The 72,089-nt window shown below is 39.9% G+C and overlaps 2 protein-coding genes across 2 annotated transcripts; both read left to right on the forward strand.

Annotated features, from left to right (window-relative positions):
- Window positions 1-2,189: 2,189 nt before the first annotated feature.
- On the forward strand, window positions 2,190-25,876 carry col28a1a (collagen, type XXVIII, alpha 1a). Its single transcript, XM_017481048.3, has 33 exons — window positions 2,190-2,334; window positions 3,376-3,932; window positions 4,107-4,127; window positions 4,240-4,299; window positions 4,896-4,949; window positions 5,989-6,033; window positions 6,121-6,147; window positions 8,033-8,077; window positions 8,165-8,209; window positions 9,378-9,431; window positions 9,561-9,629; window positions 9,706-9,774; window positions 11,801-11,869; window positions 12,178-12,246; window positions 14,291-14,359; window positions 14,470-14,538; window positions 15,365-15,433; window positions 15,839-15,910; window positions 16,516-16,584; window positions 17,153-17,224; window positions 17,544-17,612; window positions 17,869-17,937; window positions 18,028-18,096; window positions 18,974-19,042; window positions 19,126-19,194; window positions 19,279-19,416; window positions 20,145-20,225; window positions 20,370-20,405; window positions 20,546-20,582; window positions 21,135-21,689; window positions 21,887-21,981; window positions 22,223-22,454; window positions 23,973-25,876. The coding sequence occupies exons 1-33, from the start codon at window positions 2,220-2,222 to the stop codon at window positions 24,161-24,163; spliced, it is 3,429 nt and encodes a 1,142-aa protein (XP_017336537.1). The 5' UTR covers window positions 2,190-2,219; the 3' UTR covers window positions 24,164-25,876.
- Window positions 25,877-25,998: 122 nt separating this feature from the next.
- sdhaf3 (succinate dehydrogenase complex assembly factor 3) lies at window positions 25,999-33,283 on the forward strand. The gene is made up of 2 exons (XM_017481071.3): window positions 25,999-26,531; window positions 32,983-33,283. The coding sequence occupies exons 1-2, from the start codon at window positions 26,355-26,357 to the stop codon at window positions 33,175-33,177; spliced, it is 372 nt and encodes a 123-aa protein (XP_017336560.1). The 5' UTR covers window positions 25,999-26,354; the 3' UTR covers window positions 33,178-33,283.
- Window positions 33,284-72,089: the final 38,806 nt, after the last annotated feature.

Raw genomic sequence — 72,089 nt, forward strand, 5'->3', positions numbered from 1 at the left:
CACTAGTCCACTGTTCACTAAAGGAGACCTGAGTGTAAAACTGTATGTGGTAATTGCAGTCCCAAAGCCATCACAGCAACCGTACTCCGTAGCAACCACAGCGAGAACGTCCATGTGGAATTGAGGTCCAAAACTATTTCCATGGGACTTCCAGCGGTACCGTCCTACCATTTTATCTCATGACCTATCATCACCGATCAGAAGTCCAACGTCTTAACCAATTCCTTCCCTATTCAAAGCATTCATTGTTTCCGGCATGCTTATATAAATCCAATACTATACAGATGTATGTCCCATATAGATCATAAAAAACACTCACATCTCACCCAGACAGTTACATTTTAAAAGTAAAAAAAACAACCCTACCTCTAAAATTTTACTATTGCTAGAAGTGTTTCTTTGCTTTGCCACCTGCTGTGCAGTAGTGAATGTGATATGAACTACACCAGTAGAGGACAGTCAACACTGTACACTCATCGAGAACCGAACACCACACACACACACTGTGAGTAACACGTTGTCTCTCTGTGCACACACCGATACCACCGGATCTTAATATTACAAGGAAATCTTCCTGGACACTCAAGGCAAGTGTTTTATAAATCTTATAATAGCAAAGATTTTCAATATAAAAATATATAAATATCAAATTTGGCTTTGTGTACTGCTTTAAATAAAAGTTATGAAACCGTTACACTGTTGTATTAACTCTTAATATGTTTAACACCTACACCTTTACAGTAACTTTTAAATGTGGCGCATTAATATCTGTAGTGTTTAATTCAAGCTGAACTACCTGTCTATCTCCCAGTGTTATATACACAGCACTACAACACTTAACCACTCTTAGGTAGTAATCCTCTACTGCTTGAATTATTACATTTACATAAAAATAAGTTCGTATGGAATTAGTTAAGGAATGTTATGAAATAGTTCAAGTAATTAAAATATGTAAATAGAAAAAAGAAGGGGGGGGGGGGGGGGTTAAGTTGGTAAATTGTTGTGCGGTGATGGAAAGTGTCATGTCGTCAAAAATAACACAATATGTATGAGATTACGACTCCAATTACTGCATTTTCCAGACTAAAAGTTGCAGAGGTTTGTTTGTTTGTTTTTTTCCCCCACCTAATAAGCGTTATATCTTCTAGAAAGGAATTATAGAGGTCACAAAGTATGTTAATTGATTTATTCACTCAAAATCGATACTTTCTTTTGAATCTTACTTTTATTCCTCTTAAAACAGAACATTTATAAAATAAGGTGCAGTTGCAAAATGTCTGAAATATAACTGTTGTTCTTACTTTGAATGTGAGAAAAAAAAAAAAGTAAATACACTATAAGAGAAGTTAGTGTCTTTTGTTTTTGTTGTTTTTGTTTTTTTGCTATGTCGGCCTGTTTCAATTCATGAACGCACATACCATCCATCCATCCATCCATCTTCAACCGCTTACTCCTTTTCAGGGTCACGGGGGAACCTGGAGCCTATCCCAGGGAGCATCGGGCACGAGGCGGGGTACACCCTGGACAGGGCTGAACGCACATACTACAGTTCCATTATCGCATGTTGTTGCCATCTGGCAACGATGACATTTTACCATTTAAAAGAACGCACAAAATATATCAACTTGTTTAAATGACAAGAAAATGTCAGCATTGGTAGTGTTGACGTTTTTTCCTCCAAGTAGTTTTGCCTAAATATTCAAAAATGAATCCAATTTTGAGAGCCCTCCGATGATGTCCTTCACCACGCCATGCGACTGCAGAAAAGGAAAAGCAAACAGCACTTCCGGGTCATCTGACATGGCATTTTTTAATTTATTTATTGTTATGACAAAGTTAAAGCCCGCTTTTTCCAAATAGGAAAATAGTAGTTTTGTATGAACAAAAGATTGGAGATAAATGAATTGTTGCCGTATGGCAACACCATGCAGTGAAGAGTTGAAGCTAAGATGAGTTATCTCCCATGGTGTTTCTATGATTATATCTTGGGGATCAAGTAAACCACGACTGCATTTCAAAGCATTTAGGATTGTTAGAGATACTCACTATAATTTGTAGAACCTTGGAATGGAAAGTAAGTGAAAGCGGATGGTATATCTTGCGTGGTAGGAAAAGGCAGATGCTGAAGATGAATGAATGAATGAAGGAATGAATGAATGAAGGAATGTTGCTTGGTCTGTTACAGGTGCTACAGGTTTACATGTGTATGAGTGGGCAGGATGCGGTGTAGTGTGGTGCTCTGTGTCCTGCTTCTGATCTTCTCTGGGAGAGGTCTGAGTCGACAGAGGAGACGACAGAAAGTAAACAATCTAGTCGTCCAAAATGAAGCAAGAGGTAAGCACTTTTTACGAATATTATATACAGTACATCGAGCTCTTTAAATTGCATTAAATGACGTTGATTCACTCCTTTAATGCTGAAACGTTAAAAACACTTTCACGGTGTTAAAGTAGCACTGATAGCAATGAATGAGCTTTTCCAGTATTAAATGAAATGAAAGATAAATTGACTCGGCATTAAATTAACTGTTGTTGAATTGACTTTTGTGGCATTAAATTGAATTTTTTTTGCGAACAAACAATAAAAACAATATTAAATAGAGTATTGAGTGAATATAGTGGTGAATTATTTCATATAATGCTTCTTTAACTCTTATAGTGTTCAATTAAAGGTTGTGAGCTCCTAGAAATGAATGTTTAAGCATCACAAATGGCTTAATATGTATAAAATGATCATTCGGAGTATATTAATAATATACAATGCGTATGTGTGCAAAAGTATGTGCACACCTGACCATCACGATCATATGTTCCTGTTGAACAGCCCATTCCAGATTTATCCCCACTTTGCTGTTATAATGCGCTCCACTCTTTCTTCTGGGAAGGCTTTACACTAGATTTTGGGGCGTGGCTGTGGGGATTAGTGTTCATTCAGCTACAAGAGCGTTAGTGAGGATGAGGACAGGTGCTGATGTTGGGATGTCGAGAAGGCTCCAGCTCCAGTTCATCCCAAAGGTGTTCAGTGGGGTTGAGGTCAGGGTTCTGTGCAGGACACTCGAGTTCTTCCTCCTTCTTTCAGCCTTCACACACCATGTCTTCATGGAGCTCGCTTTGTGCACAGGCGCATTGTCATGCTGGAACAAGTTTGGGCCTCTTGGTTACAGTGCAGGGAAATTGTAATGCTACAGCATACAAAGACATCCTATACAACTATGTGCTTCCAACTTTGGATGCCACATAGTCAGGTGTCCACATATTTTTGACTCAGTTAGTGTATTTTAGTGTTAATTCTAGTTAGAGTCTATGTACTAGATTTTGAAGGCTGGCATCTTCTAATCCATGTTTTGTTTTTTGCTCAATTCTCTTCCCTCTCTAGCTCTGATTTGTCCGGTGGAGGTGGCCTTCCTGGTGGACAGCTCTGAGAGTACCAAGGCTCTTCTGTTTGAGAAGCAGCGCAGCTTCGTTCAGCGTTTCAGCACCTGGTTGTCTCCGCTGCACGTTCCCGGCTGGCACGTACGTCTGCGTCTGGCCGCGTTGCAGTTCAGCAGCACCGTCTCAGTGGAACACAACTTCCGTGACTGGCAGGATGTGGATGTCTTTCAAAGCCGTGTGGCGTCCATGGCCCACATTGGTCATGGCACGTATTTGGCCTACGGCATCTCGAACGCCACGCAACTCTTTACTCAGGAGACGGTGGGCAGCAGTGTGCGTATCGCCCTGTTGATGACGAACGGAGTGGATCACCCACGCAGCCCGAGTGCCATCGCTGCTGCCGCAGACGCCAAAAACAACAACATTCGAGTGTTCGTCATTGGCCTGACGCAAGACAGGCAGAGTGATACCAGGCTGAGGTCCATCGCCAGCCCTCCACCACAGCAGCACGTGTTCAGCCTTGAGGATGCTCAGCTGGACGAGAGGCTTTTCAGAGAGTTGGTTAGTGAACAAGTGATTCCAGTTCGTTTATAAAATCAAAAGGCCATGTTTATGCAATATGATAATATTTTACACATATCATGGTAATATTTGTTCACAGTGTTCTGATATATCATGTCGAGCATTTTTATTTGTCCATAATACAGTCTTTTTTCTATTTTTTAAAAAAAATAGAGCACAGTTGTTAACACAGAGGTAAGGACAAACCTATAGACACTTAGTGCCCTCCATGATCAATTACCGAGTTGTTTCTTGTTCTTGATCTTATTCGATCATTACTACCGATTTGAGTTTGTGTCTGTTTCAGTGTCCACAGCCCAAGCCCTGTCCGTGTGATAAAGGAGAAAGGGGTCCTGCAGGAAACCCGGTGAGGAGACACACCACTTATCATCGTCTCAAGCAGCTTGACCCTGAATCTTATCTGGTTCCCCTGAGTTTAATCAATTCAGGCCAGATTTTTGTTTGTTCGGGTTATTTTTAACCTGATATATTTCCGTTAAATGTAACGCCTTGTGAAATACATGTATGTACTTATACCACAGCGCTAGTGTGTTCTCGATTCTGACTGGTCAGAAGATGTTAATATTCTAGTAGTTCTGGCTGCAAAGCAAATCACAGGTTTGTATTAATGCGCTAACTTGTTTTGTTGACGTTCCACAACATTAAATGTAACTCTAATTAGATTTTTATTTTTTGACGTGTTATTCAATGAATTAAAAAGAATTTAACTGTTAGAAAATGTAGTATTGTCGTGGTATAAGAGGAATAAAACACTTTGGGAATGTGCCGTTATTGGAGAATAATCAGCTTCAAGGAGGTAAAAGTACCCCGTTGTTGATTATTTTCCTAAACAGTAAATGCCTGCCCACAAGTGTTTTATTCCTTATTCATCACTGGAAAGTAAGACATCTTTTTAACAAGTTTTTACTGAAATTATTTGTTTTCATTCCATCTGTATTTAAGGGTAAACCAGGAAACCCAGGACAACCTGGCCCTCCTGGTCTCAAAGGAGTCAGGGTAAGTTCGCACCTTAGGTTCTGTTGTCTTTGTTTATTTTATTTTACAGAATTATGCTGATGGGTCAGTCCATCTCAAGTGGTCCAATGTAGGTTGCTAGACCGTTTTTAATTTTCGTCTTTTTATGGATGATCACCTCTATGTATTGGCATTTCAAAATCACCATTTTTAATTATTATTATTATTTTTTAAAAATTTTACTTGGTTTAACTATGACGGCCATCTTTATTGCATGGTACACAACAAATTTTGGTTATACAGCTGTTTACGGAAACCTCAATATCTCGGATCAGGATGGTCCTAGTTCCTTGGACCAAAAACTGACCTCTAGAGCACATTACAGTGTACATGGACATATATAAACATGTAGCAGATTCTTGTTCTTTAGACTTAGAACTTATGTCCACAGTTCCACGTTTAGGGTCAAATTATAATGGGAAGGGCTTGAGTCTCAGGCTTAATTTTTTAGCCGTATCTGGGTAAGCATAGTGTGCATGCAGACCATTTCAGATTTGACACTGTTTTTATGGGGGCAAGAAAGCGCAATTGTTAAAGATTTCCCTCACTCTCGGGTTGAGTATCTCTGGAGGGGGACAAGATACAAACCTGAAATTTTCACAGAAACAAGTCCTCTGTAGTAGCATTCTGCTGTAAAAAATCGTGAGTTTGAGGTTGGAGGTAAACTCTGCAGGACAGTGGACTTACCTCAAGGGCCAGATTTTGAAGAACCCGCCTGATCTATCATGTTATTACAGGTGTACAGTTGATATCCATGAATTGATTGTATCCAAATATGGAATTACAGTGCTCAGTTGGGTGTTTTACAAATGAACTCAAGTGGTCCAATAATTGCAAAGTTGATTGTTTGACCGTGTGATAAAAGCAGTTAGTGACTACTGAGCAGTAGAAGGAGAAACAACACCACAGCTTTGTTTATGTTTTAAGAAAATCAAAAAATGGTCGACCAACTTTGCAATTATTGGACCACTTGAGATGGAATGACCCTGATACGTTTCCTTCATATCTGTTGTTATTACAGGGGGAACCCGGCTTGAACGGACGACCAGGAATAGAAGGCCGTGAGGTGCCACATTGGGACCATTATTCATGACTATATGAGTATTTTGGTGTTTTCATGTAATCATGATGCTGTATGTTGCTCTTGTTACAGGGAAGACCAGGACTGAGAGGGGAAAAGGTTCATCCTTTTATCACCTTTTTATTAAAGGAATGTGGCTTTGGTTGTTTTGCATGTTCACTCCCAGAAATGTTCAGCTTAGTTGATTTGGTGGTTGTTCCAAAATCAACTATTCGATGCCACCTCCATAAAAGGGTTGTTTAAAAGAATCACTTCCTGAGAACAGCCTACAAAATGCACCTGAACTTCACCAAGTGTCATTGAAGCTACATATGCTGTTTTCAAAACACCGTGGACACCTTCAGCATGCTTGGTGAGAAAAGGGGAGTGTGTACAAGGATAAACCTCCAAACCCCTGACGTGAGGTTACAGTTTGGCTTTCGATGGGTGTTTAAACAGGAAAATGATCTCCGTTCTACGTCCGAAGCAGCGCAGGAATAGTTGCAGAAACACAAATCAATGTTTTGAAACAATTTCTTCAGTCTCTGGATTTGGACCCTACTGAAAACGTGGAGGAGTGGACCAAGATCTTTCTACAAGTCTCCAGCCTTGTTGCAGAAAGAAACTCAGTGCTGTTATTAGATAGACTCAAGCACTACACTATAGAAGAAGACAGGACCTAACTACACATACACATACACATACACAAGTGAGACGAAGTGCAGAAACCCCACGCAACAACATCGACTGACATTTATATTCAGTGTCAGGTGTGAAGAAATGTTCACGTATGCAAAATCATTGCGAACATTATCGCAAATGGACGGACCTTCATCAGGCTTCATCAAATATGAACCAAAATGAATAATAATAATAATAATAAATTATATATATATATATATATATATATATATATATATATATATATATATATATATATATATATATAAAGAGCAGTAAACAGTAATAAATGAAACAAAGGCAATATTTGATGTGATGACCCTTTGCTTAAAAAAAAAAAAAGTAGTCTCTGTTTGAATTAGCGCAGTTTTATGAGTAACTTAGATGGTAAGTTTCATTGAGCAACTTAGAGAAGCAGCCATGGTTCTTCTGGAGACTTTGACTGTCGCACTCGCTTCTTATTTTTGCAGCAAAATCCAGCAGCAACACTTCATTGTGTTTTTTTTGTTTTTTTTTTTGTCTGAAAAGTGTCTCTTCCCACTTACTATGCTGCTTTCTTTACATTTATATATATGGTCAGCAACAGCACTCAGATAGGCTATGGCATTCAAACGATGCTCAACTGGTATTAAGGGGTTCAATGCGTGCCAAGAAATCATTCCCCACACCATTACACCTCCAGCACCAGCCTGAGCTGTTGACACAAGGCAGGTTTTGTCCGTGGATTCATTCTGTCGATGCCAAATGCCTCATCTGCATGTTGTAGCAGAAATCAGGATTCATCAGACCAAGTGACATTTCCCCATCTCCAACTGTCCAGTTTGGGTGAGTCCATGCCCAGTATGGCCTCCGATTCATGTTGGAGTGGAACCCAATGTGGTCTTCTACTGTTGTAGCCCATCCACCTCAAAGTTCAATGTGTTGCGCATTCTGAGATGCTTTTCTGATCAGCACAGTTGTAGAGTGTAGTTATTTGAGTCACGGTTGCCTTATTGTCAGCTATTAAGGTGTCCGGTGAGTGTATATACTTTATATACTTTTCAGAAGCATCAAATCAAAAAAGGTACAATAGGTTTTACTTCTATATTTAAAAAAAAAAAAAAAAGTAATAACATGAGGTGGGGCTTTTTTTTTAGACTAACCCTAACCATAACACAATCATTTCAAGAGTAGTCCAAATCTGAAGAAGAATTTCTTGACATTGTTCTTCTTGAGAGAAGATCTGAGGGCTTAACACCTCTGATTTTCTCTCTCTCTCTCTCTCTCTCTCTCTCTCTCTCGCTCTCGCTCTCTCTCTCTTTCTGCTCTCTATCTTGTGCTACAGGGTGAGAGAGGAGAGTGCGGAGCAGAAGGGCATAAAGGAGATCAAGTAGGTTTTGTGGATAATTCTCTGTATCACTGACTTACACCCATGCTGTGAGATGCTGAACTTTCTGTTCTTTTCTCCTTTCCACAGGGTGCAGATGGACCCCCGGGACCTCGTGGACCTCCAGGAGAGCAGGTTATCATCACGCATTTGGATCAAGTCAAAATCATTAAAAATACATGTTTAAAAAAAAAAAAAAGATAAAAAGTCTTCCCACCACTATCCTATACAGATGATCTAGTCATCTTACCCCTACAACAGCTTTATCGCTAATCTCTCAAATGTTAGCTAGCATGATAATAATGGCAACTATGCCAACTAGCTGAATGCTAATAACTAGCTGTCTCAATACAAGCTGCCTTGATAAATACAAAGGCCACGTAGGCAGCAGACAGATTACAGTGATGGGTATTGGGTCTCATTGTTTTAAAGATTATTCTGTTAAAGTTTAGATTTACAAATATATGATTATAGAGAAATGTAGTGGTTTTTGAAAATATACTGAGTGGAAAGTAGAGGTTTTTCTTTTTGAAATATAGTGAGTGACTACACCTCAAAAGTATTCAGTATAACATTTGCAGGTATTTGCCAGGTTACGTTCATGACTGGAAACAAAAACTACTCCCTCATAAAAGTATAGAAATTTTAACTGGGCATTTGGAGCATGACTGTATCTGAGATACTTAACACAAGCGTTATGGCCGTGAGCTTGGAGACTGAAACCTCCAGATGAGCCCAGAGCTTCATTTCGACTTCTTAATAAGAAGAAAAGCAGTTTCCTTCTGCTGTCTTTTTCCCAGGAAAGACTCGAATCTGACGTTGGAACACTGTAATTATCCTCACAAGCATTAGGAAGGGTGTGTACGGTTCGTAATTCAGTCTCTAGAGCTGTGAGGAAACACAATCAGGAGATTGATTTCACACACACACACACACACACACACACATGGAGATGTTCCTACAACCCAAACAGCTCTCCTGTCTCTGCACTTATGGAATGTGATCTCGGGATTAGTCGTGATCCCTACAGTAATGTATCAGTCAATCTCAGCGTGAAATCTGCTGTTCTTGTTATCGTTCCAGTCCGGAGACTAATCTTATACACCTGGATTAACACACACTCGCGGACCACTCACTCCTTTTCTCGCTCCTGTGTTTAATGTACACACTTGCCTTAGACAAACGTTGGATAAACATACAAGTAAAGTATTCATATTTTTATTTTCTAAACTAATTTCATATAGAAGTGTGTGTGTGTGTGTGTGTGTGTGTGTGTGTGTGTGTGTGTGTGCGTGTATTTCAGGGTCCCATTGGTGGTCCTGGAGATTACGGTCCAGCGGGTCCTGCTGGACCTAAAGTCAGTAACTGTATCTCCACTCTGAAGCTGTTATTATATTATATTATATTATATTATATTATATTATATTATATTACATGAATCTGACACACATAAAGCATGACTGTTAAGGCTGTGTTTATTCACCAGGGTGACCGAGGACCTCCTGGAGCTTCTGGTCCTCCCGGAGACCAGGGAATTGGATTTCCTGGTCCAAAGGTTAGCAAATGATTCAACCAGCACTTTAATGTTGTGTATAGTAGCACCATGATTAAAATACACCACATTTATTTAGGGAGACAAGGGGAACCAGGGCAGACCGGGCCCTATTGGACCTGTTGGGATTGGAGAGCCAGGACCACCAGTAAGTTACACAATCAGCACTTTCATTTCTGCCTTTTGTTATACTGTACGCAACAAAGATAGGCTGTAACATTCTACAAATAGTGTCCCAGCATCTGCTCTAATAAAGGTTCACTTCACAACGTTATTCCAATGTTTCTCACACAACGTTCCCAGTTAGACACGTTAGACACTCAGTTAGACAGTCTGGAAGGTTATAGAACCACGGAACCATATTAACACCATGGAAACATTATCGTTAACATTCCTATGAATACAACTGTCTGCAGTAGCATTCAAAAGTGTTCGGAGACATGTTTAAAGAGCACCCAGAAAACCTGACATACCGAGTTTTCTTTAAAGCAATGAACTATAAAGTTTTAAAAAAATGTTCTTCTAACCTGTAATTGAACATGTCGTCATGGTGATATTCCAGAGTTTCCACAATAACAATGTTGAATATTGTACATGTTGTATACATGTAAGGATGTTATACCGTTGTTGAAATCTTGATTCTGATTGGTCAGAAAGTGTTGAAATTTCTATATGAAGAGCTCTGACAGTTTTCTCTGAGGAAACATTTAGTCAGCATTAATAGAAGGAGTCTACAGTGTCAGGGCTTTGACTGTCTGTAACAGTTAAAGTTAAAGCTGTAACTTTAAGGAAAGCCATCAGGATGAAGGGTTTTGTGGTTTCTTTGTAACATGACAAGCTGCATTTTTTGTCATATTAACTTTAAGAGATTGAAAAAAAGAGAGTCTAGTGAGGGAACGATTGTTTATATGCGTTATAATGTACAGTAAGTACGTAGTCTAATAGGTGAGGCACAACATTAAAGGTAACTGTAAACAGATAAAAAGGTACATTGTGTCAGTCTCGCAGCACACTGGCGTTCCATTCCTCCAGCCGGACGGAAATCGACTTATCGGATATTTCCAGTATAAACAAATCGCTACAAGTTTGTTATAAGATTAGTCAGGACAATGTTGGGTTTCTGTGTGTAGAGTATCATGACTCTACACCTGTCGTCTACACTACTCCGCCATTTTCGACCCTCGGAAACGGAGACTTTCGGGAATGCCGAAGACCCCGTTTTAGTTTGAAAACTCCAGGCCCACTGTTTCAGAATAAACAGACCAAAATGAAGACTTTTGTAAACGAAGGCGTGGCTTCGCCCACATTCGCTCCCTGACTGGGTCTTCTGGATCATTGCGTATCCTTCCCTGGTTCGTCACGCCCCTACCATATGACCATTACGCCACCTTAATCGTATAAATATACCGTGATCCTAGTGTAAACAGGGCCTCTGTGTTTAGCTGCTCCTGAGCTAAACACGTGAGGGGAAATGGGAGCGGTGTGAGCCCCCTGCTGGGCAAACAATTCACAACTCTCCACAATAACATTGGTAGAGAGATAAAATGGACAGAACAGCTCAAGCTTTTTCGATATAAAAACACTGTATACAACTGCCACAATAAAATGACAACACTTGAACCTAGTGGACTGTGTACAAAAGAGAAATACTTATGGAAAACTGCATATTTTTAAATCCCTGAATGTCATATGAGCCATTAACCGCTACTGTAGAGTGTAACATCACAAATAAATTCAGTGCTGAACATGGACATAAATAAAACAGGTGCAAATTCCATTTTTTGGCCTCTGGTAAAAAGGGAATAAATAAAAATTGCTAGCATCGGCAAATTTCTGTGGTAGAAGAGAAATAAAACCACTAAGCTATGTGCCGGGCTGCATCAGTCCACCCCTTCGTCGATTCTTTTCCTATAACATAAATCCCCCATGTGACATATTCCATACTTATCCTGTAGCCCATTATCAACCTTTCACTACTCCAAACAAAACCAAGTTTTATCTAGAGTCTTCATTAAGTTTCTTGACACAATAAAATGATATCATGTGAAATTCGGCATTCTGACGGAGTGTGCTGAATTGCAAGCCATTATAATAAATTTAAAAGTAGCAAAGTGCAGATAAGTCTCTTAATCACTTCTTGTTATGAACACTAACGACTTCCTTGTATTGTAAAGGGATCACCGGGACCACTAGGACTGCCAGGCAACCAAGGTTCTCCAGGCGAGGGTTTACCAGGACACAAGGTGAGTAAACTTTCCCACCAAAAGCTATGATCTCGTTGAACAGAACCCTTATGTTCTGTTCAGGTCAAGATAACTTATTCTTAAAACACTGTCTGCCTCATTTCCTCCATCCAGTCTTTTATTTGCACTCTGATTGGTCTTCATTTAGCGTAAAGTGTTGATCAGGAATCACATTTCAGATTCTATTTTCCTAAAAGATCAAATATATTTTATAAGAAACTCTATAATTGTATAACTATAAAATCTCCATTTGCTAGTCAGCGAACTCTGGGGGAAAATGAAACACGTCTATCTGACTCTGGTTTCAGGGGGACAGAGGCTTTGAGGGTCCAAAAGGTGCACCTGGACCTCCAGGGTTAGGCATCAAAGGTGAAAAGGTGAGAACTTAATTAATGAAGTTAATTTAAGTTGATTTGACTTAATTAAGTTAATTGAACAGTTTGAATTTTTATGTTTATGTGTAATTTTCAGTCTGGGTCCTTGGCCATTCAGTTTGTATGTGCTTGTCTTTGTAAGTTAACTGCATGTAAATTCTGCCTCAAGGTTCTTTCTTTTCATTTCCTTTGTTTGGTTTGAAAGATTTGGTATTAAAAAGACGCAAACAGCAGATCAGATGTTATATAACATAAAACCTGATGCATGTTATCTGTTTATTATATTAAAGTGGATGTAGAAAGTCTACACCCCCCTGTTAAAATGGGAGGTTTTTGTGATGTAAAAACCCCCCAATGAAACCAAGATTAATCATGTCAGAACCTTTTCTACCTTTATTGTGAAATTTTAACTTATTAATTAAAGTGAAAACACAATAAGAAATATTTTAGGGGTAATTTTTTTTTTTTTTTTTTTAAATGTACAATAAGCTGGTTGCATAAGTGTGCACACCCCTAAACTAATACTTACTTGAAGCAGCTTTAGATTTTATCACAGCATTCAGTCTTTTTGCGTAAGAGTCAATCAGTTTGGCACGTCTTGACTTAGCAATATTTTGCCATTCGTCCTTGAAAAAGCGTTCTACCTATGTCAGATTGGCTGGACATCTCCTGTGCACAGCCCTCTTCAGGTCACCTCACAGATATTTGATTGGATTTAGGTCTGGGCTCTGGCTGGACCGCTCCAAAACCTTGAACTTGTTTTGGTGAAGCCGTTCCTTTGTTGATCTGGAGGTTTGCATGGGGTCGTTCTCATTCTTTAAGTGTTTTAGCAGAAGACTTAAGGTTTTGTGCCAAAATTGACTGGTATTTGGAGCTATTCACTATTCCCTGATTAAAGCCACAGTTCCAGCTGAAGAAAAAAAACAGCTGCAAAGTATGACGCTGCCACCACCGTGCTTCACAGTGGGGATTCTTTTGGTGATTTTTATTTTGTGACAAACATATCTTTTGGTATTACGGCCAAAAAGTTCAACTTTGGTCTCATCAGATCATTAGACGTTATTCCACATGGTTTTGTGAGATTGGATGATTTATTTATTTATTTTTGGTTAAAAAAGACTTCTGCCTTGCCACCCTACCCCATAGCCCAGAGATACGGAAGATTATTGTCACATGTAGGGAGTAACCAGTACTTGCCAGAAATTACTGCAATTTCTTTTAATGTTACAGCAGGCCTCTTGGCAGCCTCCCTGACCAGTTTTCTCCTGATCTTCTCATCAGTTTTAGAGGGACGTCCTGTTCTCAGTAGTGTCACCGTCATGCCATTTTTTTCTCCACTTGTTGATTATGGTATTCCATTGTATATCAAATGCCTTGGAAATTTTTTTGTAAAACGGTTTTTGATTGATATTTTTTTAGCAGCGATACCCCGTACCTGATTTGTAAGCTCTTTGCGGCCCGTGGCTTTTCCAGTTGTATGCTACCAAGAAGATGTCAGGAACATCCTATAGGAACAGCTGTACTTTATTTGGGGGTAACCAGTCACTTTAATTGATGGCAGGTGTATACTAATTAGTATTTTCTGAACACTGCCACCTTCCCAACCATAAAAGGGTGTGCACACTTTTTATTTTTTTCCCCTTAAACGATTCTTATCGTTTTGCACTTTAATTAATAGGTTAAAATTTTACAGTAAAGGTCAAAAATGTTCTGACATGATTTATGTTGGTTTCATTTATTTTTTTACATCACAAAAAACCTGCCATTTTAACAGGGTTGTGTAGACTTTTTAGATCCAATGTATAGGTTCTTACATTATTTTATAATACTTACCAAAATCTACAAATAACACAGATTACTTGCTAAATATTTTACATTCGTAGCTAATTATCGGCTTTGTATTTTGCAGTATGTTGGTGATCTGGCTTCTAATTCACGCTCTTGTATACTCACTATTATCCACAAGGGGGCGCTATCATAACATGCAAAAGACATTCTGTCATTTTTTTTTTTTTCTACTGTAAATTCTCCTCTTGATATCCTGTAGGGGGATCCTGGAGCTCCAGGACCACAGGGACTGGTTGGATTTCCTGGAGATGGAATTCAGGGAGAAAAGGCAATCCATAACCTCTAGTTATAGATAGTGATCATGTATTACAAATTTCTGTACCCCTTTTAGTTTCTTAAAATTATTAATTAATTTTTAGTATTATTTTTTAAATACAGGGTGAACAAGGCCCAGTAGGGCCACCGGGCGCTAGAGGAGCTGCTGGTGTGGGCATTGTAGGCCCAAAGGCAAGTGCTGCAAACATGACATAAATATGTGACTGATTTGTTTTTTAGAAGTGCTTTTGAGTTCTCTTTGAGAAAACAGGAAATCTAAGATGGAATATCTTAAGGGTGTGCATCACAAAGAGCTTTAGGAGAGCTTTATTAATTCATTCATTCATTTTATTTTCAGGATCATCGGTGCTATCCATAGCAGAGGTCAAAATCACAAATCAACAAAAAGCAAGGGAACAAAAGATTACCACAGGCAATATATGTTAATGTATACACACTTGCATGACTTGGCATTGGGAAAGATAACTCGTCTATATAGAAAAGCATAACTAGATGATGAGCAAATGCAAATACTGAAGAGTAAATAAGGCATAATGATCGAGGAAAGTGGGAAGCCATTGATAGTTAGATAATAATAATGAGTCTTGATTGCACACATATACATTACAGCAGAGTGAAATTCTTTTCTTCGCAAACCCCAGCATGATAGAAAGTTGGGGTAGGAGTGCAGGATCAGCCATGATACAGTGCCCCCTGGAGCAGAAAGGGATAAGGGCCCAACAGTGGCAGCTTGGCAGTGCTGGGGCTTGAACCCCAACCTTCTGATCAGTAACCCTGAGCTTTAACCATTAAGCCACCACTGCTAGGCAAGCAATGAGACAGATACGGCTAGTGTGAAGGTTAACTAGCCAATTCGTTTATGTCCTTCAATGACTTCTTTGAAAATGTCAGGTTGTCATGTAAATCAGTCATTTTGGGGTGTACCACATCATACCCTTAAAGTATCGTCTTGTTCCACTGATAAATGGATATAATTTAAATGTTATGTGCTTCACAGGGGGATCAGGGCTTCCCTGGTGCACCTGGACTTCAAGGAGAAAGAGGCATCGGAGAACCTGGACCAAAAGTAACGTGCACTCACCTCTCTTTGACTTTGACAAGAATGTATAATAAATACATAATAATAATAATATACGCAAAATACGTCAAAACCATATTCTCTAATAAATGATAGGGCACAACACAGGTATGTCAATAATTTAAAAGACAGAATAGAAGGACAATAAGCAATCAGCTTTATATTGAAGTATTAACAGCTGACAATCACTCAACCGTTGAGGAATTTTTCTTATATTGGAATATTTGAGCTGTGCTGTGTATTCATTATTGCTAACAATCCATTACTTGAGAAAGAAGAGTAAAGAGTACTACAGTTTAATTTAAGGTATGATGTTTGTCAGCTACGATATAATCCAATAGGTTTAGGCATGTGAGAGCGTCACTGTAGATGCCTGTAAATATTATGTTACAGGGGGACCCAGGATCAGATGGTGCTCCGGGAATTCCTGGCATCCCAGGAGAAGATGGAGCTGTGGGATCCAAGGTATGGTCAGGGTTCATTTTTGGAGACAATTCTAACCTTACAGCCAGCCGAAAAAAGAGAAAAAAAGATGTGGGTTTAAATGAACAGATGGGATGGTGTTTCACAAGAGGCTATACTCCTAATTGGTGACTTCAGTCCGAAAGTCACTCATATTTAGATCAGCTTTACATACATCAAGTTGATTTTTTGGGCTCCACTTTCAGGCTACTAAAACGACCTGAGTGTAGTTTATGCCTCCAGGGTTGCCAGATTTTTCTTGAGTAGAAGCACCAGAGATGGGGGGGTTTTTCAATAGCATCTGGCCCATCACCTTGAAACAAGCAGTTGTCTTTAAAAAGTGTGGGATAGAAAATACAGACTTAAAAAGGTGATCACATTTGTTCTGTAGTGTAGTGTAGTGTAATAATATGCAGAATAAAAGCAAGAGACTGTGTGAGAAAGTACATTTTTGGATGAAAGTATCCACAAAATATATGTAAACAAACATTGTAAGCTTTTTGGTACGTTTCCTTCCAACAGACAGTTCAATTTGTGTATTGATCTTTGTCATTTTTGTTTTGTTTTGTTTTGTTCCTCTTGGTTTATCGGCACACATGGAACGTCAGGGTGAGATGGGTTTACCAGGTCTGCAAGGTCCTGATGGTGCACCAGGAAAAGGCATTCCAGGAGAAAGGGTACATCATCATTCACTCTGTAGAGTGGGTGGGGTTTGGTAGTTAATTATGTCTTAAATGATATTAATATATTATGAGATTGCATTGATATATAATCACTTACTGGTGTGTGTTCTGATGTGGTATTAGCATTACATGAAGATGAAGAGAATGAAAAATTTAGGTTTACATAATATTCATATTAAGGTTTGTTATAAACTAGTCAACTACAAATATGTGAAGGTAAAAGATTATACAATTTTTAAAAACCCTGCTAAAACAAACAGGGAGAACTACAGGGACAGAATCAGTGCATAACAGAAAACAGAAGAAAGGAAGCTACATGGGTTATCTATCAGGCTAGTTAGCAAAGATAGCTGCCATGCTAAGCTGGCATTACCAGTATACTTGTACTCATGAAAATATCAAATTTAGCCATACAAAGGGCCTTGGCTGCTTCAGACAGACCCTTGCGTATTATGGACGCTAGTTTTAGAGTAAAGTTAATGATACAGTCTCATTGTATAGATAACATTGGAGCTTGTGGATATGAATTATGAGTAATATGGTATGTGTGACGTCACCGAAGGGCGATCAGGGTGACCGAGGGGTTCGTGGTCTTCCAGGATCTCCAGGACCTGCAGGGCCGCCAGGGGCGAAGGTAAATATTGGGTCATTCTTTAATAAATAATAAATCGTAATCATTGGCAAATTGCCATGTTATAACATTTTGTGATGTGGTGTTATTGGAAAATAATCATCTTCACTGTTATGCTTTAATATAACAGCATGCCCCCAAGTTTTATTCTTTACTTAAGCAATAGGATGAATGTGGCACAACATAAGCATGCTTAATGCATGTGTGTCTTTCTGCTTGCACTACTGGTTTGAGATTAACACGATAAGCAGCGGGATGTTTACAGATAGGGATGGCGATGTGATAATAGATGTCTGTAGATGAATATGGTTTATTATTTTAGGGTGAACCTGGTAGTCCCGGGATGCCGGGGATGCCTGGGCCGCCAGGGTTTGGATATCCTGGTCCAAAGGTAAATCAATATTAATGCTTTATCAAGCACATTATAATGATCTTTTGTTTTTAGTTTTCAGTTTGTTGTCATGAATAATGAATGAGGGAAATGATACCAATAATGCATATAATGGGCAAACGGCAAACATCCTGTTGTAACATCTTAATGAGCATGGATATGGACTCTACAGCAAGTCCAGAGAACTGTGTTGGTGCAAGACTGTATATAATGTGACCAATTCAATTGAATTTCAGTGTGTTGTATTTCTTATCAGGGTGAGCCTGGGCCTGTGGGTCCTCAGGGCATGGTCGGAGAGCCAGGATTCGGACTTGCAGGGCCAAAGGTGATAAATTGTTAGGCACAAACCATATTTTAAAAATGTAGTCTTATTAGGTTTTATTTTGAGGCATATATGTTCTTGAACTATTTTCAGGGTGACAGAGGACCACCTGGACTGGTGGGACCACAAGGGGTAAAGGGAGAAGGTTACCCTGGGCCTCAGGTGTGTGTATATGTATACACATACATTAACTGCACATTGAAAAGAAAAAGAAAAAAAAAAGAATTGGTCCAAACAGGAGCTAGTGGTACTTGTAATTCATTTCCAGCTGCTAGCTCAGAGGTTCATTTAAAGATGTCTAGCAGATAAGTTACTCAGCTAGCTCATGGGTTTATTTTAAAAATATGGAAGAAATACCATTTACAGTCGCTTGTTCATCTAAACATAGCAGAACATGGCATTATTCAACGCTTTAGGCATTCTTTTAAGTATTTTTGGAAGAACAACTCAGTACTTATAATGTATTACGCTATTTCCTTCTTTAGTCCACAGTTTCTATCCGTGAATATTTCCAGGCTTAAAGGCAAATGCTTGTGTTTAAAGGCGGCTGTAATTTCAGACACTACTGAAAAAAAAGGTCTCTGACCATTCTACTCAAGAAATTCTGGCAACCTCTGAGCCATGAACTCTCCAGGGACCCTAAAAATCATGTGCATAACCCAACACAGAATATGTGTAACTTTCCCTGCATAAATATTAACACACCGTTTGGATTTCTGCTCATTTGTGTGATGATTGTAAGGTAACATTTTGAACCAGACTAGTTTTTTAATGGACTTACACAATGTTGGCAATGATCAGGGCTATCCCCACCTCAAAGTACCATTTGTTCCATTAGTTGTAACTACAAGAACTATTCATTCTTGAAGGTTCAATATGTATACAACTAGATACAAGTGGAACTGGACCAATGGCCAATGGCAAAAGCACAGTTCTGATTTTCTGGTGCCAAAAGTTCTGGTATTGTGTGTAGTGGAAACAGGCATGGTATGGTGATAGACAAGAAAATTCCTCATCTAGGTTTATGTCCATACTTTAGGGACTTCCTGGATTGCCTGGAGTACCAGGAGAAATGGGACCACATGGAAACGGACTACCAGGACCTAAGGTAATGATCATGTTATGTTTTGTTAGAAAAATTCGCTCATGTCCTTTGTCTATGTTTAGCCAATGGTAACTCTGCATTGATAGGGGGACAGAGGCTCCCCTGGTGTTCCTGGGCCATCTGGGCCCCCTGGAATAGGACTTTTGGGACCAAAGGTAAGCTTTTTAGATCCATTTAAGAAGACTAAAATCAGAACAAAAAAAATTCTCCATTCCTGCTTTGACTTGGGTTTATTCCAGGGTGCGACCGGTCAACCAGGCCCTCCTGGGCCTCCAGGTCCACCTGGTGAGGGCATTCAGGGCCCAAAGGGAGAGCCAGGCTTCCAGGGACCACCAGGCCCCAGAGGTCTCACAGGAGAAGGCATTGCAGGAGAGAAGGTGATGGAAACTCAGGATTCATTGTATAATAGAGTGACAAAGCAAGTTAATCATGACTGGAATATGATTTATATACACTGCAGGTAAACCAAAAAAAGCCCAGTTATGTTTGCAGTCTTAATGGTTATTTTCCATCCATCCATCCATCCATTTTCTATACCACTTATCCTTACTGGGTTATGGGGAGCCTATGCCAGGGAGCATGGGGCACAAGGTGTGGTACACCCTGGACGGGGTGCCAATCCATCGCAGGGCACAATCACACACACATTCACACACCCATTCATACACTACAGACACTTTTGGACATGCCATGCATGTCTTTGGACCGGGGGACGAAACCAGAGTACCCGGAGGAAACCCCCGCAGCAGCGGGAACCAGCCATAGAGGTGTGAGGCGAACATGCTAACCACTAAGCCAATGTTCGCCCGGTTATTATGCTATGGTGAATAATTGAATGAAAAAGTAATTGAAAGATGACATGACGACTGCATTTTTGTGCACAAGTATAATACATATCGAAGCACACATTTTCATTTAATGTGCTGGTTGGCAGTGAAGCCTGTACGTATGCCTTAATATCAACAATGCAGAAAGTATGTTTGTATACAAACTGTATAACATGGTATACATGAGTCACAGCACCAGCTAAGTTGGGGAAAAATAGAAAAGCAAAACCGTATACACTACATTCTGGTAATATTTATCGAACGTGTTCTGGTTTCAGGGGGACAGAGGTCTGCCTGGTGAGCGCGGCAGAAAAGGAGACAGTGGAGATTTCGGAGCACCTGGGAGAACAGGAGCAGTGGTATTATATACTTGCTGTATATTTTAATATAGCCATTAATTAACTGTAAATAATTACCTAACAATAAAAGCCATAACCCTGTTAAGATAATAATGTAACAGCTGTCACTGAACATATGTAAGTCATGAAATATTTTTATTGTAGGGAAAACCTGGTGAGAAAGGAGATCCTGGCCTCTCGGTAAGTACATTAATTAACGACACTAATTACACACTCGCATATATTATATAATATATATATATATATATATATAAATATACAGAAATTTCATGTATTCATTATTCCTTAAGAAAATTTGATGAATTTCATTTCTTCGACAGAGAGAAGAAGTGATCCAAATAATCAGGGAAATGTGTGGTAATACAACATGCCTACAGTGGATAATAATAAAAACACTTATACGTCATGATAGCGTCTAATGTTTAACAATCACAGAATTTTTTATTTAATCTTTTTATTATTTTTTTTATATAAAAAAATCGGTCTATTAGTAATTGGTGTTGTAGTGCTGTAGTAATTACAGTGTCTTCTTAGTTAGTCTTTATGTGTGTGTATATATATATATAGATAGATAGATATACTGTATAATAGGTTCCTCAAGGGTTGTTTGGAGAGTTCATAAGATACTTATTACGAATAATTACTTAAGAAAACTTTTTATAAGAGTGTATGTACACACTCCTTTCCTTAAGCAACTTAAGGACTGCTCTTTGTACCTTTAATGAGCTTTTTAACACTACATGCACCCTTTCAGGCAAAAGATACACACTGAAGGTACCATTAAGGGTAAAACCAAGGAAATGTACAGTCTAGTACCTCTTTTTTTTTTTTTTTTTTTTGAAAGTGTCTGCTATTTTTTGTATGTTGTGTATTATAATTTAGAATAATATATTTTGCATGGTCCTCCAGGTTGTGGTCGGAGGTGCAGCGAGAGACCCCTGGAGCTCGTTTTCATAATCGACAGCTCCGAGAGCGTCGGTCCCGAGAACTTTGAGCTTACGAAGGACTTTGTGAACGCTCTGATGGACCGTGTGGCAGTGAGCCGCGAGGCTACACGTGTGGGAGTTGTGTCGTACAGTCACGTCGACATGGTGGTGGTCAGCCTTCAGCAGCTGACCGACCGCACCAGCATTAAAGCCGCTGTACGTCAGATGCCCTATCTGGGGGAGGGTACTTTTACGGGACGTGCTATCCGCAGTGCCACGCGGTTGTTCCAGGCCTCGCGCCATGGTGTGAGGAAGGTGGCTCTGTTGCTGACGGACGGACAAGCGGACCGACGGGATACGGTGCAGTTGGAGGTTGCCGCAGAAGAAGCGCACGCTGCTGGGATAGAGATGTTCGTAATCGGCGTAGTGAATCGCAGCGATTCAGGTTACGGCCAGTTTCAGAGAGAGATGAATTCCATCGCTTCAGATCCGGATGAAGAGCACGTCTACCTTATCCACGACTTCATGAACTTGCCCAGTATGTAGCGCTTTATTAAACGAGTAACATCCTTCGTGTTTCTTTAGCAGGCTTGGGATTAGAACTCACCACCTCACTGTTCACTAGAGCACCACTATTTATAACAGTTTGATTATTTACTAGGATTTATTAGTACAGCAGACAGCACAGGGAATGATTACAGTAAAACCCACGGTACGTTTCTTGCTTTTTCTCAGACTTGGAGAGTGAGATACTGAGTCGGATCTGTGAGCCGGACGATGACTCGGTGCTCAGCTCAAAAGGGATCATCATTTTCCCAGCTGGCAAAGAGGTGAGAGGCATTTTTCCCTAATTCACCGCGTTTCATATGAGTTACGGTAACGTTCACAAAGATTCCGTTAATTATCACAAGTACTAGACCGTTCAAATAGCCCATGTTTGATATTAATAAGAAATAATCCATTGATATTTCTGCATGTGATATACGTGTCTGTGTTGAGTCTGTTTCTAAATAAAGGTTTTCAATAATAACTGTTAATAATTTCCCTAACATACTCCCGCTTTCTGTCCAGCCGGAAGCTCCAGCGGGGTTTAAGACTCCCTCTCCAGAGACACGTGAAATCGACGACAGGAAGCCGTCAGCGTTCGAAGAGGATGTGGATGATTTTACAGCAGGGAACAGAGTGAGTCTCCAGCCTCCTGCCGTGACTGTGACGAGATCTCGGCCTCCCACAAACGTCCTGTTTGACCCTGACTTCAGCTCTCCTTCACAGATTCAACCTCCACCGTTCCAGTCTGGAGCAGGTACACACGTGCACTGTAAACGTTAAAGCTGCCGGGAGAAATCGGGAGAAATAACGAAAGCCTGCGTTTGTGTAAATGCCTTCGCGATGAATATCCATACCTTAACAACAGTTTTGAATTCGTCCAAACACAGCGATTTACCATTTTAATATTATTTAACGATGCTTCATCAGACATGTCTAACATCGTTTATCCAGTTGGGAATGTTCAGATATATGTACTGAAACGTAGTTAAATTGGGAATTGTCTGGGCTTCAAGGCATGAAGATTACTTCATTTAAGGAGGTTCTTTGCGATTACGTTTACGCAATACAGTCTCACAGTGGGGGAAATAAGTATCGGGCGCGTCAACATTTTTTTCAGGAAGTATATTTCCAATGAGGGTATTCACGTGAAATTTTCACCAGACATCAGTATTCACTCAAGAAATCCAGAAATATAAAGAATTCCCCACTTTAAAGTCTATAAATAAAGTTATGTGTAATAAAGTGGAATGACACGGGAAAAAAGTACTGAACACGCTAAGAAAAAGCCGTTCTCCAAGGCAAGGGACCGGCTGAAACCCGCAAGTAATTACACCCCCTATCTGTGCAAGTTAATATCAGCTGGGTTAGTACATTGATGGTCTATAAATAGGCTTTTCGTTACCAAGGTGTCACACAAGAAACATCTCATGATGGGTAAAAGCAAAAGAGCTCTCCCAAGACCTTCACAACCTTATTGTTGCGAAACATATCGATGGAATCGGATACAGACGTATTTCAAAACTTCTGAATCCTCCAGTAAGCACCACTGGGGCCGTTATCCACAAGTGGAAGCAAATATATTTACTGAAAAAAATGTTGAGGAATCCAATACTCGTTTCCCCCGCTGTATACTATTATTAGTCTTCCTCTGGTGCCTTTAACCTGGGCTAAAATATTCAAAATGGAGTGCAGCCAGAGCGCTAAAACTGGAGACTCCTTCCACAGATGTTTAATTAGCAGCTCCTTTACAGAAAACCTCCCTACATGGGAACTTGGATGAATAATCACTCCATTTATTCGTATTCTTAGATTATTTGGAGCGTCTGCCAAATAAGTCCCTGTGAATGACTTGTTACCATAGAAACAGTAACACATTAGAAACGGGCACATTAATGTAAACCTCTGATTTGTGTTGTAGCTGTAACTACTGTCAGCGCTGTTGTTAGAGAAAACTAAACACCTTCTGACCAATCGGAACGGAGAATTCGACACCGCTGTGGTGTAATGCGTTTTAAATAATGCAACGTTACATAAGCTACCGTTTTAAAGCATCGCACACGCTGCATAACTGTAATAAATCTTCAACACAGGTATAATAGTGACGGTAACAGTGCGAGTAAAATGATCGTCAGCATTGAGAGAAAGTCGCGTGTGAGCTCTAGCAGCTCCATAATCGATACGGAGAAGCACGATTATATCACGACTTATCATTTGCCACTAAATGTAATATAAGTGTGAAATACGTCCATGATACATATGCATTTGTTTCCAGCTGTAGACTGTACGGAGCGTCTCGACCCCGGGCCGTGCAGGAACTACGATGTGAAGTGGTACTACGATCCTTTAGCTAACGCCTGCGCCCAGTTCTGGTATGGAGGTTGCCAAGGCAACAGCAACCGCTTCGACACACACCAGAGCTGCATGGACGCTTGTGTGAAAAGATTAAAAGTTTTATCTGGTTGAACATCAAGAAAGGAAACATGTCTTCTTAGGTAGTGTAAATATTAATGAACAAATTGTTACCACTTTTTATTAGGACATGCGAGTACAATGTGGTAAAAAAAAAATCAAAAAAGTATTGATTTTTATTTTATAGATGTGCTTTGCAGTTTATACATAAGGAATAAAACACCCGGGGGTGTTCTGTTATAGGAAAATAACCAACAGTATGGTAGTGTGACACGGCCATAACAGCACATATCAAAGTGTTTTATTCCTCTTATCCGACTTTGCCAAACTAACATTTTTTTTTATTTATTAAAGAGCAACACAGCATATTTCTATTCCATTTACAGTTTACATTATGTTGTAGAACATCCAGAAAAGAGTTGCTCCGTCACCAGACGCTCCTTTTGTCTATCTCGACGTTAATAGGACTAAAAAAAAAATGCTGCTTGTCGTTTTACCAAGAGCCCACCGACTCAAATCTTAAAGTTACAGCTTTACCTTTGACTGTTACAAAGTGCTGACACTGGAGACTCCTTCCACAAATACAAACAGGAAGACTCCCACCATATCAACATATCTACACACATTTTTTTTTTTTTTTTATGATTCTTTGTGGAGCGTCCACCGTACAAGTCCCTTTGCAAGTTGTTACTATAGAAACGATAACATGTTCGAACGAGGGCATTCTCGATTCTGATGAGTCAGAATGTTTATATAGGCTGATGAAGGTAAACACTATGGACTATTTGGTAGAAGGTTACAGTTACATGATAGTTTAATTTCGAGGGCTTGGAATCAGATTGCTGCTCATGAAGATGAGAAACATCCCTCAGAATGTAGTAAAAATTACATTACATATGATGCCACTAAAAATAAGTTATGAGCAATGATTGTTTGCATTCGTTTTCAGAATACGGAATTTAGGATTGTCAACGTGTCATGGATTAAAACTTGAAATGGCACTGATCTAATAACCACGGGTGATACCAGTAAAAAAAACATGAAAGGAAAAGTGGATTGGGATATGAGAGGGGGAAAAAAGAACGCCTTTGATTGGAATTGGGTTTGGAAAAAGTTTGTTTTAAATGTTTACATATGAAGAGTTTTGATTTTAGTTTTTTTGTTGTTGTTGTTTTTGTTAGGATAGACTGCTGTAAAAAACAAACAAACAAACAACAAAAACAATAGAAACCCTCATACAATTTGTAATGGTTTTTAATGGTTTTAATGGAAACTGTAATGCTCCCTGTGGATAATTTGGTAATCGGTTCCTTTCTATTTGTGGCATGTTATGACTAGTGGATACCATTAAGGACCAATAATGGTAATGGTTTTAACGGTTAGATGATAGTTGGTCATGGTATTTGTAGTGGAAACCTTTAGAATGACTGTTATGGTTGCTATTGTTTTTTTTTGTTTTTTTTTTCAGCACGGGATTTTTTAAAATATATATATTTATATTGTGTGAAAGCTGCAGTTTTGTCTACATTGTGCTTTTACTGCTTTTTAACCCTAGGTTTAAAAAAAAAATTACGCTTAGTATAGTTAAAAAATAGAAAAAAGAAGAAGAAAAAAAGCCGTTTAGGTATTATCAACATCGGCTCATCCTCAAGGTTTCCGTATTGTTATTGTACCTCTAATCATAATTATTGTTTCTAATTATCTTATTATAACTGTTTACTATTTCATACAATTAAAAAGAGGCGGTTTTCAGACCAAAAAAAAAGCCATTTTATTCAGACAGCAGGTAGAAATTCGTGTTTCGGCCAGCAGAGGGCAGTAAACAACAGGAAAGCGCGCTGTGATCAAACACCAACGTAGAACCAAGCGCTACTTCCGGGTTTACAAGGACGTTGTGGGCTGAATTACAACCATCCATTTACTCCCTTCGTAGGCGAACTTTGTAGGGTGTTAAATGACGGCTTTTATATTGTATCCAGTGCACTATTTATGGTAGGGTGTGTTATTTGGATTTGAGACACTGTTTGTGTATCATACTCGTTCGTGCTCTTGTCTACATTTTAAAACAGTCGATGTTTTAAAATGGCCGGGTTTATATGCTTTTTATAAGTGAATGTAGAGTTAAAACAATGCTGTAGAGTGGTAATTCGTCTTGAAACCATAACGTGTATGTGTGACACACACACACACACATATATATATATATATATAATAGGGAGAGAGGACATTAATTTGTCCCCTTGCTATGGCCAGTCCAGCCCACATGTCCAGGGTCCGAGCCCTGTATAAGAGGATCCTCATGCTGCACAGATTCATGCCCATTGATCTGAAGGCTCTCGGTGATCAGTACGTGAAGGACGAATTCAGAAGACACAAATCTGCATCTCCAGAGCAAGCCCAGCACTTCATGAAGGAATGGGAGGTAAAATCATGAAAATCATTATCAGTATCGCCACATGGTGGCGCCCTGCACCACATAACACAACCTGCTAAACTGGGTGTCTGCATGTTTGATTCACTTCTGAACATTCATCTTTAAGTAAGAGCTTTATCCTGGTGCATCCGGAAGTCTATCCCAGGAACGCTGGGTGTCAGGTGGGAACGCATCCCGGGTGGGACGCCACACAGGTGTTTTATAGTCACCGACTAAACCCCCAAAACATGTTTTTTAAGAAGAATGCAAAAACTCCATGTAGACGGTAACCTCGTAACGTCGGTTCTGATCAGCCTGGTGGTTTTACCTCTCACACACACCTACTCAGTCCTGTACAGGTGTGTTAAGAGAAGAGAAACGAAGAACGAGCAAATCACCAAACTTGTCCTGGAGACCTGGTTATTATGGGCTGTTTAAGACGAGACACTGCAGGCGATTGTCATATCTATATATTATCACTGAGCCTAAACAATCTCCGCTTACAAATTTGACATTTATGCATGCAAACCTTTGAAGAGGCTTCGCCTAAATAATTCTGTTTTTTTTTTTTTTTTAAATAAAAATGCGCATACATTGCATAAATGTTCATGTCACGGTGAAGATGGGTTTACAGAAAAGGTTGTTGGAAAATCATTTCTCTTTATTGTTTAAGCAAGAAAAGAAAAAAGAAAGAAACAACAAGAAAAAAACACACCACAGGCTGTTATGGAAAATGTTTTTGGTCGTTTTTATAATCACGGTAATAAAATCTGACTTAAAATCACGTAGAAACGTGGAGAGGTGTTTGGTTCAGAATGAGGAAGAAACCTTGATAAATACAGCGTGGTTGAATGCGATTTCTCTCTAGTTAGTTCGGTTTATATGGAAATGGACATGTCATGACTGTCATAATGACACGTAGTCTGACGTATATTAGGAAACAAGCTTTTCAGGGATATGTGACATGACGTGATTCGAAGTGGGCGGAGCTTCAAGCCTTGTTCAGAGTTGCTAAGCTTCAGATAGCGCAGTGGACGAAAGCAGGAAAATGAATCAACTTTCTGTTGAGTTGTGACATTTTTATTGCTACATCCTGACGGGATGACGTGCCGTAGATGCCATTTACAGATCCAGATTGCCTTTGCGTACTAACGTTCATCTAAGGACTCCGACGGCGTCCGAAGATCTGTCTCGTTCCCACTCCATTTCCTCCATTAGTTTCAACATAAACAGCTGCCTAGGTCAATCTGCCTGAGAGTATTCACCGACACAAACGATTCCTCTGTCACTCGCGCTTACTCGGGGATTCAGACACAGTGTTTAACATCCTCTAGAATGCAATTTTCGTTCGCGTTTATCTACGCAAACGACGCTTCGTCTCGGTGTGTAATCTTGGGATTATGATGGAATTAAAATATTTATGCGCTTTGAGGATTTCAAAGCTTGTCGGCTGATTTTTTTTTTTTGGCCGTTGTTATTTCAGTGTCCAATCAACATCAGTCCCGCAGTTATCAACGTGTTGGGGGAAATTCCTTCTGGAGTAAGCTGTTAATTAGGGATATGAACGCACATGTGAAATTTCATGGTTCTACTGTATATAGAAAACAGCTGAGTTTGGGGGGAAACTGTTTTGAAAATTCAATGTAGTTTAATGTGTTTACAGAAAAAACACACACTGGCGTGCTGTGTGTAATATCCAGAGGTGGTCACTGGAAGAGAACGTACACCGTGCGTGCATAATTGTAAGTAAGAGCTTGCTGGAGTGGCCACTCCTCTCCGTTCGTGAAGAAGTGGGCGATTCGGTACTCCGTCTCGCCTTCCAAAGCACGCCGCGAGAGGGAAAAAAAGTAGGGGGGGAAAAGGTCCGGAAGGGCGGTGCTGGAGCCAGGAACCGACGGTGAGCGAGTCTCCAAATGCGATTAGGAGCACTGAGTGTTTGCTCTAATCCAATTACTGCAGAAGGCCCATGGGAGATCTCCCCGCCTAATAAATCGGCCACATTGCACCAGACAAGCTTTCCCTCGAGAGGAAAAAAGAGAAAGGGGAAAGAGAGAGAGAGAGAGATGGTCGTAGAAGTGGAGTGAGGAAGAAGTGTAAGGAAAATGAAGACATGAGAGAAATCGACTTCTTGCTCACTAATGCATAAGTTCACATCAAATGGAACGGGGTGATGTTACTGCTTCAGGTCATTGACAAACAACATTGCTATAAGTGGACTCATTATGGCTGTCAGTGATGTCCGGAGCTTAAAATATCCTTTTGCAAAAATTCAAACTGTGTGTAGCTACGAAATGACTGTCAGGAGGTCTGGAGCTCAGTATACTCTGTCAGAATGTACAAATAGATGACCTCTGACGAACATTTATGTAATAGTCTGTATAGCCGTACGTCTTCATGCATGGACTAGCAAACAGTGGATTTAATTGGAAAGACACATTAGCTGATTGTTTGCTCTCTAAATCGTATGTGTCAGACTCGAGTCATGTGTGGTTGATTCGAAAGATGTAGTTGCGGTTTGGATGGCAAAACAATGTCACGTCTGCTCCGCAGTCTGTTCTTTCAGAAAGCTTAGGCCCTGTTTACACTAGTGGGTTCTCGTGTGAAAACGGCGTTTTAAAATGAAAAAGATCCTCCTCCGCACTGGCGTTTCCACCGCGTTTCAGAAACGATCTCCGTCCACACTACACAACCGACAACGCATGTCACATGACCATTCGTGCACACTGGGTGTGCGCATACAAGTGTAAACAGGAAGTTGGTTAGTAGTCCAAACCGGCGGTCCATGTAGGGCTTACGCCACTTGAAATGACTTGGCTCGCTATGATCATCGCTCGCTTCTTGCGCATGTAGCAGTTGCAGTTTTATAAAATACAGAATCGAACTGCACAACGGCTGCTAAGAATGACGACGAAGCCAGCAAAGCTCGCGGTTTCAGTCTCCGTGTTGTTGTGTGTACGATCAATGTCGCGTAACGGTCATACGGTAGCGGCTTGACGAATCAGGGAAGGATACGCGAAGATCCAGAAGACCCAATCAAGGGGAGAATGTGGGCGGAGCCACGCCTTCATTTTCGTGTGTTCACACATGAAACGCGAGCCCGGGGTTTTCAAACTAAAGCGGGGTCTTCCACGTTTCCAAAAGTCTTCGCCGGAGTATTGTAGACGACAGGCATTTTAAAACGAGAACGCACACTACTGTAAACAGGGCCTAAGTGGAGGAAGATGATCAACATGTGACAATCGTCGTACTCTTTATATCCATTTATATAGTTACATAATGGAAAGTAAGCAACGCTTCACCTACGTTATAACGGCTACGTTATAACGGCTACGAGCAGGCGTTTCCTCACCAGCCTTTTTGTTAATAAGACACCGGAAACTTCAAGCTCTTTCCGTAGGACTTTCCCATAGTGGAGAACTTTTGTTGAACGTTAAAAGGCGCTGACACCGAAGACTCCTTCCATGAATGTTACATAAACGTCTGTTTGGAGCAGAGGTATTCAAACTAGGCAATGCAGGAGGGACACGTGAGGGGTTGGATGGAAAAATACCAAACCCTTAATACATTTTAAGTAGGAATACGCTGGAAATCCAAAATCCAGTAAGCCAGTTAACATTTGTGCAGGAACTCTCCAGTATTAACAAACACTCTCTGAAGCCCCGCCCCCTCCTTCCAGCTCAAACTGGTAAGATTTGTTCTCAAAAAAATAAATTATATATCAATGATTAAATTACAGATTTTTATTATGAGACTCAGTCTTAGGTTATGTGGCGTGAATACCATAAAACTCCCGATGAATTAGCTGTTACTATAGAAACAATAGCGCATTACTAATTTGCTTTGGAGCTGGAACTCCTCTCAGAGCTGTTGTTATTCATCAAGACCTTCTGACCAATCGGAGTCGAGAATTGACCTGCGCTCTGATATATAGAGCTTATCATATGGCAGACCTGGGATTTTGAACTCACAGTTCGTACACCGCTAAAATCGCTCATGAACTTAAACTACCGGCCGTTACGTGCGCCTACATTTCCATGGATTTAATAGTAAACAGTAAATTTGAGTGGTCTGAGGAAAATGTATACGGCCAGACTGATTGCGAATCGATCATCATTATGCAGGCAGGTACCACCAGTCACTTCAGTAGATGGTACTTTTATTTATTTATTTCTTTATTTATTTATTGAACAGACCTGTTTAAGTGCTTTGCCCTTGGGAAAGCCAGTTTACTCCAGACTGATGACATCACTGCCAGCACTAGACCTTGATATTCAGCGCGTGAACGCCGCCAGAAAGCCCGCCGTTGAACAATCCTCGTGATTCTTAAAATATAGCTTCTTGGCAAACATTCAGTGTAATTACATTATGTAGGGAAGGAAGCCTCTCAGACAAATGGCTCCTTGCTCCTGAAATTGAATTGCGTCCAAATCTCCACGACATTTCATGAATGAGTGGATGGATGATTTCAAGGTTTCCTTTTTTTAAAAAATTTTTTATAAATTTTTTTTTTTTTATGAATGAGCTCATCGTACGCTACCGTAGCTGGTGGTGAAGAATCCACGATGACATTTTTCTACACGGAGAAGAACTTTCTGTGATGTGAAAAGAAGTGTGCGGTCGTATGAGTCAGTAATTGCTGCACTGCGAGAGCAATTTCGGTACGCGGTGTGAAAGAGACGGGTCACACCTGGGCTCTGACCTCCATTATTGCTCCGACTGTGGCATCGGCTCGTGGGTGCCGGAAACTTTTCCTACCGTTGAAGTGAACAGATAAATAAATACGGAATCTTTGAGATCTTTTCAAATCTTTTAAATCAATACCACTCTGTCCTTGTGCGTCTGTGTTCTGTGTGCGGACGCAGTTAGCATGCGTTACACGTATTCTACGCGTAATACAGAGTGACGGAGCGAAAAGCTAACCGAGGCGAAAAAATAATTGGAGAACATGACATACTTTTTGGTTGAGTACAAGAAAGTCACTCATGCCTCTATTTAAGGGACTTTTTGCTCGGCTGTGCCTCCGAATCGCTGGTTGGTCAGTTATCAAAGTCCTGAAGAGACAAACGTGTGTTCGCACGGATGGGGGACAGGTAAGGACTTGTGTAGTTTTATACACTGTTAGGAAAATAGTTCCTCCAGTTCCTAAAAGGTTCTGCTTGGACCCTTTTCTAATACCTTCTATTATAGGGTTCTATATATGGAACTTGCAGTGCTTACCCCATGTACAAACTAAAGGTTCTTGATGTGACCTCTGCTTCTAAGAATATAGTAAGGAATATAATTAACGAATAAAACACTTGGAGGCGCGCTGTAATAGGGGAATAATCAACGACAGGGTGGTGGGGTGAAGAGGAGTTACTGTTACCACCTGATGTTGATTATTTTTTTCCTCTATCGCTCTCTTTATAACGGCAGCAAAGTGTTTTATTCCTCATATACCACAGCAATATGCCGATGTTAACGTTTTCCTTTATTAATAAAAGTATTACACATAGTACATTAAATGCTGTGGAAAGTCCGTGAAACAAATTACTTACTGTTATTACCCTCCATCCTGAACACTTTCCCATGACTGAAAAGACTGAAATAAATGATTAGTTTAATAAAAAAAATTAATAAATAAATACGTTTATATGGAGCATCTACTATATACCATTAAGGCAAGGACCCAGACAGTTTTTTTTCTTGGTTCATACACCGATCAGCCCTAACTTTAAAACCACTGACAGGTGACGTGAATAACATTGATTATCTCATTACAGGGGCACCTCTCAAGGGTTGGGATTTATTTATTAGGCAGCAGGTGAACAGTCAGTTCTCGAAGTTGACGTGTTGGAAGCAGGAAAAATGGGCGAGTGTAAGGATCTGAGCGACTTCGACAAGGGACAAATTGTGACGGCTAGACGACTGGGTCAGAACACCTCCAAAACCACAGGTCTTGAGGGGTGTTCCAGTGGTTACCTACCAAAAGTGGTCCAAGGAAGGACAAAGTCGTGGGTGCGCAAGGCTCATTGATGCGTGTGGGAAGCGAAGGCTAGCCCGTCTGGTCCAGTCTCACAGAAGAGCTTCTGTAGCACACCTTGCTGTAAAAGTTAATGCTGGCTATGATAGAAAGGTTTCAGGACAGTAAATCAGTTGGTACGGAGCATCTGCCATAGTCCCTGCAGATGACACCTACTGACCAATCAGATTTGAGAATTCAAAACCGCTGTGTTATAGATAATTATAAACAATTTTAGTAAATATACTAAGTCAATTTCATTTCAAAGCCTGGAAAAAAGGTGCAAAAAAAGGCTCCGCCCACATTTTGGTACAGGAATAGGTTAACGTGTTTTTTTTCATGTATTTTTTCCCTATTACTCCATAAATTCATCTAGTACATACAGTATGTATATGAATAACATGTTTCGTGTGTGTTGTCTTTCTCTGATCTGATCTACGTGTCTTCTTGGGGCTGTAGGCCTACAGAGACACCCTACAGACGCAGGTGCTCGAGACAGCAGGAAGAGGAAAGATGGCGTTCGGTGCTGACCTGTCCGAGCAGCAGCTCAGAGACTTTCAGGAAGAACAGATCGGCCAGCTTTACGAGCTGATGCTAGAGTCCAACAAACCCAACCGGCAGTTCCACATCCAGGAGGACGGCTCACCAAAATGACAGGCTGTTTATGAGGAAGGACAGAACTGACTCATTGTGATTTATGTAGTGTCTGTAGACATTAAGAACATGTAATTATACATTATATTGATTGCTCCGAATGATTGCTCTGTCTTTCTCGATCGGGTTTGTTCTTTTTTTTTTCCCCTTCATCTATAAAAGCGCGAGACACAAAAAAGCAATGGTTCCTTCTTGAGCATAATTATCTTCCTGGAAAAAATAGTTATCTTCCAGTATCTAAGTTAAATCTATTCTCAGGAGGCACTTACCATTCTCCACGCATGCAAAACTAAAGTGCAAATCAATAATGCCTCTTTTCTTTTAACTCAATTATACGAGTTCCTGAAGGGGAAAACCTTATTAGCCAGCAGACAATTTTGTTGATATAGTTGACACAACTTCAATGTTCAGTATGCTTTAGATGAACTCATAACATTACACATAAAAATCTGTGTGCTATAATAACAAGCTTTGGGTTCAGGGTTTCCATTTTGTAACGTAACTACTTGAATTTACCATTGTGATGCTCTATTTCATGACAGTCTGCACTTTACCTGCTTATATTTAATAGATAAAACGCTTTAATGCACTTATATAGCGCTTTTTTAACCTTACCGGTTCTACAAAGCGCTTTGCACTGGTTCTCATTCACACACACACACACTTGCACACCATTGGTAGCAGAGCTGCCATGCAAGGCGCTAGCTTGCCATCGGGAGCAATTTGGGGTCTTGCCCAAGGACACTTTGTCATGTGGAGTCACGTGGGCCAGGAATCGAACCGCCAACCCTACGATTAGCGGACAACCCGCTCTACCACCTGATCCACAGGCGCCCACGTTTTAAACATTGTGCAGTTTCTGACTGTGCAAATCTCTCGGGATTGGAAAGACCTGCAGTGACAATCTCGGTGTTGACATGAAAAAGTTTCATTGAAACCCACTGTAGCCTCAGATTCCTGTTCTTGGTAACAGGAGTGGAACCTGATGAGGTCTGAAGCCCATCCACCTCAGGGTTTGACATGATTTGTGTTCGGAGATGCTTTACCGCTTACCACGTTTGGAAGAGTGCTTATTTGAGTGACTATAACCTTCCTGTCAGCTTGGGCAGCTGTGGATCAGGTGGTAGAGCGGGTGGTCCACTAATTGTAGGGTTGGTGGTTTGATTCCCAGCCCATATGACTCCACATGCCGAAGTGTCCTTGGGCAAGACACTGAACCCCAAGTTGCTCCCGATGGCGCCTTGCATGGCAGCTCTGCTACCATTGGTGTGTGTGAATGAGACACAGTGTTTATACACAGCTATATAAGTGCACCATTTACCATTTTGCACCAGTCTGGCCATTCAGTTCAGACCTCACTCATGACCAACACATTTTCATCCATAGAACTGCCTCTCAAGTCAAGCCGAGTGGGTTTTATTGTCATTCCTCTATATACCTTGTATACATTGGAACGAAATGTCATTTCTCCGGGACCATGGTGCAACAGTACCCAAGACTACATAAAGTGCAAATACAGAACAGTGTGAGATGAGTGCAGGGCAGTAAATACACCGGGCATGGGCTGCAACTGTGAACTATTGCAATATTGGCAGCAAAACGAGTTCCATAAATAGAACGTGCAGGTGCGCGATGTTTTTGAGTCGTACTGGGTAATGCTTTTTGTTTCTCACACTCTTCCGTGTAAACTCTAGAGACCGCTATGTGAGAAAATCTGAGGAAACCAGCGATTTATTTAACTGCTCACACCAGCCCATCTGGCACCAACAACCAACAACCGTTCCACGGTCAGAGTCACCGAGAGCACATTACTGTCTGTCTATCTCATTAAAAATGATGGACATGGACCATAAGTCTTAAAGTTTGTAAAATATCAGAAAAGTACTAAACTACCAGTAGGAGAGAAAACTAAAATATTAGGTCTCAAGCGTACACAATTGACAAATCAATTCCCCACATTGTCACAATACATTACAAAGCAGCACGTCGTCTTATTGAAGAAAACCAGGCTGCCGTCGAACACCTGAGCACAACAGACAATGATTTGACTAATTTACGACGACACAGACATGATTACAGGTAAATCGAATCCTTTGAATAAAATCTTCAGACACACAGACCGTTCCTGGGAATGCAGTGTACTCAACAAATAGTTTTTTTTCTTCCCCCTTTAATAAATGAGAGACCAGTTGGCGCTAAAAGCTTTAAAACAGTCCCAAATATTAGCAAAACATTTATATCAAGGAGCCTTTGTGCAACTGAATGATCTCACAGAACTCCAGTCGACAAATTAAAACCAGACATTTCACCGTGATGTGCTGTCTTTTGTTGTGTGTGAAAACTTTGAATTTCATCACGACTGCCTTGTTTGCATTTGCAGAGTACTTGACTTCTATTCAAGTGTCAATAGAAGAGCCCCGCTACGGCATGTGGAACAAGAGGACGAATCACAGTAGCATTTGACTCGGAGAGATGACTCATTCGCCATTGTTCCGAGAGCACGAATCGTATTTTTGTTTCATTTTGTACAGCAAAGGGGGTTTGAGGGCCATCAAATGTGTGAATCACATACTCCAACTCTTATTCGGCAACTCAAAAGGGTGACACTCTTATCATTTCAACTCAGCTCATCTCTGTTTGCCTGTATGTGTTTCTACTGGCTGCACAGCTTCTGCTAAAGCACAATGCCTTTGTTGCAAACTCTTCACAGGATATTAATAAGGTGGATGGCCAATATAATAGGTTAATCCTCACTTGCAATCCTTGGGTCACCACCTAAACGTGACCTTATTTCCTCTGTTCTGATTTGTGCATAAGTATTTGGACAGCGACACAGTGTTTGAAAATTTTGTCTCTGTACACCACTACAATGGATGTGAAATGACGTAATCAAGATGTTTCCGACGTGTACTTTCACAAGTAGCCTTTCAGCTTTAATAGAAAGGGTTTAAAAATAATACCAAATTTACCGTTTTGCAGAGTCCCTCCATTTTCCCAAGCTCGAAAGTAATCGGACAGTTGACCGATGAGCAGTTTCGTGGCTAGGCGTGGCCTGTTTCCTCATTATCTCATGTCAAATTAAGGAGATAGACGGTCTGTAGTTGATTCCAAGCGTTGGAATTGCATTTGGTAGCTGCTCATGGGAACTCTCGGTACTTTAGGAGTGGCCAATTCAACAATTTGGTACATTCTTAAAAAGAAGGAATGCACTGGCGAGCTCAGCAACACCAAAAGGCCTGGAAAACCACGGAAGACAACTAAAGTGGACGAGTGCAGAATTCTTTCCTCGGTTCGGTTCAATTCAATTTTTATTTCAGTGAATATTGTCACAAAGCAGCTTTACAGAAATTTATAAATGTATCATTTGGTGAAGAAGAGCTCCTTCACAACATCTAGCCGAGTGAAGAACGGGAGGTAGTGAATCATTGTCAAAGTCTACAATCAAGAGATGCGTTCAAGAATGTAAATACAGAGAGTTTACTTCAAGATGTAAACCAGTGGTAACACTCAAGAACAGAAAGACCAGATTAGACTAAAATAAATAAATAAACAAAACAAAACAACAACTCTAAAAATAAAAGCCGGACCAGTTCTGGAACAAGATTCCTTGGACAGATTAAATAAAATAAAATATTCTTGTACAAGAATGATGGGAAAAGAAGAGGATGGGAAGGAAGGATAAGGCTCATGATCCAAAGTATACCACATCGTCTGTCAGACGTGGTGGAGGAAGTGTTGTGGCATGGGCATGTACGGCTGCCAATGGAAGTTGGTCACTGGTGTTTATTGATGATGTGACTGCTGATAAAAGTAGCAGGATGAACTCTGAAGCATATAGAGCTTTACTTTCTGCTCAGATTCATTCAAATGCCACAAAACTGATAGGACGGCGCTTCATAGTACAGATAGACAATGACATACCACAAAAAAAACATACCACAAAAGCAACCCAAGGGCTTCTTAAGGCAAAGAAATGGTCAGTCACCTGACCTCAACCCAATTCTGCATGCTTTTCACTTACCGAAGATAAACGTGAAGGCAGAAAGACTCTCAAACAATCAACAACCAAAGGTGGCTGCAGTAAAGGCCTAGCAAAGCATCTCAAGGGAGGAAACTCAGCGTTTGGAGATATCTATGGGTTCCAGACATCAGGCAGACACTGACTTCAAAGGATTTGCATGCAAGTATTAAAAATGATACTGATATTTATAATTACGTTAGTTTGTCCAATTACTTTTGAGCACATGAAAATGGAGGGACTCTGTAAAAAAAAATGGCTGTTATTAATAAACAGTGAATGCAACATTTCTGTTAAACCCCGTGAATTAAAGCTGAAAGTCTAGACTTCGATCCCATCTTGATTGCTTCATTTCAAATCCACTGAGGTGGTGTACAGAGGCAAATATGACAAAAATTGTGTCACTGTCCAAATACTTATGGACATGAATGTACATTCATTGTGAGTAACTACTGTATCCTTGTATCTTTCTCCTATCTTTCAAGGCAAGGACCTAGCCAACTTTTTTCTTGGTTTATAAATAACGGCATAGCTCACCAGACTGGTGTTAGTGAATATAAGTGAAAAGTAAGCTAAGTTTCGTATCTATCGTCTCATATTCCTCTTTTGATCACAAACCCAAATGTCTTGAGTGTATAGCAAAAACAGTACAATTGGCATTGCTGTTCCAATACTTTTGAAAGGGATTCTAAGTGCCAAGCCCTCTAATGACCCGAGTTGGTTATGAATAGCTGGTGGAACGCCCATGCATTTAAGGATTAAAGTGAATTATTTAACCGATTCTCAGTGGAGCTGCTGCTTTAATGTGGTTTATCCATTCCAGCTGCTCATATTGCACCATTTAAAATTCATTTAGATGATCATGGGCCGGATGAAGCTATAGGAAATTAATTTAAAAAATACAGTCTACTATTTCTCTTCCTCAGAGCAGAGAATGTAGAAAGCAGGGAACTTTTGGGATGTCAGTAATGCGTACTATTATTATTATTTTTAATTATGAGAATGAGAGGAAAGGTAAGTAATTTCTCCATTTCGTAAAAAAAAAAAAGATTTACATTGAATCATCGTCTATAAAGTTTATTTTACAGCACACTGTATTCTTTTTATACAATCTTTGGAAGGATGCCTTTGATTCTGTAGTTAGCTGCATGCTTCTTGTACTCGGTTGTCCGTGGTGACATCAATCTCTTCTCCCCGTCACTGGTGACTCAAAAGATCATGGAGGCCTCACCCCTACAGAGAAGAGCTGCGAATCGATCAGGCTTTGTCTCATCAGAAACCTAATGTGAGGAGGCAGCATGAAGAATGAAGTTGCTCCTTTGACTGACGTGCTAATAAGTAGCCCTGACATCCCAGTCTCATTTCCCAGCATCCACGCACTCGACAGATAGCTGTGGACCCCAGCAGGATGTAGATGAACTGACAAAGCCGAGTCTACTGGGGGACAAATTTAGATACCGTATGAAAGAATGCTCCGGCATGATGCACACCTCTCAGCGCAGGAGCACAAGTACACAGCGGGCTTAGCGTCAAGACGCACCGACTGTGAGCCTCTGATTAGGGATGAAACGGTTACATGATAAACCACGATAAAATTCCCGACGGTTAATATTACCATGTCACATTTAATTATTATTAAAACCATGTGCAATTATCGTGATTTGTAAAACTTGCGGTAAATGCTGTCCACCTACACCCAGCATGAGTCTGATGCAGGAGCAGCATGCAACATTGTTGTTGTTTTTTTTTTTGCATGAAAACGCACGCTACAATTAAAAACTGAACGCATCTGCTCAATTCAGCATGAGCCGAATGAATCAGCACAAATCAGTAGGATTCAGATTTCATTTATCACGAAACGAGAGTGAAGTGAGCTGACTGACAGGAAGAGTGAGTCGAGCCGAGTGAGAGGAAGAGTGAGTCGAGCCAAGTGAGAGGAAGAGTGAGGCGAGCCGAGTGACAGGAAGAGTGAGGCGAGCCGACTGACAGGAAGAGTGAGGCGAGCCGACTGACAGGAAGAGTGAGTCGAGCCGAGTGACAGGAAGAGTGAGGCGAGCCGACTGACAGGAAGAGTGAGGCGAGCCGAGTGACAGGAAGAGTGAGTCAAGCCGACTGACTGGAACAGTGAGTCAAGCCGAGTGACAGAAAGAGTGAGTCGAGCCGAGTGAGAGGAAGAGTGAGGCGAGCCGACTGACAGGAAGAGTGAGGCGAGCCGAATGACAGGAAGAGTGAGTCGAGCCGAGTGAGAGGAAGAGTGAGTCGAGCCGACTGACAGGAAGAGTGAGGCGAGATAAGTGACAGGAAGAGTGAGTCGAGCCGAGTGAGAGGAAGAGTGAGGTGAGCCGACTGACAGGAAGAGTTAGGCGAGATAAGTGACAGGAAGAGTGAGTCGAGCCAAATGACAGGAAGAGTGAGTCGAGCCAAATGACAGGAAGAGTGAGGCGAGCTGACAGACAGGAATAGAGAGGCGAGTCTACTGACAGGAAGAGTGAGTCGAGCCGACTGACAGGAAGAGTGAGGCGAGCCGACTGACAGGAAGAGTGAGTCGAGCCGACTGACAGGAAGAGTGAGTCGAGCCGCGTGAGAGGAAGAGTGAGTCGAGCCAAGTGAGAGGAAGATTGAGTCGAGCCGAGTGACAGGAAGAGTGAGGCGAGCCGACTGACAGGAAGAGTGAGGCGAGCCGAGTGACAGGAAGAGTGAGTCAAGCCGACTGACTGGAAGAGTGAGTCGAGCCGAGTGAGAGGAAGAGTGAGGCGAGCCGACTGACAGGAAGAGTGAGTCGAGCCAAATGACAGGAAGAGTGAGTCGAGCCGACAGACAGGAAGAGTGAGGCGAGCCAACTGACAGGAAGAGTGAGTTAAGCCGACTGAGAGGAAGAGTGAGGCGAGCCAACTGACAGGAAGAGTGAGTCGAGCCGAGTGAGAGGAAGAGTGAGGCGAGCCAACTGACAGGAAGAGTGAGTCGAGCCAAATGACAGGAAGAGTGAGTCGAGCTGACAGACAGGAATAGAGAGGCGAGTCGACTGACAGGAAGAGTGAGTCGAGCCGACTGACAGGAAGAGTGAGGCGAGCCGACTGAAAGGAAGAGTGAGGCGAGCCAACTGAGAGGAAGAGTGAGGCGAGCCAACTGACAGGAAGAGTGAGTCGAGCCGAGTGACAGGAAGAGTGAGGCGAGCCAACTGACAGGAAGAGTGAGTTAAGCCGACTGAGAGGAAGAGTGAGGCGAGCCAACTGACAGGAAGAGTGAGTCGAGCCGAGTGAGAGGAAGAGTGAGGCGAGATAAGTGACAGGAAGAGTGAGTCGAGCCGAGTGAGAGGAAGAGTGAGGTGAGCCGACTGACAGGAAGAGTGAGGCAAGCCAACTGGCAGGAAGAGTGAGTCGAGCCGAATGACAGGAAGAGTGAGTCGAGCCGAGTGAGAGGAAGATTGAGTTAAGCCGACTGACAGGAAGAGTGAGGCGAGTCAAGTGACAGGAAGATTGAGTCGACCCGACTGACAGGAAGAGTGAGGCGAGCCGAGTGAGAGGAAGATTGAGTCGAGCCGACTGACAGGAAGAGTGAGTCGAGCCGAGTGAGAGGAAGATTGAGTCGAGCCGACTGACAGGAAGAGTGAGGCGAGTCAAGTGAGAGGAAGATTGAGTCGACCCGACTGACAGGAAGAGTGAGTCGAGCCGAGTGAGAGGAAGATTGAGTCGAGCCGACTGACAGGAAGAGTGAGTCGAGCCGAGTGAGAGGAAGATTGAGTCGAGCCGACTGACAGGAAGAGTGAGGCGAGTCAAGTGAGAGGAAGATTGAGTCGACCCGACTGACAGGAAGAGTGAGTCGAGCCGAGTGAGAGGAAGATTGAGTCGAGCCGACTGAGAGGAAGAGTGAGGCGAGCCGACTGACAGGAAGAGTGAGTCGAGCCGAGTGAGAGGAAGATTGAGTCGAGCCGACTGAGAGGAAGAGTGAGGCGAGCCGACTGACAGGAAGAGTGAGTCGAGCCGAGTGAGAGGAAGATTGAGTCGAGCCGACTGAGAGGAAGAGTGAGGCGAGCCGACTGACAGGAAGAGTGAGGCGAGCCGACTGATTGTACTGTTTTGTTATTATTGTGTTTTTCATTAAGAATAATAATGAACCCACCATTAAAGCAATTGACGCTAAAGCGAAAGTGAAATGCGCACGGCCACACAGCATTCATTAAAAGCAAGGGGGAAAGACTGGCATACAGTTGGCTTGACATTAGATGTTGGATATTTGGGATTAAGGGACCATCTCTAAAGTTACATACGACATCGTTATACACCTTTCTAGCCTCAATAGCATTTGAAGAGAATGACTTACAGTCACACAAGCAACTGAAAGCGTTCATGTAGGTGTCAGCTATAATGCACACTTTTCAGATTTTTGATATTTAATAAAATAAACTATCAAATCACGTGTAAAATTTGGCATGTATTTCGCTACCGAATGGGCTCATACACAAAATATACCACAATTTTTGTAGAGAAATTTTGAAGAGAATGACTTACAGTCACAAAACCTCTTGGACTGCTGGAAATTCTCCCGAGCGCCGTCACTGCCTTCCGCCATGTCCCCTAACCGAATTAAACGATTTTTATTACTATAAAAAAGCAAAACGGCGCTGGGGGGCGGTGCCACGGTCAAATATAAAACCTGTGTGAATGATTTCAGTGTGTGTATCAGTACTTTTTGTACATTTTCAGCACATTTTAACAGTACAGTGATAATACTGATAGCGCTGATAGTCACGATAATCGTGATGTGAACTTTTCATTCCCTTACATCTCTACCTCTGACGGACGAAAATTGACGTTTCATAAAGTGTAAAATAATTTAGACCAAATTGGAATTATCCTGACATACTGCCGACTCCATAATTTTTGGCACCCTTTATGAAAATTAGTGATGTTTTAAACTCAATAGTAGGAGATATTGTTGTCATATTGTTTCATTTAAACTCAAATGACATATCTAATCTCACTGAAGCCTCTCTCTCTGTGAGAGTAACTTGTAGACGGTCGCGAACTCTACATATCCTTAGGTCTGTGCCCATGGGCGTCCTTCTTCAATTCAGACCACAGGGCTCAATTACGGAGGCCGAGATGGTCATTACAAAATATTGATTTTGTGTCCCGTAATCATTATCTGTGTTGAGTTGGAAGTATCTCTGGGCTCATTATCTTGTGGAGATTAATGTATGACCACGTCTTAATCTACTGGCAGAGGCAAGCAGATTTAGGACGAGTGAGTCCGGTACTTATCAGAATTCATGATATTATTAATTCTCACAGGAGCTCCTGAACCACCAGCCACAAGACAGCTTTAGTATGCGCAGTATAATTGTGAATTCAATTCCAACACGTTTTTAAACAGGTATTCTTTTATTTATTGTGGATAATGGTATTGTTAATGAGTGTTATGCATTTTTTAAAGTATCTATAGCCTTCCCAGAGTGGTGTGTGGAGATGGGGAGGGTGGCTGCCTTTGAGGAGGGGTCGAGCAGAAGGATTGGAGTTGGGAAATCCTTCAGGAAGAAATGGAGCAGTTATTTGGCGTTTTTGGGGGACTCTCGAGGAGGCGCAGTGGGGAGTATAATTAAAAGTTTAGTCTATGATTATACTTGATTATTGTATTTATTTTTATTTTTTTAATTGTGTGTATTTTTATTTATTTATTTAAAAAAATTTTTGGATATGTGAATTTATATTCTATTGACCACAGGGGTGTTCGTGGGGGGACCAGGGTGGGGTGGGAGGTTGGTAGGGGGAGGGGTTTTATTTATATATATATATATATATATATATATATATATATAAAGTATCTATAACCTGAAATCTCAGTTTTTCAATAGCGATGAAATGATAATGATAATGAAAGGATTTCACGTGTGCAAACATTCTGTATATTTGGCAACTACACAGTTTCCTTGTTGCCGTTCATTTTGAGCTAACTCTAGAATTAATGACACTCTTTAAAAGAATGGACACAATCGATAGACTTAAATAACCATTACACAGTGTGGGCTTCATTTATTAAAACGTATACAAACAAATCTAATCAAAAATTGTTCGTAGGAGCATTTACACAAGATGTGATATTTATGAAATCCTAGTTAGTTCAGAAAAGAAATCGTAAATTAAGATATGTAAGATCATCATAACCATTCGATTATGACAAAAGTAATGGCACCCTATAAGAGAACGTGTGTTTAGTGTAAGTCTACGGTAGCCGACAAGCTGCGATGGCTGAGCTGCATTAGTGGGAGATTTAAGAGCCTCCCTTTCACCTGTTTAGTCATTTTCAGCTTTCTGTGAGCTTTATTTTTGTGGGCCTGTGCCTGCGAGTTTTGTGGGCATCATTAAAGAAAACACTGTTATGAAAAAGAACTTCTTATGAGAATAAGAGGATAGGTAAGTATCTGTTCCAACTGGGAAGTGATAAATTGGAATCGACAGGCCTCATCTATCAAGCTGGATAGGAACGGATTTATTCGTAAATCATTCACACGAGCGTTCGCACGAGAAATTAGATATTCATGAAAATCCTGTCATTTTGGAAAAACCTGTGACCTCTGGAGTGTCGCACCGAGGCTTTGGAGAACGCTATGCCGTTCTACTGTATACCGTATACTGTAAAACTCTAACTCGATGTATTATTGAATATTTTTATCGCCGTAGATGTGAGTGAAAATCATTTCCACGTCTGACATTCACGTTTGCCCTCATCGTTCATTTCGTGTTCCCAGCTGTCTGTGTACTTGAATTTTTATGGAGTTTTTTTTTTGGAGTCACTAAATGCAAATGAGCTGTGTCTGGAGCGTGCTTGGCACATCACGAATGATCAACATTCATACAGAACGCGAGTATGAAGAAGAAAAAATCAGTGAGTATGTGTGTTCAATTCCAAATATCTTTGGAAGGGTGCCATTGATTCTGTAGCTTTCTGTATCAGGCTAAACGAGTTGCATTTACTAAAAGTAATGATTGTAATTCTAGACAAAACCCTAAAAGTAAAGCGAAGCACACAGACGCTTCTTTGGTTCTTATTGACAGTCCTGACTCCATGTGCACACTGGTTTTTCATTAAACGCTACTCGAGCATCGTTACTCCCTCAGGGCTGTGACAAGTCATCATTCTTCACTTATAATCGAGGCCCTAATAAACTTATAATGAAAGTTTCATGATGACTCGCCTTTGAAAGTATAGGCCTGAATATGAATATTCATGTTTATTGAGCATTCGCAAACCGCCCTGGTTGTCATTACCCCGGTGCACATTAATGTTGTTTGGAAATAGAAAAATGTACTAATTAGGCATGTGGATATTCGGTATCATAATTACTCACATCACAGTACTCAAGCCGTACAGCATAATGTTTTTGGTATTATCAGGATATTGTATTTAAAAAAGACTTATTTATAAGCATATTACCTTGTCAGCGTGACAATCCTCCTGTTCTTGTCTTTCAGACTTTTACAGAGCTCTTATTCAGTGAACAGAATTATGGGATGGAGAAAAATACATCCGATGCTGCTTTCGAATTTCTCCAGTAACGGAAGACGGGTTTAAACTGTATACGACGTTTGGACCGATTTTGCTTTCACGGAGAAAAACGGCTCCGTTTAAGAGAACCGTTTGGTTGTCAGCTGAGATTTATAATCTTAGTCTGCATAATGTGCAATTTTTTAGCTGACAAGAAGTTCTGTCAGCGTCCAGAATGAAACATGCTAATGGGAAAATATTCTTTCATGGTGCACTAAGTATTAGCTCATGTATCAATTGATCATCATGTAAGCATTAGCTCACTCATTAATATATGCTTATTTGTGTACCCTTATTGTAAAGTGATACCAAAACATCTTTAGAACCTCAAGCTCAGTTTGAAGTATGTTCGTGTTTACGCATGAGTCTGGATTGGGCCGACTGATGGCAGAGCATAGACATTTACTTTTAGTCTATATTTAGAGGATCTTTAGCATATAATCTGACATATAGAACACACATTATCATATAGTATATCTATATATATATATATATATAATTTATCCAAGTCAGTCCCTCTGGGATTTTGCAATTTTGCAATCACAGAAATTTAAGTGAAATCTAGCAAACTCTCTGCAATATTCTCAGGAGCTTGCAATGTTTCAAAATAAGTGCAGATTTGGCCCAATATGCGTCATGTGACATCATCACGATGCGCATTCAGCCAAAGCCCTCACGTGCATCGAACATGAGTACAGCTAAAAGGTCTGATTTACCAACAATCAGCACGGTTAAAGACCGCGCAAAATAATTTCATGCAATTGCAATTTCACCAGTTGAAGTAGTTTCCAACAACAACAAAAAAAAGCACAAAAAATTCCATCAGGAATTTTCGCGAAAATCGCAAAAATCTAACATTTTACAACCTCATTGTACGTTCGGCTTTAACAAGACAGGTTTCCGTTTGCTGCCTCATGAAAGCAACCTCTGGTACTCTGAAGTACAGGGCTGATAACGCTGCTGATAATGTTCAATATTGTACCATACTGCACCACTGGTACATACACAGTGCCAATATTTGTGCTCGATAAATCCAGCTTTCAGTTAATTATTCAAGTCTCTGTCTCTCAGCACAGTGACTGCTTCCTCTGTGATGAACAGTGTGTAGAGAGTTTTCATTAAGTGCTCCTCTACAAGCATTCCATTGGGGGACTGAGATAATCTGCATAAAGCGTCTTTCTTTCTCTTTTAATGCCGCTCTGATGGCGTTTATGGTGCGAATGCGCCGACCCTGAGCTGAAATGCCGAACGGAATGAAAAATGTGCTCCTTAAAAAGCACAAGGTCGCTCTTGTGAAATTACGAAACGCTGAAAGGCTCCAGCTTTTCAAACCTTTTGAGGCACGCCATCACACACACACACACACACACACACAAACACACCTACAATGGAAGCATGGAACAGTACTCCAGGTCTCATTTTGAGCGTTTGAATGAATGTTTGATTGCATGCTTGGTTTTTAATCAGTGAGCTACAGGCTTTGATCGATATCTTCGTTGTGTCAGCTGCTCAGTGAGCAGAGGTCAGAGGTCAGAGGAGAATGGTCAGACTGGCTCGAGCTGAGAGGAAGGCTACATTAACTCAAATAATCCATCCATCCATCCATCTTCTATACCGCGTTATCCTTTTCAGTGTCACGGGGAAACCTGGAGCCTATCCCAGGGAGCATCGGGCACAAGGCGGGGTACACCCCGGACACGGTGCCAATCACATACACACTCACATCCATCCATACACTACGGACACTTTGGACACGCCAATCAGCCTACCATGCATGTCTTTGGACTGGGGGAGGAAACCGGAGTACCCGGAGGAAACCCCCGCAGCACGGAGAGAACACGCAAACTCCAACTCAAATAATCATTCTTTACAACTGTTGTGCACACAACACATCAAAACTTGAGGCGGAACAACAGACGGCAAAATCGTGTTACTACTATCCATTAAAATCACATTTATGAGTAATAAAGGTGTTTGGAATAAAGTGACTGTTGAGTGTATGGTCTCTTTAAATAATAATAATAGTAAAAAAAAAAAAAAATGAAAGAAAAAGAAATGAAGTGTACTACCAACACCCAACCAATCAAGACAAGGTAGCTGATCAATAACTGCCTGTCTATACAGGTCCTTCACTCAGGAAGCACTTGCACGTGTTTTGGGGTGTGGCTTTGAAGGGACCATTACAGTATGGCTAATCGATCATCAAAATAAGTCACCGATTACCTCGGATTAAAATATTACTCGTTTATTAACAGCATGCTAAATGATTAATACACAGCCCCAAAGGCGTGGTTGTACGTGTGCTGAAACGGATAAACATTTATTCAAGCTGTTTCATATCAGTACAAACGGCAGCGTGTGGCGCTGTGTGTCGGTGTGTAATGACTGGCACTCGGCACCGAGAGAGATGAATTACCTCTACGGTCATCTGAGAATGTTTAGCGAGATGACTTTAATTGCACGGGGAATTTTAAAACCAGCTCTTCTGGGTTTTTTTTCTTTATTGATTTCCCGACACTAATACTGACAGAACTACACAGCGGGGAAATATCATTCAGCTCTCAAAGTCTCGTGAAAACTAATCCTGAGTGCTTTTAGTGCTGCTGTTGTGAGTAAACGCAATGGGTTGGTTTTTTTTTTTTTTTTTTTTAAATTTCACGTGTGATGGATTCAGGGCATTTTCAGGTCGTCAACAGACAACAACAGACAACACTTGCTACAAACACATGAACAAACGGGTGAATTATTAGTGAGTGATTTGAATAGTACAAAGTAGGTTCATTGTTTTAGTATAAGGCTGTCATTTCCTGTCAATCCATTCCATTTCTCTTGAGAGCCTCACTTGAGTTTCTCGTGATTCATAGCTGAAAATCATTTGACACTGATTTTTAGCTACATGTATATCGCCATGGCAACACTAGTAAATATATCTGCAACTGTCCACCCTTTGCAATTCAAGGCATCTTGAGTATAAGTGAAATTATATTACACTGTATGGCCGAAAGTACGTGCCAGAACCGTTGCTCGAAAGCTGGACGCTCACAATTGTCTAGAATGTCTTTGTAGGCTGTAGCAATAATATTCACTGGAACTAAGGTGCTGAAACCAAAGCCTGTTCCAGCATGACAATGAGAGCTCCATGAAGACATGGGTTGCCAAGTTTAGTGTGGAAGAATTCAAGCGTCCTGCACAAAGCCCTGACCTCAGCCTCACTGAACACCAGGCTGTCTCGCTCAACATCAGCGCCTGATCTCACTAATGGTCTTGTGGCTGAACGGACACAAATCCCCACGACTGCGCTCCAAAATCCAGTGGAAAGTCTTCCCAGAAGAGCGGAGCTTATTATAACAGCAAAGGGGGAATAAATCAATATTAATGCCCATGGTTTTGGAATAGGATGTTTAATTCCAAGTTCAAATTTAGTCTTATACTGCCAGATCATTGTGCTTCTTCCTGGAACTATATGCATGAAACGTGCCTAATAACACGATTGATAATCTTATACTGTATTTATTTTAAAAAATTTATTAAAAAAAAAAAACTCATAATAAATGCTTTTGCTTAAATATAAGATCTGAGATATAATTATATTAGCATTAGTGGAACAGTCCTGCTCGTCTCCTACCAGGAGATCTAAGGGGATTAAACTGGCACACACTTTATCACATTAATTATTCCTAAAGCTATGACAAATATTTACTCATATGATCAGCTCCTTCTTTCATCAAAAAGACCAGAAGGCTTATGAGATGAATAATAAAATTCCTAATATGAAATAGTTTCATGCAATTTGCTGTTAACTGTTCCCTTAGGACAAGGTTCAATCAAACATATTATTGCTAAGAATACGTTTCAGTCTCTGCTGTGAGGGATGAGTTTAAATTTTACTTAATTATTAGGAATAAACTCACCATTATTGCCGTGGATTTGGAGTCCCGGGCCTGGTGACCTCATGCTCTGTGGTTTTCCATCTTTTAACACTCTGGTCTTAGTTCATGAATGGTTTCATAAGCAGCTGATCAGTAAAACACGACGTATATGAGCACTAAAACGGGCTCATTATTCAGTTATTATATTATGTTATTCGTCACCTACTATAAATATTTAATTTACTCGTTTATTTAACTTGGGGGATACGGTGGATTAAGGGTTAGCACATTTTCCTCGCTCCTTCAGGGTTGCGGGTTTACATGTTCTCCCCGTGCCTTGGGGTTTTCCTCCGGGTACTCCGGCTTCCTCCCCCAGTTCAAAGACATGCGTCATAGGCTGATTGGCATCTTAAATTGTCTGTAGTGTGTGAATGTGTGTGCGATTATGCCCTGTGATGGGTTGGCACCCTGTCCAGGATGTCCCCTGCCTGGTGCCCAGAGTCCCCTGGGAAGGGCTCCAGGCTCCCCGTGACCCTGTGTAGGATAAGCGGAACAGAATATGAAAAGACGTGTATCTTTAATTTATATAAAGTATCAAAAGAAAAATTATTCAATTATAAAATGATTACGAATTTACTAAGATGACAATCTAAACTCTCTCCTCATATTCATCTTTTGATCTCAAACCTAAATGTCTTCAGTCTACAGCAAAAATAAATGAACTGACCTTGCCGTTCCAATAGTTTCGGAGAGGATTGTAACTATGTAAAATATTCAATAGCTTGAAACAGGAAGTAGTTCGGGATTAAAATGGTACTCCAACGTCCTTATATGAGGATTGTATGCAGACATTGACACAAACCAATTAGAGGAAAATGTAATTATGATGAGGCAAGTGGTTTCCCACAAGGACGTATACTATGTCCTTCTTGATTCATCATTTTCTTGAAATAAACAAGTATCAATCTGCATTTTCCTCAGGATCAGGATCACGCACATAATCCCAGCTAGCCATCAACAAATATCTGTTCACAGCCCTCAGCCCTTTCTTCAATTATAATTTCAATGGTGTTTTTTTGCTGTTGCTGTTGCTGTGAGACACGAATCGTGTTAGTCTCAGTAATTCAGATCCTGTGAGCCGCATATGCTTATCTTGAGGAAGTGCCCTAGAGATGAAGTGCACTTCTTGGATACTTGACCACCAAGGAAGGTCAAGAGTGACACAGCGAGGTGTGGGACGATCGGAGATGCATTTCATCTTGCTAGCTAACAAGTTTAGTTAATAAAACATATTGTTTATACCTAATGGAGCTAGGTGGCTTTCTTTTCTTTTTTCAGTTCAACACTAAAATACTGAATACTAAAAAAAAAAACACGCTAGCCGTGTAAGAAAACAAAACAGTAACTAACTGGCAAGTTATCAAGCTGGCTAACAAACCGATGCTAGCAATCAAAAGAGTTTTTGTTTTGTACACCTCACGAGGCAGTGTTAAGGGGAAAAAAACCCCCAAACATATAAAGAAAAAGCCTGCTACTTTATTTCAATGCATGAACATTAACAAAAACGGATGAACCAGTGAATTTCCTCCTGTTTCTAAGGTGCAGCTCATTTTTCACTTGCAATTTTGCACTTTAGCTGTTTAGTTGTTGTGTGTTCAATTGCTGCTCTTAAATAAAGCCTTGAACTTTCTTCTCTTTATGATTTCCTCTGCCCATGAGATGACCTCTGCTGTGGACCTTTGCTAAAAGACCGTGCTATCATCTTCTAGCTCCTGTTTCTCTCTCACACACACACACACACACACACACGCACAGTGTAGTTCTTGCTCTGGTGAATGTGTTTTAGAAATTTTCGTTTAAGCAAATAAGGATTCTTCCAGTTTTAAAGTAGTAGACGCATGTGGGTAACTTGAATGCCGTGAACGTTTGGTGGAAAGGTCATAATTTGTGCAAATAAGGATTCTTCCACCAAAATGAAGTTTGCGATTAAGGGGGAAGGAGCGTAACTTAAAATGCCTCGGTGACTATCCAGCTAACTATATTTACTTCTGTAAGTATAAAGTCAGACATCTCACCAGGTTGGGGTGTATTATTACACAAATGATTCATATGTTTAAACCCTTCCTAACTTTATCCGACCAAAGTTATTTTTCGCATTTACACAGGTTGATAGTGAATTGGGTTCGAACGGCCAGTCATTCCAGTGGACGGGTGTTTGTGTTTGTGTGTGTGTGTGTGCGTGCGTGTGTGTGTATATATATATATCTCCAGTATGAGTGAGATTGTGTGCTTTGCTGGCAAACCCAGTCATTAAGGACATGATGAACGGACTTTCCTACAGTTAGTATAGAAAACAAGAACAAGGCAAATTAAAGCTCGTTGTTTCCAACAAGACAGGAGCTGTAATTATCCAGTCAGGTTCCCAGCTGTGGATCATGTGACCGACGCATTGAACGTTAGAGAAACGCTCCGAAAATAATCAACATTTCTTGAGGAAACCCTCCCAGTGACGGCAAGCATACAGTATGTCACAAACCATGAACCAGAGCATTCGATTGTGATTTTTCTTTTATATCTGCAAAACTAAAAAGCTCACTTCCTTTTTACTTCCTGTTTCCCAAAACTCCTGCCTGGACAACGCCTCTGATTACTGCTTGCACCTCTGCCTGTTTTGTCTCACTCCTCGTCTCAGCATGCTCTTTATTAACATTTTTATGCATGGGTGAATGTATACGATAATTAGCTGTGTCCATTGTCTACTGTCTATTGTTATCCTGCCTGTATATACAGTATAGTTTAATGATTCTAGTTTCTTATGCCTCTTTGATGTCATTTGTGTGTCAACGTTGCAGTACAGATATCCAGGAAGATATTTTTCTCTTCTTTTCTTATGAAAACAACTGTCTTGATTTCCAAGAATACAACCGACTGGATGATGTGCAAAAGGCTACAGAGTTTATATCGGTTAAAGTCACTTAAGGTCAACTAGGCCACAGGTTTCCAAAGATGATCATGGAGAACCCCCTTTCTTCAACTAATCAGCTAATTAGCATCCCTTCCTGAGTTGAAGTGGGTGTGTCCAAGCAGGGAAAACACTAAAACATGTAGTACAAGGGATACTTGTTGGAAACTATGCAATGGTTGGGCAAAATAAAAGGAACAAGTTGTTTTCTAGTCCTGTTTCACATTACATGCATTTAAAATGTACTTATACCTCATCCCAGTGTAAACCCATCTGTGGCCAGAAGTCGAGCATAATCAGCACAATCAGGTTGGATGACTAGTCGAGCATAATCAGGTTGGATGGATGGGTTTGCACTTTTCATTAGACCGACCATTTACTTTTGGAGAAAGTAGGGTAAAACTAATATAATGTTCTATTCATATAATATCAAAAGGGCTGGCCCATGGTACAACATTTGCTAGAGAGTCTGGCACATTTAGTTCCATTAAACAAGGCTAAACTTCCCAATCTGGCCGGCATGGCAACCACAGACATTCTTTGCCATCAAACACGGGAGATAATCTTATTAACTCACCAATAGCTTCTGTAGAAAAAGTTCTTTAACCTGTCATGCATAAATAAATCAAACTGTATCGCACTGAAACAGTTGCACGTCAAGTCATCTTAGAAGGAACGGTAAAAACCTTGAATCCATGACCTTACCCAAGTAACCAAGTTACTTAATAAAATATTAAGGGATTTTTTTTTATAGGCACATTCTTCCTCAGGGCTTACATCCTTGTGCTCTTTGTTCTCTCTGATATGAACCTGACACCTAAGTGCAGCCAGCTGTCAAGGCTGTCATGTTTATCGTCAGGAAAAGATGTCAAATGTCAGAGAAGAAACGAGAGACCTCTGCTAAATTCAAAGGTAGCTCTTTATTTCAGCATGGCATTCAAATGAAATACAGAAAAGAAAAAAAAAAAACAAACTAGTGAAGCAATTACAGTCTATTTTGTCTCAAGCATTCCATCCATGATTATGTGGAGTACGTAAAAGTTTTCGGAACGATTTAAAGAGCTGTGGTCTGTGAGTCATAAGAACGACTGGGTCAGTGCAACGTTTAATGTGCTTTATTTCTACAATTTTGGAGAAAAAAGTATGCTTTGGGCAGGCTGCCAGATTGTAACTGAGACGTAATTATATTTCCCTGGTGAAGAACTAAGTTAAATTGATCTTGTAATGTCAACACTTCTTGAAAATGGCCATATACCATGATTGTGTTGGCAAGGCTAATTGAATCACTTTGCTGTATCATTTGTAATCCTGATCAGATTTCTCGGGTGTATATGGCATGTAGTCTTATATTATATCATGGATCGCGTCAACCTGTTTGACCATTTCGAGTTCTTTTTAAGGCAAGACACTACAGGTCGAACTGGTGATTTTGGTCATATCAATCACTTTTCATATCAGTTGGACAAAGTTTCCTCAATAAGATGTCTGGTCTTATTATGTAGAAATAAAAACGTAGAAATTGATATAAATATATCAAATTCGGCAGTAATATATTTATTATACCGTTTTGTCCATTTGCAACCACAGCATTATCTAAAATGATCTAATCTTCCGTCCACTCAGCCCTGCTATCATGAATATCATGTCATACATCCCTGAAATGTTTGTTTCCTGATATACATTTACCAGCCACATTATGAGGAACACCTGTACCCTTGCTCGTTCATGCAATCACCCAATCAGTCAATCATGTGGAAGCAGCGCAATACATAAAATCATGCAGATACAGGTCAAGAGTTTCAGTTGATGTTCACATCAAACATCAGAATGGGGAAAAAATGGGATCTCAGAGATTGTGGTATGACCAGATGGTCAGACTGGGAAGAAGGCTATAGTAACTCAAGTAATCACTTTACAACCATGGTGAGTAGGACAAGATAAGCATTTCAGAATTCACAATAATTCAAACCTTAAGGCAAATGGGCTACAACAGCAGGAGACCACATCGTGTTCTGCTCCTATCAACCAAGGACAGGAATCTGAGGTTAGAGAGACATTTAGGTTTATTTATGTCTTCTCATATTCATATCCTCATATTTACATCTAGATGTCTTAAACAACTTCGAACTTCGAAAATATTGAAACATGTGACTGGTGATTCTTGCTGTTTAAATAGTTTATCACTCTGAAAGTCTACTCTTGGTTTGAGCCCTAGGTTTCACCTGGGAAGACTGCATTTGTTGTTAAAAAGGATAAACCAACATGAAGATCAGAGAACTGTCAATGGGAGAACAAGCAAGCCATTCTGACGCTGAGAAAAGAAGGAAACTCTATCAGAGTCATTGCACAAGCATTGAGCATAGCCAATACAACAATTTAGAAGGTCCTGAAAAAGAAAGAACGCACTGGTGTACTGAGCAACAGACACTGAATGGGTCGGCCAAGGAAAACGACAACAGCTGATGACAGAAACTCATTGTGAGAGCTGTGAAGAAAAACCCAAAAACAACAGTTAGTGACATCACCAACAAGCTTCAGAGGGCAGGGGTGAAGGTATCACAATCCATTCAATAAATATAGAGGTCATACCACAAGATGCAAACCAGTCATCAGCAGTAAAAATCGGAAAGCAAGATTGGAATCCGCAGAGAATTCCAGAGCAGTGGTAGCTCAGACATTGGACTAGTGATTGGAAGGTCATGAGTTCAAATCCCAGTACTGCAAAGCTGGGCCCTTGAGCAAGGCCCTTAGCTCAACTGCTCAAGTGTGTAGATGAGATAAATGTAAGTCACTCTGGATAAGGGTGCTTGCCAAATGCTGTACATGAAAAAAAATACAGAGATGAGCCACAAAAGCTCCAGAACCAAGATTAACCTCTACTGAAGTGATAGACATGCCAAAGTTTGGAGAAAGAATGAATTTCCTCATGATCCAAATCATAAAAGCTCATCAGTCAAACATGGTGGAGGTAGTGTCATGGCTTGAGCTTGCATGGCTGCTTCCGGAAGGGGCTCACTAATCTTTATTGATGATGTAACTCATGATGGCAGCAGCAGAATGATCTGTCTTCTGTCTTCCAATTTACAGCATCCAATCTAATTGGAAGGAACTTCATCATGCAGCAAGACAATGACCCAAAACACACTGCCAACCCAATAAAGGACTTTATCAGGGAGAAAAAGCCGAAGGTTTTAACCAGACCTTAACCCAGTTAAGCAGCATTTCGCTTCCTGAACAGGAGACTTATGGGAGAAACCCCCTGAAACAAACAGCAACTGAAAGAAGCTGCGGTACAAGCCTGGAAAACCGTCATAAATAAAAATGCAACAGTTTGGTGATGTCAATGGGTCACCAGCTTGATGCAGTTATTGCAAATAAGGGATATGCAACCAAATATTAAGTGTTATTGACTTTAATTTACTTTAAGACAATCTGTCCCATTACTTTTTCTTGCCTAAAAGGTGCCATGTTCTAAGTTGCTTAACTGTTTAGATGTAAATATCAGGAAACGAAAGCTGAAATTCTGATCTTTCAACTCATATTCATCTTTTGAGCTCAAACCCAAATGTATTCAGTGTATAGCAAAAACACACACAAAAAAGAAAGAACTGGCCTTGCTGTTGCATGTTTAATAGATGAAGCACCAAGACAAATACAAAGAATACTTGTAAGAAAATTGACAACCAACTGGCAAACATAATTTGTATTATTTTTTAAGTGACACTAGTCACATGTAGTGTCTTGCCTTACGTTCATATATTCTCATCGGGGTACTTTGTTTCTAGTTAGATGAAGTGTGAATGTCTGGCACAGACCCAAACCAGAATGAATGTTTCTTAAGATTCTCGTGGGACTTTCGGTTATTCTGAGATTTGAATATTAATGTGTCCAGGCTCGGATAGCAGTATGCTTTCCATGCCAGAAACACATTCAACAAAGCCCCCAGTGGCAACACACACCTGGTGAATTCATCATTCATTCATGGCAAATCCAAAATGCCAGGATAAACTAATGACTAACGCCTGACTCCCAAGTGATCATAATAATGTCTTTCTTCATCAGGATTCAAGGCTATTATTCTGCTTATGGAGATATCATTTCAGAAGAGGAAGCGCACATGAATTTTTTGTACGAGGTGACATTTACTGCAAACACAGACATGGACACCAAGAACGAAATGTTGCCAAAGCAATCAGAAATCGGTGTGAGATATTCAGACGTGATCACAAGAGAACCCAGTTTTCATCAGAAAAATTGGAAACGAACAGTCTTTCGGTGACATCGCGCTAAATGTTGAAATTTAAGAAAAGAAGAGAAGGGAAAAAACTTGACAGTCAAACATACTATTAAGCGGTTCACTATGCATGTTCCATTATGTTCACAATTACACACCATTTTGGGAGCATGGTGATTAAACAAAATGGCAGATTTCACAAAACAACGATGAGTTTGTGTGGACGTTTGCAAGGGTAAGATGAAAAATATTAAACATAATGTGTATATTAATTATGTAAGTCAAATGTATATTTTATTGATTTGTTCTGCAACAAAAAAAAACACACAAAAGTTGAGCATCAGATTGACCATTTTAGCCCTCAAGCCAAAGTTAACCATAGACTCTCAAACTAGCCCAAAAGTTCAGGCATTAGATAAGGGAGACACATTTTCCTCCTTTTGCATCAGCCTTTATGTGGTGCACTTCTGATTTATGGACATTATACACTCCATCACCCCCCTTTCCCTCTCCCAATCTTTGCAACATACTGTATCTTACCACCTGTCCATCATAGATACACTGTCTGCACTTACAATTTGTTTGAGGAGATGTTTTCAAAAAAAAAACTGTGACAACATTATCTTTCCTGTTCACTCTTCCTCCTCCACTGAAAATGTTCATAGAGTGAGCATGGGGCAGCGTGATACCTGCCCCAACGGGCCTCTATTCGCACTTGTTCCAGTACCCATTTTGGAACACTACGATGATGCAATGATAACTTTATAGAGCTTAATGTTGCAGTGAGCATCCTGACCCAGGATTGCGCAGCATATGTAAAGATAAGCAAATCGATGGAACATTGGCTCATATCTGTCAAATAGCAACATTTGAACTTTTTTTTTTTAAATCACTGGTCACTCAGAGGAGATAGTTAGTATTACAGCAGAGCTTAATGTATGGAATTGTACGGAGTGAATGATGACTTTTGTCGAATGGCTGTAAATGGTGGGGCTCTGCAACACCTTCTCCCTATGGACAAGCTGCCATTGATGAGAGACTCTAGATGCTTTCAACCTCCATCCAAATCAGCAGCAGCTCACTAAACAAATACATTGAGACCTTCTACTGCTTCAGTCTGCAATAACCATCAATATCAAACCCATATACAACAGACCAATCTAAAAGCATCAGTGTAACTGACACCCTCAGACTGATCTGAAAACCAGGACAGTGTCTCTAAGAAGATCTCCAGGGCTGTGAGTTACAGTTATGAGCTTTTACATGAAAGAGGCCAAAGTGCTATTGATCTACAAAAGCAGCTATTTTTATACTTGCTCTAGCAACACACTTGAGATCTTCTGACCATGCTATTTTTAATCAATTTTAACAAAATTATTTTTTTTTAAAAATCGAATCTTAGTGCACTAAATGTCATTCTTACCCCGCTTCTTGAAATAAATGACATTTTAACAAGTAATTATTGCAAACACCATGGACAAAATATTAGCCACATTCACCAATATCATCACCTTAATATACTGCACCGCAACGTGAACGGGAAGGTGCACATGAATTACAATAGCAGCTGTAATGAATGGGAATAAGGTGGATTATCTGAGAGTGAATAGGCCCAAAATGTGTGTGTGACTTGTCCAGTGAGCCTGCATTGACATTTATTGGCCTGCAAAATCACCTAAAAAATAATAACAATGAAAAAACTTCCAATTTTACAAGAAATCTTCAAATCTGCCTTTCATCTGTCACCAACCCTACACTGTTTTTTAAAACCTTTTTCTTACGTGTAGGTAAACATGTTATTGAGTGTTCTATATGTGGGGTTCTTTACGGGCTTTTCTTCACACCAAATCCTCCCATTTCTGATTGGGATCTTGACGGTTTGGTCCATTACGGAGCTCATTTTCAGCTGCAGGAAAAGGCAGTAGGGCACCAAATCCTCTTTATATGCCCTGGTCCTCTTAAAAAAGTAATAATAGTTTCTTTATTCTTAAAGAGCACTGAATTATAACTAAAAGAAATGTAGTGATAAACCAAAGAGCATCAATACACATGATGTGATTAATTGTGATTGTTAGCAATTTAGTGAATTTAGTGAGAAGTAGAATAAATGTTATGCATAATACTGACACTAATGTACACAGCTGTGCAAGTTCTACTCAGCTATTTGGTGGAGCATCCTGTTGAAAAACCTCTTGGTTATGGCCTTTCTTTGTTTTTACTTTAATAGTTCTCTCTATATTTTTTAAATGTACGTTTATTAAAATAGCACTGTAAACAAAACGAAACCCCCCCCCCCCCCCCCCCCCCGCCCAAATAAACAGGTTTTCTAATGCAAAGATATTTTCTATAGCTTTTGGAATGTTTCTATTTGTTTTATACAAGTTATTCTTTTGTTCATTATTATGCATTGCACATATAAAAAATGTCATGAGATTTTTTTTTAATTTTTTTTTTCAATCAGTAATCATGATAAAAGACATTTTAACTTTTTGGTAGAGGCTCATGTTTCTGTGTGATGAGTAACAAAATATGTGTTTTTCTGTTATTATAGCCATAAGAATCTAGGAAATGCAAAGACATTCATTTACACACACACACACACACACACACACATATATATATATATATATATATATATATATATATATATATATATATATATATATATATATATATATATATATATATATATATATATATATATATATATATTACATTATTTAAAAAAAAAAAATTTTTACATTCCTATTTTTCCTGATGAGTTGGTTAAAGGGTTAAACATGTTGAGCCTAAGGTACCAGTAGTGTTTATCGCTTGCCTTTTTTTAATTTATTATTTTTTTTAATTTTGCATAAAAACAAAATTAACACAGTAGCCATGTCTTCTTAAAAAAAAAAAAAAGAAAAAAAAAAAAGAAAAAGAAAAGAAAAGATTTACACCATACTGTGGCTTGAAATGTGAACATTTGTCAGTCTATTGTCTATCTTATCACCAAACCAAGTCTGTGATTGATCTATATTTTCTCATTTTCTTGTATGAGCCTCATTAGCTTTCAGTGCAATTAAGCCCTCTTCAGCTCCATTACCACTGAAAGACTGCAATTAAAAACCATCAGATGTTGTTTAAAACCACTTAGTCTGCACACCTGTTACGTCTGTATTTCAATAACTACTATTAAACATTCATTAACCACAGTAAAACTAATAAATATTTGAAGGTTAGAAGGGCTGATTAGTTTGTGACATATTCAGTATTCACTGTGTAAAGGACACACATGACTAGTGATCATCCAGAGGCATTTAAACAGGGAAATGATTTACATGACTTTTTGCATTACTGTTTGGTTAAACAGCTTGGTAAAAGTTCAAGCATATAAAGTCAGATGCATTATGGTACTTGGATGCTTTATCCATCTTTAATCATGAGGTTTGAAGATTTAATAGTTTAAAAGCTTCATAGGATGGTGGAAAACTGTAAACAAAGTCAGGACGAAAAGTTTACTGGGGACGTGTCGGCACTAGAAATGAGTAATATTTCGTAATGCAGTCATTATGTGAGAGAGGGAGTCGGTATTTAATGCTAATGGAGCAATTGACTGTGTATCCCTCACCACAGATCTGCATTAACTGTCTAATCTTTGGGGCGTTTATTCAGTGCAGGCTAGTAAATTTGTGCGGTTTTAATGATTATGGATTTAGTGATGTCATAAGTGGCGTCAAGGTATTGACAAATGGCATTTGCTTTATGAAGCTTTTTGGGGTTGTGAGGAACGTCTTCTCCGTTTGTTCCAGACGTTAACGGAGACCGAACGAATCTGTGTCGGACACGTGAGAGGGAACGCGCAGGAGAAAAATCCCTTATCGAAAATATACACCTGCTCTTTTTGTGTCCGAATGGTGATTCGCCCACTTCCAGTCTACACGCTGACAGCGTTTATGTACAAGCTTATGAAAGGGGAGGATGCGAGAACACTCACAAAGCAAGCGAGAATTAGATTATGTGGGAGCTCAAATGCAAAACTGGATTAAAATGAATTGTTGCTAATTGTTTTGTGACTAGCCTCTGACTTAAGCATGTATATATATGAGTTTAGTCTGGGGGGAAAAAAGGGTTTGGTTAGAGTGAGCACAATGAGACAGCCTTAAATTCATCTTCATAATGATAGCCCTGTTAACTCCATTCAAATAAAACCAAATTAGAAATCTACTAAGACAAAGCCCAAGGAGCAGACTCGTAAAAAATTCCTTCATGCCTAATCCATAACTCCCTCCATCTGTTACTTTAAAAGCTAGAGCGAAATCATTATTTATAGCAGGCATCCATCAAAGCAATTCCATTTAATTAACAAACAAACTGCAGTCCAATAGAGGTTTCAATCAACAGCATGTGATTGGCACTATCTCAACCTATTGATGCTCGCTCTGAATAGTAATGTGACAAAGATAAACAGCTGTGTGGCCTGCCTTCGTGGCTGCCTTCATTAAAAGGTTAACTGCGTGAAATATTATTGATCAAACACTGAATCAATACACTCACCAGAAGTAACAGGGAGCTATAGGTCTATGTACGTTTTGACCACGTTGTCATTTTCCCGTCTGCGTTGAGCATGCACACTAAATGTCTAAACCGTGACTTTCAAGTAATTTCCTCCATTTTGTATGTTGTGATACAGCGCAGTTAACAGGGTTACACGATGAAAAGTCTTTAAACTAGCCCAAAAAAGTTCCGACTTTGGAAAATGCCATATTTGGATGAATGACTAGGCAACAGATTATGAAAAATGCATTTTCAAACTGCGTACTCATCCTTAGCTTCACCATGAGCTATATTTCTATTAGTTTATCCCCGCAAGCACGTCTGCATGTCTACACTGTAATTATATTTATTTATTCTGCTTGTATTTACATTTTTAAAACTTGTAATTTTTTTTTAAAAAAATCTCATTTTATATACATTTATTACATATTTAATGTCATTGGCCAAAATTTCAATGCCAGTATCCCTAGAGTCCTTTGTGTCAGTGTCAAATATAGGAATGGTGTAACCATTGAAGGAGAGAATATAAATGCAAAATGTTAAGAGTAGAACAGTCTTTTTATTAGGAAAATGAAACTGGAATTGAGTTATATCCTACCGGATTACAATACACAAGTTTTACACAGTTAGTTCCATCAAAGGGAGTCCAACAAATTCCATAACTTCAAAATGGTCTCAACTCATTACACTTAAGTCCATCATAGAGAACACAAAATGTAGCCTAGAAGATAAAAATGCACAAAACTCTGATCAGTATGACCAGTTAATTCATCAGATCCCAGATGGGCTGATATGGGGAAGCTTGTATGGTGTTACATCTCTGCCTACAAGCTAAATGCTCTGCAGACCTCCTGGTAGCTACCCACTTCCGAACATATTTTGTGGGGAGAGGAGGTCCATCCATTTTAATGAACATTAGAGCAGAGACATTTTCGATTTTCAACGTGAACATAATGAGTCTTTATTGATCACATTACAGCACAGTGAAATTATTTTTCTTCGCATATCCCAGTATGTTATGAAGTTGGGGTCAGAGCACAGGGTTAGCGATGATACAGTGCCCCTGGAGCAGAGAAGGTTAAAGGCATTGCTCAAGGGCCCAACAGTAGCAGTGACCTTCCGATCAGTAACCCAGAGCCTGGCAGTGCTGGGGCCACTGCCCCAAAATGGTGTCACAACTGTATTCATTTCTGAAGAACCGCTCACACACTCTGCATCGCTCAAAGCAATTGTCTCCACTGCATATTTAAACTTCAGAAGGGACTTTTATAACAACAGTGCATTGACATTCTCCTTATAATCCCAACAGCTTTCCTTAACACCAGAGAATCCTATTCTCAAAAGATCACACAGTTCTCTCACTTCCTTTTCCCCATACATTAAAGGTCAAGGGTTTGGCCATGTGTTCTTATCCAACACATTAATTTTATTTGTTTGCATGTTTTTGCATAGTGTTTCATAGAACATTGTGGGATCTACTACTTTCTGTCACTCTGTAGTGTTATGCCATTAAAAGCACAGCCACACAAGCAGTTTTGTAGAATGGACCACTGTCTGGGGTTCCTGCTCATGGTATATGTATATATATATATATATATATATATATATATATATATATATATATATATATATATATATATATATATATATATATATATATTCACTGATTGAGACAGTGCTATGTCTCTGGCCTGCAGAGCCTCAGAGAGGTCTTTAAGCTCTTCAAGTGCGTCCATCATCAGACCAAGGTTTTTCACAAAAGCAATTGAACTCAATTTTGCTGCTAGCCCATCATACATACACCTTTCACTTCAATTTCGGCTCACATCTCTACTTGCAGCTGTGAGGTGATTGTAGAGTGCAGCATACATTGTCCAGACAGATTTTAGTGTTCTGAAAGATGAAGCCACCCACCTTATCCCTAGGACTCTACCAATCCTTGTCAAAACTACACCTAATTCAGAGACTACAGCATCGAGCTGTCTTAGTTTTTTTGGTGACTGATAATACAAACAGTATAACTTGTCAAGGAAAGCTGTGAAATGGTTGGTCTCTGTGCAGGGTTTTATTGCATCTGATGCAGATGACTCCAACCAATGATTTAGACAGTGCCAGCTAATGAGGCCTGGGAACATACTTTTCAGTTTTGAGTATACTCCATTTTTTCCCCCCCATTCCATTACAGAGGCTCCATCTGAGCAGAATCCCACCAGACATTCTTTAACAAAAGTCTCATCAAGACCATGTTCCATCAGGCAGTTGATTAGCATACTAGTGATTCCATCTGCAGTTGTACTCTAGCTCAAGAAGATCTAAGAAGATCGTCAATGGCTCTGAGCTTTTAACTGATGTTCTGTGGTACACAATTAGACTTCTTGCTTAATGAGGTGCTTTCATCCACAATAACAATCAGCTTTGCTCGAGGCATGCTGATTGTTGCCAATAATGCTTGCCTCATCTCTTTGGCTATAAAATGCACAGTGTCGGTACATGTGACATTTGAGTGAAGAACACAGCCAGCATTCACACCATTTATCATCTGAAGGTCTATTAATCCTGGGTAATCAGAGTAAGGCTGGTTATTTTTATTTTTTTTTGCAATATAATACGCTGTTCTGAAGACGTTGTGGGTTGAAGCTAAAATATCACTTTGTGTTTTCAGAAAGCTCGATTCTGGAGCTTTCTCACCTTGTTTTTTTCAGAATGTCTTCTGCTAAGTCGTGATTTTTTCTTCTTCAATGGTTTCTTTTGTTTTTCGCTTATGTCGCCATATGGGCCTATCTAACAGTTTTGCCATTCAGTAAAAAAATGTGTACCTGTATTTCCCCATTCTCAGTGCCCCAAGTGACCCCGCTTCATAACACATTTTACATCCCAATTTTTTATTGATTATTGTGAGAAATCGATACGTCTCGGTGAAATAATCATATTGATTGGTGTTCCAGCAGTCTGGCAAGTCCTCCCTAACTCCTCCTACACTACTCCCTTTTCCTGCTCCTCTCTCCTGTCTAATGTCTGGCGCGTCCTTCTCTTGTTCGCTTTCCTCCTCTCTTGTTCAAACTCCTCTACTGCTTCCTCATCATCGGCCCTGTACTGCTCCACTCTGGCGGACCTCGTTTATTATGTGCTACAAAGGCAACGCTTTTTATATATTTAGCCTATATTGTTGAAAAAGTATGAGGAAAGCTCAGCCCGGACCCGGCCCGATTTGACCACTGGATGTATACACTGGAAGTATATTAACTGACAGACACTGAGTTCCCCTGCACATGCCACATGAAAAGCAATGCTGGGGTGTATAGCTGAAAGTATGTATAGCTCCTGTAGTACTATTACTGTCAGTCTCTGGCTGCAGTCAACACTTCTCCATTACACCACTAGTGAGAAGGTTATTACAATCCATAACCATCACTTACAACCACTCACACACCTGTCATTGTGTATATAACCAAAATAGCTCTAGCTAGATTTGGGAAAATGTGACTCATGCATCCCGATACAGCCGCAGATCTCGAGCTGACAGCTGAAGTGCTGCACTTGTCATTCAGAAGATTTTCTGTGAGCATCAGGTGTCCGGCAGCGGAGGAGGCATAATATCCAAACCTCCACAGAGACTTAAATTATTCTGCCACGAATGTTTAATTAGCCTTGATGCCCAGAAGATTTTTTGTCTATCATGCAAGATGAAGTGCTGGTAAAAGAACAGTCCCAAATGTGTGTGGTTTTGCATAAAAAAAACGGAAATCTTGCAATCAGATAAAATGATTGTCAGGAAAGTGATCTCACATGAGGTGGAAAAAGAAGTCCTGTCGATTACAGTAGCATTTAATGACTGGAATTCCTGTAACTATATAAATTACTCGGGTATTTTATGAGATATTATAAACATGGTTTATCTCTAGCCAGCGTTAGCCCTTCTAGCACACGTATATTTATAATCTGTCAGATCTGACGTTAAGATTTTCTGTACTGTATATAGTCTTTGGCTCTCATGAATGAGTGGCTTTTAAAATTGCTTTACCAAACAGTTATAAAGCCACTAACATCACATTTACTCAGTAGGAAGTTGGGAGTTTGGAGTAAAAAGAAAAAATAGCGTTAGCCTTATTTTTTCTTGATGAACAGGTAATTTGTTAAAACGTAGTGAATAATAGTCATCTGATTTATCCTCGGTATGGAATTTGTATTGTTATCCATTCCACACAATACAATATTCAATACAATCGATTCTTAAGGCAACAATTCAATACTTGACAAAACCTTTGAATCTGTTATGACACGACCTTCGGTCAATATGTGAGCAACTTTGCTCAGAATCTGGGGTAGACCTACCATTAATGTTCGAATGATGATGACGATGGTTACGTTTTTAGTTACAGTCACCTTGCAAGCCTATTTACACATCAGCTTAAACATATGAATCATTTTTTTTTACACACATATGACATACACATCAATTGATTTATTATCAATTATAGTAGATAATAGTGTTTTCCTGTGAATTGTTGTTTTTCAAATCAATTCATCAAAGCGACTGATCGTTACACCCCTAGTTAATGCAATCTGTGTGTGTATTTCATCCTCCCATGTGATTAACCATTTGCCATTTAGCTTTGGGTCAAGCCCTGATATCCACCCCTACAGTCTGGCCCCAAGCAATGGCCTGAGTAATTACAACATTTCAACCAGAAATTGTACGGTATATTAGCTGGCTAGCCCATTAACATCAAGTTCTGTCGGTTAGTTCATTATGTAGGACCAGGCGGTCACTGTGAGTCTTGAGTGTCTGATGGTGACTATTAGACAAGATGTTTGCTCTTTTTTCCTAATACTCAGTTACAGTTATGCTGATGTCTGTCCATCCATCTTCGATACCGCTTATCCTTCCTTCAGGGTCACGGGGAAACCTGGAGCCTATCCCAGGGAGCATGGGGCACAAGGCGGGGTACACCCTGGACAGGGTGCCAATCCATCGCAGGGTACAATCCCATTCACATTCACACACCCATTCATACACTACGGACACTTTGGACAGTTATGCTGATGTGTAGTCCATTTTCATTCTCAGATTATTTATAAAGTAAGAAGAGCACACAGTGGAGGATGACACCGCACAAACCCACGCTACAAAATGTTTATATACGAGTAGCTCTGTGCTTCCACCACACAGGTTATTGGTCAGGATTTAATTTCATTTATAGCTCCAGAACAGCTTTGACACTGAAACATTAATAAGCTTCATAATTACCATAAACGATGCTTAATCGCATTCACTCCTGTGGTGCTCATCAAGAAGTGGCTGCCGAAGTGGATTTCACAAAGAAAACATTGACAGACACTAAAACATCTGATTTATACAGAGATTCAGGCTTTGTGAATGTGTTGGGCATTGGTAGTGTAAAGATTCCTGTTTAGCTTAGTCTATATGCCTTACTGATGACCAAATCTAACTGTTCGCAGATCTATACGTATTGAATGCTGAAGACACAACCTAAATATTTGATTATATAGATCAAAGAACCGATTTACTACGATCCCAAATAAATCATACGAAATTGCATGTGCAATCTGGCAAATCTGTTGCATGAACATTTGCCTTAATGATGTGCATAGTAGTGAAAGATATGTAATCAATGCATACTTAATCGATATTGAGTCACGGTTTGTGTGTGTGCTAACTGTCCTTGATAGCCGTGGTGACTTCCTGAACTCCTTGTGATGGCAGGATTACACGCTCTAATGAAGGAGACAAATAAGTGTAGCAAAGAGCAACAGCAAAGGCAAAGAAATGCAGCATGGGAGGACATTTGTGAGAAAGGTAACCTTGAGTAATATAAAAAGTACAGCTTTGGATGTAAAAGATCCGGGATATGAAAAGAAAAAAAGAATAATAAGCATATAGTAAAGAATATAATTTACCAAGCTTAAAAACAAAACTGAAATCAAAGATGACCTTAATGAGTATTATGGGTTTTTTTTTTTTTCTTTAACCGTTGAGAGTTTACACAAAATATTTCTATATGGAAACCAGTTACTTATACGTTATGACTCAATTCAGTATGCATTACACATGTAATTGGGCATCATATTCAGTATAATACTGCTTTACAATGTGAACTAAACCATCTTTCGAGCAGTGATCCATCCATTCATCCATCCATCCATTTTCAGGGTCATGGGGAGCCTCAAGGGCACAATGCAGGTCTTTGTACTGGGGGAGGAATATGCGAGCTCTGCGCACACAGGGCAGAATCAGGATTCGAACCCCCAACTCCAGAGGTGCGAGGCAAACATGCTAATCTCTAACTTCCCTGTTATGGAAGAATTCTTACATCAAAGACATATTGTTGTGGGAACGTTTCAGCTTTCTTATTACAGGTCAGTTCCAGATTGATGCATAGCGTTTCCAAACTCCAAGGGGGAATTGGACAGCAGTGAGTTTGGTTTAGAGCATCGAGATTTACGTCCAGGTTTCCTATATGGGATCTGATGCGTATTCCAAAGGGTCTGATAAAGCTGGGTCTGGCTTCGAACAGGTGCACATACTCTGGGTAGAAGGTTGGTTTATAAGCTGGGTTGTGTGGGGTTGTCTTTTTCTTGATTGCATACTGGAGAGCTAACTTCAGGTGCCTAATTTGAAGAGATGGTTCGTTTGCTTCGGTATATAAGCTTTGTACTGGTGAGGTCCTAAAAGCTCCCAATAACCGCAAGTCTCAAGTTAACTGACGGTCCCAATATAATTTTTGTCATAACTTGATAAGCGACACTGTCTTCATGCAAAATCTCATTTCCTACAGTCAGGAAGAGAAACTGGAAGTGAAATTCAGCACCTACACTATATTTAGTGACAATGAATGAGAAGGTTCAGCTCTCGTAAGGATGAGTTGTTCAGCAGACGTTTTAACATTCAGGAAGCATTAAGTGGTGTTACGAGGCGAGGAAAACTGAGCAGTGAGATTAAAGATTAATCATGACCCTGTGAGTGTGGTATTGCAGTAGAAGTCAAAAACCAGACATAGATTAGTATCGATGTACAAGTTAAATGAAAAATTCACCTGCATATTAATCTTTATATTTAACATGTGATCTTCAACAGCGTCCAAGAATCATTTTGTAATGAAATTCTGAGTTTTACTTCTTTCATCACATTGACCTGATACGGTTAATGGTTTCCGATATTACCCACAAAGCTGTTCGACTACCTGCTGATAGTGGTGCAGTGGAATTTCATTACTGAAAGAGAGCGATGCAGCGGTGCTTTAATCCTTTTAGTCTGTCCAGTGATCTCACCCCCTCATCTGTAGACAAACAGATCTGCTTCCAAAGCTTCAGCTTTCAGGTTAATACCGGATTGTTTTGTTACTTTAAAACATACAATTTTGACCTAAAATAATCTAATTCCATTTTTATTTACATTACATTTCAAAGAGGCGTGTAAACCTGCATGTTCGCTCTAAAGCCTTATTCCCCTAGACGTTCACATGCTAAAGTCAGAGCTGTGCTACTTATTTAGTCACAAAACAATTACTTAATTTTAATTCAGTTTGCATTTGAGCTCCCACATAATCTAATTCTCGCTTGCTTTCTGAGTGTTTTTACATCCTCCGTTTCATGAGATCATCCAGGGGTTGTTCTTTTTTCAGCCAAGTTTTTTTTTTTTTTTTTTTTTGTGGAGAGCAAGTGGGCGGATCATTATTACTTAGAGCGGACGAATGACTCAGAAATTCAACAAACAAGCAAAACTGTGCCACTCGATGTCCTTTATATCACAGTTAAAGGTAATTTCTGGAGACATTTATTTTATTTATTTCATTATTTATTTATTTATTTTTTTTTACAAATCAGCTCTATTGTAAGACAAACCGCATGCTATCTGAAATGAATGAATGGATGAATGAATAGTGTTTACTGACACGTACACTGTTGAATTGAGAGTTCAGCACTGCTGATTAGGTATGCACAAACTAATGGAAGGCAGAATACAAAAACAATGTTTGCTTTTGACAATTATCTCAGAATTCAATCCTGAAAGATAGTGAAAAATCAATCCTATTCATATTAGTATGGGGTCTGTTTACAAGCACAATTAAACGTTCAGCTTCCAATAAAATGCTGGATTCTACAAATAATTCTACAAATGGCTCAGAGGGATTTTTCAGCATTAACCTGTTCTCTATCTGCAGATTTCCCTTCCCTTAAACTATAGGGCACGAAAGGTGGCAAAAAAAAAACGTCAGACAGGGATTTACAGGGTGTTTACCTGATAAATCAGCCTAAATAAAAATCTGGTAATTAATGCAGAACGGATTTCTATAAAGATGCTTTGCTGTTGCCAGAAGCATTATATAAATAATTCTGAATTGAATTGAATTGAATCAGCCTTGACTCAGTATTATATACACCACACTATACTATACCATACTATACTATGTGTATGTTCTGATGTTCTTCAAAGTCTTTACTGGCCCTTTTAATCTTTTAATCTTTGTGAAAGAGATCCAACAGTAGTGACTATAGAGTATTTATACTACATGCAGCACTACACTATATCAATCTGTACTATATAATAATACACTACATTATATTATGGTATGCTATGATGTGGTATCCATCCATCCATCCATCCATCCATCTTCTATACCGCTTACTCCTTTTCAGGGTCACGGGGAACCTGGAGCCTATCCCGGGGAGCATCAGGCACAAGGTGGGGTACACCCTGGACAGGGTTCCAATATGATGTGGTATGAGATTCAGTAAATCTAAAAAAAAAATAAAAAAAAAACATATCTGTGATTTTTACACAAACATTTTCTTTGTTTGTATTTGGGTTTATCACCATACCAGCTTCAATGTCTATTTCATGGTGAATACAGGTATTGATCAGACATAAATAAAACAAAATTCAGTAATAATTAAAGTAATAAGTATTTAAAAAAAAAAAAAAGCAAATAAAATAAAAGATCACAATATAATTCAGATTAAAAAGTCAGACGTTTCTGTACAACATGACTCTATAATAGATTCTTTAAATTTGCTCGTGATAAAAATTGTAAAGGTTTTCCTGGGTCCGTCTTACAAAACAAATCTTTCAAAGTTTGACCTGATAAAAGGCGGTGTCTCGTGACATTAGAAATAGCGCAAGCTAAAAAAAAAAAAAATGTTTTATGGTCAAGGGAGTGTTGCAATATTGGCATTTTGGTAATTCTTCATCCTTCAATAAATATCCATGTGTAAGTCTGGTGTGACCTACACGGCACTTGTTCACGTCTAGTTTTAAAAGGGTAAGTGCATATTTTTCCTACTACAGGGTTTATTTTGAATAATTTGTTATTCCGACATTATTCCCATTCCGCTTGCCAATTGTCGAGTATATACTGGTTGATCAAGGGCTTAAGGTCAGAAAGTGGGATTTTGCATTCTCTGATGCTTTCCGTGAGGGCTTTTTTTTTGGTCTGCTTGTTCATTGCCAAAGATGCCACTATGACCCGGAATCCAGCAGAAAAATATTCTTTAATTGTGTCTTTGCAACTGGAATGTTTTAATTAAAATATCAACAACTATCGGATGATCTGTTTTCAAAGATTCCAGTGCTTCCAGCGATTTTGAGTCACCGTTCCTTTGCATTTTCAACATGTTCCAAGACAAGCAGTAGAGCACAGGCTTCTGCTGTGAAAGTAGACTTTGGTCTGGAATACAGATGCCATAGTGTTGGTAGTTGATTTCTTCTTTTACATAGTTGGTAGTTGATTTGTTCTTTTTTAATAAAACCATCATGGACGTACGACTCCAATCTGATATGGTTCCTCTTCTAAAAGCACACGGATAGTCGCTTATCTGGTGGTCAGATTCCAACTTCCAGACAAGTCGTTTGTTTATTATCCTTCTCCATGGTTTTACACATCCGACTTGTCAAGGCTATTGGACAGTAGTTGTAGGGGTCAGTGTGTCCCTTGCCTGTTTTGGGTATAGGTATGATTGTTGCTTCTTGCCAGTAGGGTGGGATATTACCTGACTTCAAAACATCATTAAACTTTTTCAGGAGAATGGATAGGGTGCTTTGAGGTAAGTACTTAAAAAATCGATAATGGAATTTGTCTGGTCCAACTGCAGTCTCATGACAGCCCCTTAAGAATTGTATGAGTTCTTCCATAGAGAAAGGGTGGTTATATAGTTCTATATTTTGGTGTAAAATTTTAACCCATTAATTTCTTGCTTTAGCCAAATTCTCTGAAATTCCAACCGGTTGTTTTCTACTGAAGAATTCCTTTCGATTGTTATTGCTAATATGTCTGCTATTTCATGTTTTTGAGTTAACAGGATGCCTTGGTCATTAAAATGTTTTCCTCGGATCACATTCCATATTTTCTTTGTTGATGTATTTGTTGTCAGACTTGATACAAACTTTTTCCAGCTCGGTTTCTTTGCCTCAGTTATATATCTTTGTGCCTGTGCTCGGCAGATTTTTACTTTAGTAAGGTTTTCAGTTATTGGCAGTTTATTGAATCTTCTTACTGCTTTTTTTTCATGCCTCACATTTCTCATGAAAGCATGTATTTTGTCTTTTTTTATTGCTTTGTTGATGTTTTTGGAACAGTCTCATCAGCTATTGTAGTCAGGGTGTTGGTGAACCATTTTATGAGATCCTCTTGATCCCGAGGTTTCTCGTTGAATCTCCCATGGCAAAGGGTTTGGAATGCATACCGATTTGCTTTTTTGAGTTGACATTTTTGGGGGCTTTGTTGTGTGTCTACTTCTGTTAGGGTTATAATCAAGGGGAAGTGGTCACTTCCACAAAGATCATCCAAGACATGCCATGAAAAGTACATCAATAGTTTGGGATCACAGACAGTCAAGTCAGTGGCACAGAAGGTTCCATGACCCGGATCAAGAACATAAGTCTTTTACACTTATAAGCTTTTCTATCCTCTCTCCCTTAGTATCAAGATGTCTTCCTCCCCACAGAGGGCTGTGGCTGTTGAAGGTACCCATGAGAATATAGGGCAGTGGTAACTGTCCTACAAGTTTATCCAAGTCTTGGTATGTCACAGCAAAACTATGAGGTATGTAAATAGAACACAGGGTAATATTTGTGTGCAAAGTAAGTCGAAATGCTACTGCTTGCAGGTTGGCATGTATCGCAATGTGACTGTGGTTAACATAATTTTGTAGTAATATGGATGCACCGCCAGAGGATCGCATTGAATATTTGGACCATAAGCATTTTAAAAAGTGAACGCTTTCAGAGATACGTTGCACTTTTGTCTCCTGTGGGCAAAAAGCCAGAGGATTAAGAGCTGCAGCTAAATGTTGTAGTTCTGTGAAATTGGATTTGAGACCGTGACGGTTCAACTGTATTATATGTTTACCCAGTTTCAGGTGCGTAGAACAAGTTGGTGCCCCTTGTTTTTAACTTTTGGAGACGGGCTACGGCTAGGTGAGCACGCACGTGTACTCTGTCTTATCGTTATCTTTTGGGGTGGGGGGGTGGGGTGTTAATCTTTTTGTCTTTACTTTCTCAACTTATTTTTTTTAAAATACATTTTATGAGATTGACTTCTTATGACTCTTGCTTGACTGGTTTTTGTCAGCTAATGGATTTTCACTCTGATTTACCCGGATCTGAATCAGTGTTGTCTGGCATTGATTATTTATGGTCTTGCTTTTGATTGGATTTTCAGATTTGGTATTGTGGGAAATTTGGATAGATAAAATAAATTTGTGATCAATAAAATATATAGAGCTAAAATATTG

Source organism: Ictalurus punctatus, chromosome 12 (assembly GCF_001660625.3).
Source record: "Ictalurus punctatus breed USDA103 chromosome 12, Coco_2.0, whole genome shotgun sequence".
In the NCBI taxonomy this organism is placed as follows: domain Eukaryota; kingdom Metazoa; phylum Chordata; class Actinopteri; order Siluriformes; family Ictaluridae; genus Ictalurus; species Ictalurus punctatus.

Coding starts and splice junctions, on each gene's coding strand:
- sdhaf3 (XM_017481071.3), top strand. CDS start 26,355: ATGGCCAGTCCAGCCCACATGTCCAGGGTCCGAGCCCTGTATAAGAGG. Junction 26,532..32,982: donor ACTTCATGAAGGAATGGGAG/GTAAAATCATGA, acceptor TTGGGGCTGTAG/GCCTACAGAGACACCCTACA.
- col28a1a (XM_017481048.3), top strand. CDS start 2,220: ATGCGGTGTAGTGTGGTGCTCTGTGTCCTGCTTCTGATCTTCTCTGGG. Junction 2,335..3,375: donor CGTCCAAAATGAAGCAAGAG/GTAAGCACTTTT, acceptor TTCCCTCTCTAG/CTCTGATTTGTCCGGTGGAG. Junction 17,225..17,543: donor CAGGGCCGCCAGGGGCGAAG/GTAAATATTGGG, acceptor TTATTATTTTAG/GGTGAACCTGGTAGTCCCGG.